The 61,065-nt window shown below is 43.5% G+C and overlaps 4 protein-coding genes and 2 long non-coding RNA genes across 6 annotated transcripts in view; 5 read left to right on the top strand and 1 right to left on the bottom strand.

Annotated features, from left to right (window-relative positions):
• Positions 1-8,650: 8,650 nt before the first annotated feature.
• On the top strand, positions 8,651-11,116 carry LOC108644870 (protein spinster homolog 1-like). Its single transcript, XM_031905415.1, has 5 exons — positions 8,651-9,018; positions 9,951-10,016; positions 10,218-10,360; positions 10,450-10,601; positions 10,699-11,116. Exons 1-5 carry the CDS (start codon positions 8,970-8,972, stop codon positions 10,781-10,783), a joined length of 495 nt encoding a protein of 164 aa, XP_031761275.1. The 5' UTR covers positions 8,651-8,969; the 3' UTR covers positions 10,784-11,116.
• On the top strand, positions 11,109-15,430 carry LOC100487792 (protein spinster homolog 1-like). The gene is made up of 7 exons (XM_031905744.1): positions 11,109-11,295; positions 11,711-11,863; positions 12,110-12,299; positions 12,494-12,559; positions 12,797-12,895; positions 12,996-13,253; positions 15,341-15,430. The coding sequence occupies exons 1-7, from the start codon at positions 11,114-11,116 to the stop codon at positions 15,428-15,430; spliced, it is 1,038 nt and encodes a 345-aa protein (XP_031761604.1). The 5' UTR covers positions 11,109-11,113.
• Positions 15,431-17,679: 2,249 nt separating this feature from the next.
• LOC101733266 lies at positions 17,680-24,712 on the bottom strand. The gene is made up of 4 exons (XR_004223503.1): positions 24,239-24,712; positions 23,994-24,057; positions 19,579-19,655; positions 17,680-18,254 (listed from the first exon to the last, which is right to left on the bottom strand). It is a non-coding gene; the product is annotated as an uncharacterized LOC101733266 (long non-coding RNA).
• An 8,944-nt stretch (positions 24,713-33,656) lies between these two features.
• Positions 33,657-34,980, top strand: LOC101731171 (alpha-2-macroglobulin-like). Its single transcript, XM_012954340.3, has 3 exons — positions 33,657-33,825; positions 34,476-34,699; positions 34,792-34,980. Exons 1-3 carry the CDS (start codon positions 33,741-33,743, stop codon positions 34,978-34,980), a joined length of 498 nt encoding a protein of 165 aa, XP_012809794.2. The 5' UTR covers positions 33,657-33,740.
• An 87-nt stretch (positions 34,981-35,067) lies between these two features.
• On the top strand, positions 35,068-36,847 carry LOC105945685. The gene is made up of 3 exons (XR_001169265.2): positions 35,068-35,177; positions 35,272-35,316; positions 36,528-36,847. It is a non-coding gene; the product is annotated as an uncharacterized LOC105945685 (long non-coding RNA).
• A 22,059-nt stretch (positions 36,848-58,906) lies between these two features.
• Positions 58,907-61,065, top strand: part of LOC108644867 (protein spinster homolog 1-like) — a 2,702-nt gene continuing 543 nt past the window's right edge. The window contains exons 1-5 of the mRNA XM_031905413.1: positions 58,907-59,048; positions 59,986-60,051; positions 60,250-60,392; positions 60,482-60,633; positions 60,731-60,794. Of these exons, the coding sequence (XP_031761273.1) occupies positions 59,000-59,048; positions 59,986-60,051; positions 60,250-60,392; positions 60,482-60,633; positions 60,731-60,794 (474 nt within the window). The 5' untranslated portion in view covers positions 58,907-58,999. The remainder of the gene's footprint in view (positions 59,049-59,985; positions 60,052-60,249; positions 60,393-60,481; positions 60,634-60,730; positions 60,795-61,065) is intronic.

The raw sequence follows: 61,065 nt of genomic DNA, 5'->3' as shown, positions 1-61,065 counted from the left end.
TACAGACAATGCAAAAACTGTATTTCTCCCATTCAGCGGGGGAGGGATTATAAAGGGCACACTCTCACATGTGCTGCCCCACAGCTCGCTCTCCCAGGGGGGTATTTAGGTGCCACCCTAGGCCTAAACGCGCCATCAGGTTGTGGGAGTGACGCCACTTCCTGTTTGCTACAGAAACCCTACTATAGTTTATATAAATACCCCGCTGTGTAGCCCCGGGGGCAGCCATTCCTGCACTGGTACAGCTGGGGTGTTTGCTACAGAAACCCTACTATAGTTTATATAAATACCCCGCTGTGTAGCCCCGGGGGCAGCCATTCCTGCACTGGTACAGCTGGGGTGTTTGCTACAGAAACCCTACTATAGTTTATATAAATACCCCGCTGTGTAGCCCCGGGGGCAGCCATTCCTGCACTGGTACAGCTGGGGTGTTTGCTACAGAAACCCTACTATAGTTTATATAAATACCCCGCTGTGTAGCCCCGGGGGCAGCCATTCCTGCACTGGTACAGCTGGGGTGTTTGCTACAGAAACCCTACTATAGTTTATATAAATGCCCCACTGTGTAGCCCCGGGGGCAGCCGTTCCTGCACTGGTACAGCTGGGGTGTTTGCTACAGAAACCCTACTATAGTTTATATAAATACCCCGCTGTGTAGCCCCGGGGGCAGCCATTCCTGCACCGGTACAGCTGGGGTGTTTGCTACAGAAACCCTACTATAGTTTATATAAATACCCCGCTGTGTAGCCCCGGGGGCAGCCATTCCTGCACCGGTACAGCTGGGGTGTTTGCTACAGAAACCCTACTATAGTTTATATAAATACCCCGCTGTGTAGCCCCGGGGGCAGCCGTTCCTGCACCGGTACAGCTGGGGTGTTTGCTACAGAAACCCTACTATAGTTTATATAAATACCCCACTGTGTAGCCCCGGGGGCAGCCATTCCTGCACCGGTACAGCTGGGGTGTTTGCTACAGAAACCCTACTATAGTTTATATAAATACCCCACTGTGTATGTCCCATTGCCCTAAAGGCACTTTGTTCCTGCTCTGGGAGAAATATGGGTGGGTATAATAGGGCATTGTGATCTACTGAGGGGCTTTTATTCTCTATTTAGTTGGCAGGGCCCACCCCCTAAATAGCCTAGGCAGGCGGTTAATTACCTAGGACCCCTGAGGCAAGGGCCCTGCTAACGAAGTAGTATAGGACCCTGTTATTTCTAATGGTGGCCCTTTTACATTACGGTCAATGCTATATGTGGCAGTGCTGTCAAAATGGTGGCCAGTGCCTGCCCTACCCTGCCTTCCCAATGTGGCCAGCAGGGGTCAGACTGTGTTACTGTTGCCCAGCACCACATTTCCCCCTCGGATCCAGTCCTGGGCCCAGCGCCACATTCCCCCCTCGGATCCCCCCTGCCATTTCATAACTGACACTGTACTTGTCCCCTAACATTTCATGACAGACACAGTACATGTCCCAGTGTCATAACAGACGCAGTACTTGCCCCCAAACATTTCATGATGGACAGAATATTTGCCCCCAAACATTTCATGACAAAGTACTTGCCCCAAAACATTTAATGACAGACACAGTACTTGCCCCCAAACATTTCATGTCAGACATAATACTTTATGACAGGCACAGTATTTGCCCCCAAACATTTTATGACGGACACAATACTTGTCCCCAAACACTTCACGACAGACACAGTACTTGTCCCAGTGCCATTTCATAACAGACGCAGTACTTGCCCCCAAGCATTTCATGACGGAATGAATATTTGCCCCCAAACATTTCATGACAAAGTACTTGCCCCAAAACATTTCATGACAACCACGGTACATGCCCCTAAACATTTCATGACAGACACAGTACTTGCCCCCAAACATTTCATGAATATAGAATAAACAAACATAAAAGAGAGCAAGGCCCATACACAGATGCCTTTTGCCTGCCGGTGCCCAGCCAGATTCAGCCATTACTAACAGCTGTCTGTGCGGCTGTAATGAATCCCTGAGCTCTCACACAAACCAAGGGCACCCATACATGCTAGCCGCCATGCCATGGCGAGAGCTGTGCCTGCTATGGTTTATTACTATTTGAATGGCTGGATTGGTACTTGGTATGTGGCTGGCATTAGCCAAGCTGCAGATTCACTAAAACAACTGCCAGTGCTGAAACGCTGAATTTCACAACCAATCTATTGCCCGCTGAAATATTCCCTCACCGCTAGTTTTCTCAGAACAGCTGCTGAGATTTGTTTATATTTGTGCTGTATGTAACGGCGCTGTAGGTTCTGTATATGTGACATGATACATAAGATAAAGACAACCCATATAGGTCGTTTGGGGTTTTATTATGAATCTCTTGATCTGCAGCTGTTGGGGGTTGAAATTTAAATTGCTATTTGTTTACTCAGATTTCTGGTGGGATTATCCGCACCCACCCTAAACCAGTCCTTTGTAAGCCAACCTTTTGCAACTTAGGCCCAAGCCTAACCATCCCCCTCAGAAAGGAATTAGATATAATATCACAGGGGTCAGGCTGCAGGGGACACTATCCCACCACCTTGGGGTAAGGGATGAGGAGCCATAGAGACAGATGGCAGAGTCTGTGCCCCGTGCTGGGCAGGGTTCAAACGTGCCCCCGACTTGAATATGACGAGAATGCCCATTTTTTGGCCTAAATCCACCAATGTTTGTTTGATTAGGATCAGCCTATGTATTGCTTTCAATAACCTAGGGGCTCGGACCCCCAAACAGCCCTTTTGTATAATGAAAGCAGTCAAAGCAGGTCCCCTGTTCTTGGATAAATCAGCTCCTTAGTGTTTATATCTCTTCACATTCAGTTTGCCAGTGCCAATCACATTTGATTTTTACGTAGGGACTGTCCTGCAGCAGCCAATCAAAGCAGGGCTGTAAGTGATGCCCTAATGCCCAGCAGCGCTCAGTACTCCCAACTGTCTGACCCTTGCTCCCTCATACAAACTGCACGTGGGGGGGGAAACAGCAGAATTATCTCCTGAGGTGGAACTGATTGTATCAGCCCAGATAAAAGATGGTTATATCATAAAGTGCCTGTAAGGCTTTACTCAGGAATAACTCCTGCTATTATCTGCCAAAAGATGAATATGTCTCTAAGTGTTTATTTCATTTTGATTAGAATGGGAAGTGTATGGTCAGTAACTAGCAAGCAATGCACCCCAAGATCTTACAGCAATAAATACAGGGTGCTTATTGTAAGGGGGTACCTGTAAGTCCCCATAATGTAATAACTAATAAACAAGAGGAGTAGAGCACTCCAGTACAGGCATGGGACCTGTTATCCAGAATGCTCGGGACCTGGGGTTTTCCGGATAAGGGATCTTTCCGTAATTTATATCTCCATAAGACTACTAAGAAATCATTTAAATATTTAATAAACCCAATAGGCTTGTTCTGCCCCCAATAAGGGGTAATTATATCTTAGTTGGGATCAAGTACAGGTACTGTTTTATTATTACAGAGAAAAGGGAATCATTTAACCATTAAATAAACCCAATAGGGCTGTTCTGCCCCAATAAGGGGTAATTATATCTTAGTTGGGATCAAGTACAGGTACTGTTTTATTATTACAGAGAAAAGGGAATCATTTAACCATGAAATAAACCCAATAGGACTGTTCTGCCCCCAATAAGGGGTAATTATATCTTAGTTGGGATCAAGTACAGGTACTGTTTTATTATTACAGAGAAAAGGGAATCATTTAACCATGAAATAAACCCAATAGGACTGTTCTGCCCCAATAAGGGGTAATTATATCTTAGTTGGGATCAAGTACAGGTACTGTTTTATTATTACAGAGAAAAGGGAATCATTTAACCATTAAATAAACCCAATAGGGCTGTTCTGCCCCCAATAAGGGGTAATTATATCTTAGTTGGGATCAAGTACAGGTACTGTTTTATTATTACAGAGAAAAGGGAATCATTTAACCATTAAATAAACCCAATAGGGCTGTTCTGCCCCCAATAAGGGGTAATTATATCTTAGTTGGGATCAAGTACAGGTACTGTTTTATTATTACAACAGAGAAAAAAGAAATCATTTAAAAAAAATTTAAATTATTTGCTTATAATGGAGTCTTATGGGAGATGGCCTATTTGTAATTCGGAACTTTCTGGATAACAGGTTTCTGGATAAGGGATCCCATACCTGTATATGAAAAAAAAATATTGCTTGCTTTATTTTACACCCAATGCGTATTACCCCACCCAGGGCATCTTAGTCAGGGGCACATTTTTGTATTTCTTATGCACGCGCCCCTGATGAAGACCCCCTCGGTATCTGAGCAAGCTGAAAATTACGGTAGTCACTATTACACTTGCTTGAGAATGCACAGAAAACAACCATTTGTGATATTTTTCCATTCATTTTCATGCAACACGCACAATGCTGATGAACTCGAGCTCACTATAAATATATGGAAAATCACAGAAAAAGACATGGATCGTAAACTGCGGTCTCCAATTTATTTTGGCATTATTTATTTGCATTATATTTATATAATAAACGTTCCCCTTGGTGTTTATTCCCACTTCCACTTATTGTTTTTTAGCGTAAATTACTACTGATTTACACTTTCAAATATGTTTCTTTTTTTAAATACTACAGGTGATGTTATCACAATATGTTGATGGCAGGTTGTCCCAGTTTGTGACTGATGCAATCATTTAGAGTTGGGAGGCAATGGCGTGTAAGCGGGAAAGCTAAAATGGCGCTGTCAGCTGCTAGAAACCATGTATTCCTCATTGGCATTACTTGAAACAATGGCATGTATCCATGGCAACCCACAGAGGAAGTGTTGTGTGTGATGTCGCAATTGAAGAGAAGATCAGAGTGATTGTGATGTCATAATGCTGATAAGAGAACCAAGGCTACTTATTGAGTGAGTGACAGATTCAGTTAAAGTTTAGACATGATGGCGTGTTGGTAAGAAAGATTAGCTGCTAGAATCCATATATTGATCCCTTTGTGTTACCCGGTACAATGGGCAGGGATTTTGATATAAAATGTACATTTGTATGGAGTGGGAGATTTTCTATATTTTTGGTGTAAAACTAAATTCACCGTTTGCCGTTTTACGAATTTTCACATAATTTGCGAATTTTCTGACAAAACAGGACAGATTTGCTCGTCACTAAACATCAGATTTTACTAAATTACTGTAGTTTTTTTATGTTCCACCAGAAGAAAAACGTGTAAAAAACGATGCCGTTTTTCTGCAGCAAAAGGGCACAAGTTTTGTTGTTTTTTTATGCCACATAATATATAGGGATAAGCGACTCTGTCCCTTTTCAATTCACAAAACAACGAAAATTTTGTGCGTCAAAAAGGAATGTCACGCGCGTCATTTTTCGATGTGGCAAATTTTGACTCCCGTTTCGCAGAAGTTCACTGCAAATCCATGGGGAATGATTCACCCATCACTAATAATATCTCTAACCCTTATGCCCATTGGCGCTGTGTAATTATATTGGGCTGAAACCCACAGACTCTTCTTCCACTTCTTCTTAGCGCCCCCCATTTTCTAAACGCTACTCCTCCTACAGGTTTAGGGGTACAACACCCAAACTCCCCACACATCTTCGCCCTATAGCGGAGCAGGTTGCTTGTGCTTTTCTAAGCGATTGTGCCCCCTGTCTTTTTGTGGCGCCGCTCCGAACCCCCCAATTTTCCCATTGACTTTGACAGGGAAGATTTTCAAACTGCTGCCACACTTACAGCTTTGAAGCTACACCCCCCAAACTTGAATAACATAATCATGGGGTCACCCCGAATGAAGCAGCAACATTTGTTGGATGACCGCAAAGTGGGAGGGACCAACAACAGCCAATCAAATTTTAATCATTGACTTTAACGTGGAAATTGAAACTGCTGCCAATCTTACAGCTTTGAGGCCACACTCCCCAAACTTGAATCACATAGTCATGGGCTCAGCCTGAATGAAAATAGGATGATTATTGGATGCCCAAAAGTGGGCGGAGCTGTGAACCGCCAATCAGCTTTTACCTATTGATTTGGCGGAAATTCAACCTGCTGCCATTCTCACAGTAATAACGCCAGGGTCCCCAAACTTTTTACACTTGGTCACTAGGGGACTGCAGTTATAGATTTGAAAAGTGGGCGGAGTCACTAACAGCCAATCAAATTTCACCTATTGATTTTTATTGGTTTGATGCCAGAGTTCCCAAACTTTGCACAGTCAGTCACTGGGTGACTACGCATTCAAGTTTGTTTTTGTTTTTAAACCGCAAAGTGGGAGGGGCCAACAACAGCCAATCAAATTTTACCCATTGACTTTTATGGGAAAAGGTAAACTCCTGCCAATCTTACAGCTTTGAGGCTACACTCCCCAAACTTGAATCACATAGTCATGGGCTCAGCCTGAATGAAAATATGATGATTGTTGGATGCCCAAAAGTGGGCGGAGCTGTGAACCGCCAATGAGATTTTACCTATTGACTTGGCAGAAATCCAACCTGCTGCCATTCTCACAGTAATAACACCGGGGTCCCCAAACTTTGCATGGTTAGGCCAGGGGCGATTCTGGACATATCGCCGCCTGAGGCGGCTCCTGGATGCCGCCCCCCACCCCGCTCCCCAGCGCTTACCTTCTGAGCGCAGGAGCGGGTCCGGGGGCGGTGAGATCGCTAGTGCAGAGAGCGCAATTGCGCTCTCTGCACTAGAAGAGCCAAATTTCCGGTTTAAAAACCGGAAATTCGGCTCTTAAAGTTACCAGGAGCGGCTTTTTGCCAACCCTGGTAACTGGGGCACTTCTGCCGCCTGAGGCGAGTTTCTCAACTCGCCTAATGGCAGAAGCGCCCCTGGGTTAGGCACCAGGTAACTGTGGTTCAAGGTAAGAAAAAGTGGGCGGAGCCACCAACAGCCAATCAGAGTTTACCTATTGACTTTCAATGGGGAAATCCAATCTGCTGCCATTCTCACAGTAATAACACCAGGGTCCCCAAACTTTTCACAGTTGGTCACTAGAGGATTGCAGTTTTAGTTTTGAAAAAGTGGGCGGGGCCACCAACAGCCAATCAGATTTCACCTATTGAATTTTATTGGTTTGATGCCAGGGTTCGCAAACTTTGCACAGTCAGTCACTGGGTGACTTTGTACTCAAGGTTAGAAAAAGTGGGCGGGGCCGCCAAAAGCCAATCATATTTCTTTCATTGTTTTCAGTGGGAAAATTTTAACTGCTGCCATTCTCACAAGTTTAATGTCAGGGTCCCCAAACTTTGCAGTTTGTCACTAGGTGACTATGTTCCAAGTTTAGAAAAGTGGGTGGGGCCAACAACAACCAATTAGATTTCACCTATAGACTTCATATGTTTAAATGTAAACTGCGGCCATTCTTTAAATATTAATACTAAGGTCTCCAAACTTTGCAAAGCTAGTCACCTGGTAACTGCAGTTCAGAGTTAGGAAAAGTGGGTGGAGCCACCAACAGCCAATCAGATTTTAACTATTGATTTTCAATGGGGAAATCCAACCTGCTGCCATTCTCACAGTATTAACACCAGGGTCACTAGGGGACAGCATTTTTAGGTTTTAATAAGTGGGTGGAGCCACCAAAAGCCAATCAGACTTCACCTATTGAATTTTTTTTGTTTAAATTTAAAATTCTGCTTTTCTCACACTATTTATGTCAGGGTTCCCAAACTTTGCACAGTCAGTCACTCGCTGACTACACATTCAGGGTTAGACAAGTGGGAGGAGCCACCAACAGCAAATCCATTTCCACCCATTAGATTTCATTGGTTTATATTTAAACTGATGCCATTATTTAAATATTAATTCCAGGGTTGTTAAAGTTCCCAGAGTTCGTCACTGGGTATTTGCCGTTTCACGTTAGAAACAAAATGGGCGGAGCCAATAAACAGCCAATAACATTTCACCTATTTACTATGGTAATGGTACAATGGGGAAGTGTAAAATGCTGTCAGTCTCACAGTTGTTATGCCTGAGTCCCCAAAATTTGCAAAGTTGGTCACTGGGGGACTGCAGTTCAAAAATAGGAAAAGTGGGTTGGGCCACTAACAGCCAATCAGATTTCATCCATTGAATTTTATTGGTTTAAATTTAAAATGCTGCCATTCTCACACTATTTATGCCAGGTTAGAAGAAGTGGGCACACCCACCAATCACAATTCACCTATTGACTTTTATTGGTTTAAATTTAAACTGCTGCCGTTCTTTTAATATTAATCCTAGGGTCCCTAAACAGAGTTAGTCACTGGGTAACTGCAGTTCCAGGTTAGAAAAAGGGGGTGGAGCCACCAACCACTGTTGTCACTCGTTGACTTTTGGTGGGGAAATTTAAGTTGCTGCCATTCAGACACTATTAAAACCAGGGTCCCCAAACTTTGCACAGTGGTTTTAACTATATAACTGTGGTCCATGGTCAGAGAAAGTGGGCGGAGCCCATTCAGTGACTTCATGTTTTTCAACCCAACATGAAGTTTGTTCTCAAACTTCCCTTTCTAGTTTATAATATTATTTATAATGACTAATAACTATTAGTAATATTATTATTATTATTATTCATATTATTATCATTAATAGTAATATAATTTATATTATTGTATTTATATTTCTGACATTCCCGGTTGCTTTAGGTTCCCTATGGCAGCCAGGAATGTTGTGTTGTTGGTCAGAGCTCAGAGCCTACATTTTTATTAGTCAGATATTTGGTTTGTAACCGGCGTCTTTGTTTCCTGTCCGTTCTCCCTCGCGGAACATGAGACAGAGATGAGGGATTTTTTGCCAGAAGCCTAATTTTATTCTCTATTTGTTGCAGTTCTAAAACATTCCATCATTTTTTGGACTTTTTTATTTTTAAAAAATTTAAATCAAAACCTATTAAAACACTTGAAGAAGAGAATGGAACGAAGACGAAAATACCCCGTATCCTGAATTGGGGTGTGATGCTAATTATAACTGCAGTCATGGTGTTTGATAGATATTTTACAGAAGGTAAGGGGCAAGGCCAGCTAAACGACTTTAGTATTCTGTGTCCTGAGCATACAATTAGCAAGCAAATTCCCTTAGAAAAAGCAGATTTCTTCTCTCTCATCTGTTTATTGCCCCGACATAGTCTTGGCCACTATTTCCTATTCCTTTGCTGCTTTTCCCAAAACTCTAATTTCAGATGGGTCATTTGGACCTATCAATATCACCCATTTTTATATAACTGCCATTTGCCATGTTAGATCCAAACTTTGGGGGGTAATTCTAGCATGCAGCAAGGGCCACCGCCAATCTCTTATACAGGTATCGGACCCCTTATCCGGAAACCCGTTATCCAGAAAGCTCCGAATTACGGAAAGCCCATCTCCCATAGACTCCATTTTAATCAAATAATTCAGATTTTTAAAACTGATTTCCTTTTTCTATGTAGAAATAAAACAGTACCTTGTAATTGATCCCAACTAAGATACAAATAATCCTTATTGGACACAAAACAATCCTATGGGGTTTAATTAATGTTTTATTGATTTTTTAGTAGACTTAAGGTATTGAGATCCAAATTACGGAAAGACCCCTTATCCGGAATACCCTTGGTCCCAAGCATTCTGGATAATGGGTCCTATACCTGTATTACTTTCTTGAATCTCTCTGCTGGCATTTACCCCCACTCATTCAACTTTTCCCTCTGTTGTTGAACTGGATCATATGTGCTATAATATAGTAAAGCTATTATTAATGTGGACCCCAAACAAAGTCCTTTGCATAAAAGTACCATTTGTATGAGATGGACTTGCTGGGGGTGAGGGTACAATCAGTATATAAGCTGGGGGGGCCATTCATCTTCACAGAGTCCTTTATAGTTTTACTATTATCTCTATGTGTAAAACCGCCATGTTACTAACTTCACTTCATTGTTTGTCCTTTTATTGTATTTATAGCTGTGATGCCATTAATTGAAGAAGAATACGGCATTGATATAAAGAAGACTGCACTTGTAGATGGACGTAAGGGCACATTTCCTTGTGTTACTCAAATATCTGTGTCTTTTATTGTCTATAATGCTATGTCTTTCTCTCTGCATTAATGGAAATATAATAATATTCCATATGTTTCCTTCTGCGGCACTCTCCTCTCTTTCTACTGTTTGTTCCATCTCTGGCTCTTACTAGCTATGTCTCACAATCTCATTCTTTCTCCCCCTACAGTATTTGCTCTTGGCTTCACCATTCTGGCTATAAGTCCTGCCTTTAGATATTTTGGAGATTGGTTAAGCCAGAAGACTATAATGTGTATAGGGATGACACTTTGGACCCTGCTCACTTTTACCTTCTGTTTTGTACCCAAGCAGGTAATATTCAGCTTCCTTTCTGCTCATATTCTGTGATATTCAGATACAATATGAAACAATTAATAAGGATTATGTCCCTTTTCTTGTAGTGGTTCTGGCTCATCCTACTTCTGCGAGGATTACTGGACATAATAGCAGATTTTTTCTTAAGCTGTGCTTTACCACTGATTGGACACATGTTCTCAGCGTCCAATCGAAGACTCGCCATATTTGGATCTCAGCTGTGTAGCTTTCTTTTCAGGTAAGTACTAAGTCTTACAAGTAAGTGTATATTGTTTTCTTCTGCTTGTGCTCATTCTTTTATATTAACCCTGAACTCTTTCCATTCTCCCCTTCAGGCTAATAGCGATCTGCATAGCAGCATTAGTGGCCAACCAATTCTCCTGGCACGTGGCACGACTGGTAAGTGATATATTCAGCTGAGCGCCATAACGCTTAGAGTAAGATATCTGTTAGCATTTAGACATATAACTCGTCTGGCATCTATAAAATACTGTATTGTATATCACAGCACATAAATATAACTTTCAGAAAAAAAAGCAACTAACTGAAAACAATCTTCAACGTGGGCATTATAGTGACCAACTGGCTAGATGATTATTTTTTCTGGCATTAGGCCTTTGAAATGCACCAGGAACAATAGTCCCCTTTAGGCTGTTTCTGGTAATATAAGTGGTCCAGATTTAGAGGGAGCAGAGTATCTGCTCAGCCATTGGCCAGTTCTTGTGCTTTTACATTCAGCCAGTGTTAATCATGCAGTCGGCTAACTGTCAGTTGTCTTGGATACAGATAGCGCCGTGCCTTGGAGTCATTTGTTTGAGCCTACTACTGCTATTTATGAAGGACCCATCTGGAGGCAACACGGAAGAAGAGGATGAAGATGATGAACCTCAAGTGGAATGTTCCCTCTTTTCCTGTTTGAAGCCTCTGCTGACGTGAGTATCTCTTTATCTTTAGGCAAAAGGAGCTGACGATCTAGTCCCTCTGACATGTTTAGTTTAGCAAATACAAAAGCATTCATGTTCTGTGGGATTGCAATGATTAATGTCACAAGAAGCCAAAGTAAATAAATTGAAGCTACAGAATTTCCATGACACATTTGCGCATTGTCTATATCTGAATAAGCTGTATTATGTCTGCACTGAATGGGTGGGAATTCAGATTTATGTGACAATAAAAATGTCTTCCATTGGGGAACATTAAAGCAAATACATTGCAATAATAATCAGAAGCTCAGTTTTATGGAAACTATTTTTATATTGATATTGCAAAGTAATGTCTTTTCATTTTTTTGATGAATGAGAAATAAAAGTTATTCATGTGCCACTAATGTCACCTTTCCTCTTTCAGGTGGAGCTTTGCCCTTATTATGATAGGTTCCCTTAGTGTGGACTTTATTCACGAGGGCATGTTTGCAGTTATTCCTGATTTCTTGGACAGAACCAGGAATGAGACGGGGAAACAATGGCCCCTTTTCTTGTCTCAGAGTTACTACAGTGACTTGTAAGTTTCATTTCATACTCTCTTTGGATTTATCAAAACTTCTGTATATTATTAATTATAATACTACTAATATGTGTTAATAAATCTCCAACATATTTGTAACTTGTATTTATATTATATTATGCTATTGGTAACCTAGCAATGGTTTTCCTGGCAGTAGAACATACACAAGGAATGTAGATATAATATGGTGCAACACAGAAGTCGGCAGTTTGTACTCAACACCCTTGTCTTTCTTTCCCCTAGTATGGTCTACTCAGCAATCAAATGTGCAGCGGATGTACTCGGCATGCTGTTAGGGATGGAAATCAGCAAGCTATTGAGCAAAGAGCCTCACAGTGCAGGTCCATGGGTCTGCGCCGTAGGACTCTTTGCCTTTACACCCATCTTTTCTTTATTTTTGTTTTTCATCAAAGATGGCATTGTCCTTCCATGTGTGAGTATTATCGGTTTAATCTAACATGGGTTTATGTTTATTTCCTTGCACTGTGTATGTAGCTGTGGCTTTAGGACAAGGGTACAGGGCTAGCAGTAGGTGGGTAACAATACCTAATGGCAGATTTAGGGCATTTTTGGAGGGAATGACTTGTTTGCTTTCTATATCTGATTTTCCCTTCTCTCGCCCTTCAGGTATTCCTCTTTATCAGTGGAGTTTTCCTGAGCTTAAACCAGGCCCTATCAGAGGATATGATGCTGGTAAGGAACTTTTCATGCACTTTTGTCTGTTTCTCTATAGCATGATCCATAGCTGGCTAGGGCAATATCATCCTCGATTTGTTCTGCTAATGATAATGTAATGCCATCACTGGCAGTCATCTATCAGGCTCCTTTGGTCCCTCAGTGACTAAGTAATGCAATTCCTGTAATATCTGCCTTTGTGCTGTTCCTTGTGAAGCAATCCCAACCCTCACTGACTCTTTTCTCTCCCCCCAGTCTGTAATACGGCCAAAATTCTACACAATCGCTGGACAGCTACAGGCCTTCCTGACGCGGTTGATTGCAGGCGTAGGTGCTCCATTTATTATTGAATATGTAAGTACAATCTGTTCTGATTTATTTTAGAAATTTTAAATGTGTCAGAACTCTATAAATAAAGAATAGTTATAATTACTCTATCTTTTCTATCTGACAGATATCTGTTAAGATCCAGGAGTCGAATTCTGAGAAGACTTCCTTTGAATGCATGCAATTTGCCCTAATGTTTTTAACAGTAGTGGCAGTGATTGGAGGAACCTGCTTCCTTTATTTAAATTTGAGCTTCAGAAAGGATCGGGAAGCAGCGGACAAGAACGCTACCCCAAGACAATCTGATGTGGAGAAAAGCTTGTTCAAGGTACAAAGGGGTATAGAGAGATACAGGGGACAGAGGATAGAGGGGGAGGAGCTGGAAGTGGGAGAGGGAGGGAGGAAGGGGTTGGGGAGCTGGGAGAAAAGCTCCCCCCAGCTCCCCCTCCCCCAACTCTCACCTCCCTCACCCCCCCAGCAACACTCTGAGACAAAAGCTGGTGCACCTTAAAGACCCTACACCAAAGCACATGTATGTATGTATGTATGTATGTATAACTTTATTTATAAAGCGCCACAAGGGTACGCAGCGCTGTACAGTCTTACAGAATACAAAATTACACACAGGGAGGATAAGTGATATAATAAATAAATACAATAAATACACATATGTATATATATATATATAAGTGCCATGTAGTATGAGACACAGTAGGAAGGAGGTCCCTGCCCCGTAGAGCTTACAATCTAAGTGGTTGGGTAACATACAGGCACAAACTGGAAGGTAAGAGTGCATCAGGTATGGGCATTTGAACTTAAGCGCAGGACTGGGCAAAATAATGTCTTATTGCTCCAGAAGGTAACAGCTGAGTTTTTTCTTAAAGAGAGTTAGTGAGTGTTCCCTACGGAGGGATTCAGCGATAGAGTTCCAGAGGTAAGGAGCAGCGAGATAGAAAGGGTTAAGACGAGAGAGCGCAGTGGGTGTGGGTGGTGTAAAGAGACGGAGGCTCTGAGAGGAGCGGAGGAGACGACCAGGAACATGTAGGGAGACCAGTGAGGGAATGTAGTGAGGAGCAGAGGAGTGAAGGGCTTTGAATGTCAGCAGAAGGATTTTGTAAGCTATCCTTTGCTTGACAGGCAGCCATGCTAGTGAGCTTAATTGAGGCTGAGCAGGATCCCTCTTAGGAGAGTGCAGGAGGATCCTGGCAGCAGAGTTTAAGATGGATTGCAGGGGAGAGAGGTGGGAGTCTGGGAGGCCGGTTAGTAGGAGATTGCAGTAGTCTAAGCAGGAAAGGATAAGGGCATAAATTAGTGTTTTAGCTGTTGCTTGTGAAAGAAAGGGGCGTATCTTGGCAATATTGCGGAGGAAAAAGCGGCAGGTTTTGGCAGTGTTATTAATATGGTTAGAGAAGGAGAGGGACTGGTCAAAGATAACCCCAAGGCAGAGTGCAGAATTTACAGGGTTGATGGTCATGCCATCAATAGTAATGGTGAAAGGAGGAGGAGGGCCAGGTTTGGGCGGGAAGACCATGAGCTCTGTTTTAGCTCATGAAAAGTAATGTGGTCTATGCTGACCAGTGTAGTGAAGAGTGCTCTGACTTGGCACAACGTAAGGGGGGTAACTCCTCAGGACAAGACTCAGCAGTCTATCTACACCTCAAAGAAGAAAGAAGAGAGAAGAAAGAAGAAGGACACTTTTTTGAGGACAGTAACGTGCATATTTTGGACCAAAAGGACAGATAGTTTGAAAGAGGCCATTTATGCCAGCCTGGAAAAACCATCCGTGAACAGAGGAGGGGGCCTGCGACACCGCTTGTCATCAACACACAATGCCGCTTTGACATCCTTACCCCGGCGGTTTTACAACAGTTCACACTTCGTCATGTACTTTGAAGGATTAACCAATGCATCATTGAGAATCATGGTACCGTTGTGACTGGATCATGCCTTCTTACACCTGTCAGTTCCAGCCAACACCTAACTGAATAAGTTCAATGGAACTGTTGTGATTGGATGTTCGTGTCTGTACTACCCTCAAGGGTTTAAATACCAGGGAATTCCCTACCAGTCATTTGAACTGAAGAAGCCACTCGGATGAGTGGTGAAACGTTTTCAAGAAAAACTCAGAAAAGTCCAGTTGTTTTAGACTTAATTCTACTAGAAACTGTATATCATGGCCTGGATGAGAATCTTAATAGACATAATCATTATTCTGTTATAATTACATGTCAACTTCCATATGTAATAAGCAACTTTGATGATTGTTATGAAAAAGTTTTTTAAAAATAAAAAAAATAAATAAATATATATACTGTACCTGGTGTGACATTAGCCTTAGGCCAATATGGACCAACGGCTAGTAACATTTATTGTACCTAATCCCTTATATCAGAATATAAATATATATATTTATATTATTCATCAGTCCCAATTTGTCCCGCTGCCCTCTTTGCCAACTTAATTATATTGCAGTATGAGAAGGAAAATATTGTTAGCAAGGCTTCTGATAATATATCTTATACCTTCAGTGCACAGACTGCTATTTGGAAGGGTTTGTATTGAGTTTCCCGACCTTTTAAAATTTTAAAATGCAGATGGGGGTGAGCGAAGCTTATTTGGGAAACCCATGGATCATAATATCAACATGCTGCCGGTGCCCAGCCACTATCAGAGGTATCGCCTACTCCCAATGTTTCAGCCCATGTATTAACAGTGACCAGATAAAACACCAGTACAATGGAGGAAAACATTTATGAGATTTTACAATAGGGGACAGGCCAATCAGCTTACAGCATAATGAAAACTGACGTGCTGTAGCTGCCTGAACGGTATCTGTAGGCCCATGCTCATAGGGACAGATTGTCCATCTCCCCCACACAGGCAAACTGTGTAACATCCAACACAAACTTACATGCACCGCCACATACGTGGTGTATACTGTGCCATGCCCATGTGGCCTGTAATATGTGGGCAAGACTATTACTCCTTGAATGAAAGGATTGGGAGCCACAGATCTGCCCTTAAAGTGCTGATAAAATCTGCCAACGGACTGCATCAGCAGATTATTGGTCTGTGTATGGGGCTCCACATACATGAGCAGATGTGGATTAGGAAGGTTTAAAGATCCTATCGGGGCAAAGAGTGCATTGCCTTGTTCATCCAGTCCATGGCGCAATGGCCGCATCCCATCAACGTGATCCAATCAGATGAATCTCATATCTAAGGTGAATGATTCTCTTGTTTGGAAAGTGGGCCAAAATAGGGCAAGAAACGTTAGAATACCGGCTATGGTTTACTCGCATTTCACCGTATGGCGAAAGAATTCCAATTTTCCCAAAATTAAGCAATCGTGGCCTTGTCCCTCAACATCAAAACAGGAGAAAAACCCACAAAGGTCACTGTAATAATAATTTAGAAACTATTTACTTTATTTAAGCAACATCTCTATTGCCTTACGCGTTTTGTGCTCCAAGACCATAAGGCAATAGAGAAGTTGCTTAAATCAAGTAAATGAACCCGGACCGCGTTCTACTTTTGGCGAGTTGATGTTTGAGCTGGACATGGTGATATTTATTATATATAATAGTGACCTTGCCTTACATGAACCGGAAGCCTGCAGGTTATACCATCTGGGCAGTGTCCCCACGTGGACTTAACGAAAATCTTGGACTTAGGTCTGATATTGAACCGCCTTTTAGCTTTATCCGCTGTTTAATATTCCTCTGTTATCTATCTATGAATATATGTTTTATTACTATTGTCCAATACCTGTGTGCGTGTGTCTTATTGACCATGTCCGAATTATCTAAATATACAGCATTTGTAAACAATGACATTAGCCGGATGTAGATTGGATACCAGTGCGTCTTGCTTAATGACAAAGAAAAATGTACTATTTTGTGTGTGAGCTGCTGTCACGATCGGTAACCCAAAACCCAGAACAATAGCCAAGGGCCCGGTCACGGCTCACGCTTCTGCCTATAACAGCCACCTTTGGCTTCGGGTGGAGCCCTCCGCTACTCGGGTGCCGCCAGGTCTTACAGTGAGAGGACCAAGGCAAAGGTTCTGGGCAAGCAAGGGTACCAGATCGTTAGAGAAGGACTGGGGGAGCTTACTGGGTCGGTGTCAGGCAGGCCGGGTCAGAACCGGAACAGGAGCGCAGTACAGAATCAGGATCCAGAAGTCACACAGGCAAGGGGTCAGTCCAGGCGGAGTTCACTCGGAGTCAGGATACAGGCAGGGCTCAGACCCAAATACACAACTAACCCTGCCTACATGTATATACACGGGTTACACAGCAGGGAACCAGGATCTGTCAGCTCATATAGAGCAGTGGTAATGATACTGCCCAGCAGCCTGCAGGTCTCCGGTTCAATTCCAGGCAGGATGTTACACAGCCGATATATAGCATATAAGTAAAACACTACAGTTATTGTTTATCTGCAAAAATTACAAATTCCCCCCTAACCCAAATGTGGAAAAAAATGGAGGGGCTTCTCCAAAAAGGTCATCAATTCAGTTGCTGTATTACACTGCCTGTTACAGATGTGCCCTACGGAATTTCCCATGGGATAAATAGTATATGGTGCGCAATGGTATAATAATGGCAAAATTGGCTGCACTATAGATCTGCCATTTGTTATTGGCACAAACCCATAACGGGCAGCTTATCTGCTCATGTGGTTGAGGGGTGGAGGAGAAGTTGAGGGGCAGAGGGGAAGTTTTATGACTTTTCCAAAAATCACCTCAAAACTTCCCTTATGCAGCATCTTATCTCCTACAGGCCGTTAGGCAGCCATATAAACCCCCTAAATATGAACCCCAGAGGCTACTGAACAGTTCCATGCCCACTGTACATAGGTTTATCAAGGAAGTGCTAAAGTGAAAGCGGCTTCATATAGGCAAAAGGAATGTTCAGTACAAGCCCCATTCATTGGCTCATGTTGAACAGGGCTGCAGTCTGTCTATCTCTCCCACCCACACAGGGGAGAACCAGGGGGAAAAGAAGCCTATGGGCAGGGCCGGAACTAGGGGAAGGCAGAAGGGGCACGTGCCTAGGGGGCAACACTTGGGGGGCACAACACAAACCCTTTCTGCCTAGTTACCCCTAGTTCTGGCCCTTCTCCAGAGTCTCCAGAGAAAACTTCTGCTCCCTACCAGGGAAAGGCGGGGGCAGGGCAAGACAGATTTCTGGAACTCCCCCGAACTCTCGTGCTTTCCCCATTATCACTGACCGAGTCGCCTCTCCCCGAGTCCCGGGGGGAATTCTTCCTCAGGCGGCGCTTTGCTTTGGAGTGAAGTCTGGCTTCAGTAATAGAAGATTCTGCCACATTTCCATTTTCTTCATATTTGTTTTGCTCTGCTCCACTTAGTTCAGAATCAGACTCTATTAAAAAAATAAAAGGGTTTTATACGGTTATACAATAACTATTATTTTAGTGCCCTAAGCCAGCAAACAGTGGAGTTCATAGTGTTTCCCTTGTGTAGCCAGTATGAATGGGCCAGACTCATTGTCATGAATGTGCACTGCAAGCAAAGCCTATTGTATATATGCCTCCCAAAACTAACAGCATACACCAACTAGCGCTATTCAGCTTAAGGTACACACATCCATCAGTATGCCTGCCCACTGACCTTATATCCAACAATATACATAGCCGGCATACCTACCCGTGCAACCAGAGCCATCAGTATGTGTAGTATATATGCCCAGTGCACCCACAGCCAACAATATGTGTAGTATATATGCCCAGTGCACCCACAGCCAACAATATGTGTAGTATATATGCCCAGTGCACCCAGAGCCATCAGTATGTGTAGTATATATGCCCAGTGCACCCACAGCCAACAATATGTGTAGTATATATGCCCAGTGCACCCACAGCCAACAATATGTGTAGTATATATGCCCAGTGCACCCACAGCCAACAATATGTGTAGTATATATGCCCAGTGCACCCACAGCCAACAATATGTGTAGTATATATGCCCAGTGCACCCAGAGCCATCAGTATGTGTAGTATGTATGCCCAGTGCACCCACAGCCAACAATATGTGTAGTATATATGCCCAGTGCACCCACAGCCAACAATATGTGTAGTATATATGCCCAGTGCACCCAGAGCCAACAGTATGTGTAGTATATATGCCCAGTGCACCCAGAGCCAACAGTATGTGTAGTATATATGCCCAGTGCACCCAGAGCCAACAGTATGTGTAGTATATATGCCCAGGGTACCCAGTGCCATCAATATGCCCATTTACCTTATCCAGATGCAGTAGTATGCATGGTAAATGCACCCCCATCCAACAATATGAATGGCTGAGCTGCCAGTGTACCCAGGACCAGTGGAACCCATGCTAGTGCAGCCTGCCTCACCAGTATTCAGACCAGTGTAACCAATTCTATCAGGACACATTCTTGGTGTACCCAGATCTATTTCCAAGTTTAGCCACAGCAAACGTTATTCAAAGCCTGTCTGTAAACAAAGCAGCTTAAACAGAAAATAAAATATAGGGGCCCTTTAGGGGGGTGCTCACCTAACAGCTATAATGTCACAATGGTGTAGGAAGCCAATGCAACCATGAATAAATGAGTTCTGATCAGCCAGCCACAAAGAATCTGGTTGCAATGGTTAGGCCTCCAGAATAAACATAACACTGAACTTGCCCTTTAACGGGCTAATTGTATAAATACTTACCTACATTACCTACATTAGCATTTCTGTCACTTGGTGTCTCTATTCCCATTGTGTTTGATACACCCGTGGGATATAAATGTGTTCTCCTTGAGATTCAGCCGAGAGAGAAGGGAAGAAGAGAAGAAATGTTACAATGAGGTGAAAGGTTCCATAATTTATACAAAGAAGGATTCTTACACGTACAGGAATACTGTAAAGCATTTAGCCAGTGAGAACCTCCCCAGCCCTGTAGGCAACAATGAATAATATGATGCTGGTTGCATTTTAGGCTAAAAATGAACATTATCTTTAAAAATGGCCCCTTAATTGGAGCTCCCGATAGATCCTCTCAGGCCCCTGTCTGTGTTTCAAATGAGGGGTGGGCGTGTCCTAACGGCTCCTGCCAGAATCACAGCACTGAAGTCACACAGACAGACTTCAGTTCCCTATCAGGTCAGTCTAGCAGCGGATTGGTTCCTGCCCTACAGTGCCGCCGGCCCTCAGCAAAACTGAATTGTAAGAGTTCAGCGCTAACAGTTCCCTGCCCTGGTACAACTGGATTTTGACCAGTGTAACTTGGCCCTTGGGAGTTTCATTAAAGCTGCAAGACCCCAAAAAAAAAACCAGACTCCCAAAGCAACAAATATTAAAGGGGAGGTTCACCTTTAAGTAAACTTTTATTATATTATAATGGCCAATTCCAAGTAACTTTTCAATTGGTCTTCATTATTTATTTGTTATAGTTTTTTAATTATTTGTCAACTTCTTCTTCCAAGTCTTTGCAATTTTCAAATGGGGGTCACTGACCCCGGCAGCCAAAAACTATTGCTCTGTGAGGCCCCAGTTTTATTGTTATTGTTACTTGTTGTAACTTTCTTTGCTATCAGCCCCTCCCCTATTCATATATCAGCCTCTCTTCCAAACCACTTCCTGGCTGCTAAGGTAACTTGGGCCCTAGCAACCAAATAGCTGCTGAACTGAAAATGACAAAAAAACCCTACAAATAATAAAAAATAAAGACCAATTGCAAATTGTCTCAGAATGTCACTCTCTACATCACACTAAAAGTTAACTCAAAGGTGGGCATCCCCTTTAAGCTGTTGCTGGACACGGGGGCACCCCATGGGTTCCCAGTTTATCTTTTTAAGAAGATCCATCATTTTGAACGTAACGTTCATGTATCATAACTTACACTTCTGTAAACAGGCAAAGTGCAAAGGAACAATCAGGTATTTGTTGTTTTATTTTTGCTGCTGTGACAAACACAAAGGCAACATAACATGGCGGCAATCACACAATGCAGTGCTCTCTTAAGGTCCCCATACACCATGAGATCCCACCTACGGGTGGGCGATATCGGGAGAATCCAAGGTCATTCGATTGTTTGGCCCAATTATAATGACGGGCATAGGTAAAGTCAGTCCGGGGGCCGCACCAACGAGCCGATGGGGTCGGAAGTGCCCATACACAAGCCGATTAGCTGCCGAATCACTCCAAGGGACCCATATCGGAGGCTACTATCGGCCCGTGTATGGGGACCTTTAGATATCCCTTTCCCTGCCGCTCACTACATCAAACCATCAACACTACATTACTTTAGCCCATGCTAGAGCGGCTACACACCGGCGCCAACGTATCCCAAGCATCTGTACAATGAGTGATGCACAACAGGGACACGGCTGAACTATTTCACACACAATATAAAAGGGAGGGAGGAACATGCAGTGTATCACATACGGAAATACTACATAAAGCTTATATTTCTAAGCCAGGCAGCTCTATAAACTGATGGGTTTGTAACATACATGGCTTCCCATGACAATATTCCCTTTAAACACGAGCCAGTGATCTGGAAGGTGCTACTGACACAGCACGTTTGCAGCAGGAAATTAATGTTAAGTTCATAAAACACATCTCTCAATCTATGAGCAAAATTGAATAAAACATGGGAAAAAGAAAGATGAAACCACCGGTGCAATTTGTATGAATGTTTATAACAATATAACAATGTTGTGCCTATTAAAGGCTTGAAACTGCCCATTCCCCCTGCCCCCCACATACATACCCACTGCCCCCCCTTCCCATGTCTCTTCCCCCCTCACCCAACAAAAGCCCCCTACTGTCACCCTCATACAGAGGATGGGGGAATGGGCCCCTAGGGCGAGGGTTGCCGCCTGGAGAGTAATTACTGGCTTGACCAGTAAAAGCAATGCTTTACCCCAATGGGATTAATAGAAAAATTAGATTAACTTATAGGAAGGCCGGTATTTATTTTTTCAAGAAAAGATGGCGGCCCTACCTAGGCCCACTCTCACAGCAATTCTATACAGAGTGCTAATGGTATAGGAGGAGGCAATGGCACTCCGGTAGCCCAGTTGCACCCTAAGGAGACACAGCACCCTAGCCCCATGACTTGTAGAAGAAAACACGCCCCCCCCAACAACACCAAGTCAGGATTGGTCCTTAATGTCCCCCAACATGCAGGAGACATGGTCAGGACCCCCAAATCCACTGCCACATAGAAATATGGCACATCCCCTCCCCCACCCATGCACAGGGTAGGACACTCCCCCTCCTTATCCAATGGAGAAAGGACACTCTGCCCCCCCATACACCCCCAACAGCAGGACACTCGCCCTAACCCCCACATGTAGGACACACCCCTAACTACATGCCACACCCCTTACCCCGCCCAACATAAGACAGGACCCTCCCTCCAATTAGAATGGGCACTCCCCCATACCCCTATAGGTGGGACAGGCCACACCCCCTCCAGAAGAAAAACCTCTCCCCCGCCCTCATACAGCATACAAACCACAACTCCGCCACCGAGAGGACAGGGGCAATTCACCGAGTAACCAGCCCTCCCGCCCCCCCAACACTATACTGAACCCTTCCTCCCCGCATACAGGGGGCAGGACACACACCCCCAGTACCCAAACTTTTAAAAGTGAAGATTCGTTTCTCTTGCGCTTTATAATTACACGTTAATAACAATGTCCTGCTCCTACACACACAGGCCCCCACCACACAAACACCCCTTTTCCCACAAGCAGCAAATATGGCACTAAACTCTACATGGCGCACACACGGGAGCCACCGACCCTCCCCAGAGACATCACCTGACATTACCCCCCCAGCCCAATAAATAGTGACTGTCTGTGGCACCTTACAGCCCCCCTGGCATTCCCAGTACCCAGAGGCACAAACAGCCCCCCCCCAGCCCAATAAATAGTGACTGTCTGTGGTACCTTACAGCCCCCCTGGCATTCCCAGTACCCAGAGGCACAAACAGCCCCCCCCAGCCCAATAAATAGTGACTGTCTGTGGCACCTTACAGCCCCCCTGGCATTCCCAGTACCCAGAGGCACAAACAGCCCCCCACCAGCCCAATAAATAGTGACTGTCTGTGGCACCTTACAGCCCCCCTGGCATTCCCAGTACCCAGAGGCACAAACAGCCCCCCCCCAGCCCAATAAATAGTGACTGTCTGTGGCACCTTACAGCCCCCCTGGCATTCCCAGTACCCAGAGGCACAAACAGCCCCCCCCAGCCCAATAAATAGTGACTGTCTGTGGCACCTTACAGCCCCCCTGGCATTCCCAGTACCCAGAGGCACAAACAGCCCCCCCCCAGCCCAATAAATAGTGACTATCTGTGGCACATTACAGCCCCCCCGGCATTCCCAGTACCCAGAGGCACAAACAGCCCCCCAGCCCAATAAATAGTGACTGTCTGTGGCACCTTACAGCCCCCCTGGCATTCCCAGTACCCAGAGGCACAAACAGCCCCCCCCAGCCCAATAAATAGTGACTGTCTGTGGCACCTTACAGCCCCCCTGGCATTCCCAGTACCCAGAGGCACAAACAGCCCCCCCAGCCCAATAAATAGTGACTGTCTGTGGCACCTTACAGCCCCCCTGGCATTCCCAGTACCCAGAGGCACAAACAGCCCCCCCCAGCCCAATAAATAGTGACTGTCTGTGGCACTTTAAAGCACCCCAGATTTTATTAAAGGGACACTGCCATGATATTTATGGGGCACTTTTTATTTCTAAATGACACTGTTACACAGCAAATAATTCCCTCTGCCATTTAACCTTTTATTCTTGAACCAACAAATGTATTTGTAGCTGTAATATTGGTGTTCTGCTGATCGGCTGCTGGGGGTAAGGGGGGGATATCACTCCAACTTGCAGCGCAGCAGTAAAGTGTGACTGAAGTTTATCAGAGCACAGGTCACATGGCTGTGGCACCCTGGGAAATGAAGAATATGGCTAGCCCCATGGGAAAAACAGATTACAATGCAGAATTCTGCTGGGGAAGCTCTATTAACTGATGTTAATAAACATGTTTTCCCATGACAGTATTCCTTTAAACTCTGTATATTTCTGAACAGCCCATTGCAAATCCAAATGAGACCATCAATGTTGCCCAGTTACTTACCTTGATTTGGGATAAGTGCCAATGTGTGTTTGCCATTTTCTACTATACCTCCCTTTGCCATTACCTGTGAATAGAGAACACCTTCATTTTACATTATCCCCAACCTTCAGACTAGACCCTAAATAGGTGTCCTTTTAAAAAATATTTAGTGGGTCTAATATTGTATATTAATGTATATTTGTTTCTAAAAGAACAAACATCAGTCCACAGTAAACCAAGGGACTACAGAGGGAATGAGAACCCACCAGGTAGTGAAACACTGCGTTTCTTGCCTCGCCAACACCCTCAGGAGTCGGAATGTAATGCACATTGACTTTCTCTACTATTTGACACTCCAAAGTCCTGTGGATAGGCTGGATTTTCAGAAAGCTTTTGCTCCGGGAGTAGAAATGGTTAACGGTGCGTGTAACCTCTTCATACGATGCAGTCAGCCACCTGTGCCCAGAGCAGTAGTCTCCAGTCTTGTAGCTGGGTTAGGACACAAACAGAGCAGAGGATAATTTCTTCTTGTGCTTTATAGAGAAGAACCACAGAAGAACCATAATCCCTCATTGGAGCATCACCTTGATCCTGACAGATGACAGTTGGAAAGAGCTGGTATCAATGGAGAACTCTGCTGTTCCATCCTGCCCAGTTGTATAGGTGAAATTGGTTCCATCATTCCCCACATAAACCCCCACGGTCTCATTGCTCATTGGGTTCCCAGCTACATCCTCCAAGAACACCTGTAGGAAGTTTGTCTTTACGTAAAGTCAGATTTAAAGCCATGTAAGAAAGACATTACCAATGAAAACGTTGAATCTCTTTGGGTAGAAATTTCAGTAGGGCTGAAGGTCACAAAGAAAATGATCATTGGTGTATGCTATAAACCCCCCGTATAGATGAGGGGGATGAGGCCCAGCTACTTTTGCAAATGGAGGAGGCTTCAAAATTGGGTCAAGTTGTTATTATGGGGGACTTTAATTATCCGGACATTGACTGGAGTAATGGGGGGGCTGAGTCAGAAAAAGGTAGTAGGTTTGTAAATATGCTAAATAACAACTTTTTATTTCAGGCGGTTCAAGAACCTACTCGGAATGACTCTATTTTGGACCTGGTGATTTCTAATAATAATGAACTCATCTCTAACATTTGTGTGGGTGAGCATTTGGGGAACAGTGATCCCAACATGGTCTCCTTTGAGATAATGCTGCAGAGACAGCGCTATAAGGGAGTAACTAAAACGCTCAATTTTAGCCGTGCAGACTTTGCCAGTATAAGGGCATCTCTGCAATGTGTCAACTGGGAAAGGCTTTTCATGGGGTTAGGCACAGAAGGAAAATGGAACATCTTTAAAACATTGCTTTGCAGGTATGCACAACAGTATATCCCCCTTGTAAGCAAGGAGAGGCATCGCAAAGCAAAACCTTTATGGCTGAATAAAAGAGTTAGGGTCGAGGTTGGTAATAAAAAACGTGCTTTTAGGGCATTCAAGTTAGCTGGGACAGCGGGGGCTTTCATCAGGTACAAGGAAGCAAATAAAGCAGCAAAAAAGCTATCAGGCAAGCTAAAATAGAGATGGAAAGGGATATTGCAGCTAGGAGTAAAAAGAATCCGAAATTATTTTTTAATTATGTGAATAGTAAAAAAATGAAGCAAGAAGGGGTGGGAACTTTATTATCACGGGGAGGTACGTTGGTTGATGAAAACAGGGAAAAAGCTGAAATTTTGAACTCTTATTTTTCATCTGTCTATACATCTGAGGAGCCAGATAATGAAGGCTTCCCTTGTAATATGCCCAGTTCTAGTAATTTAGCTACTGGCGCATGGGTCACTCGGGAGGAAATTCAAAAGAGACTTGAACATGTAAAGGTAAACAAAGGTCCAGGGCCGGATGGGATTCATCCCAGGGAATTAAATGAGCTGAGCGCTGTGATTGCCAAACCTCTTCACTTAATTTTTCAGGATTCGTTGAGGTTTGGCATGGTGCCAAGAGACTGGCGGATTGCTAATGTGGTGCCGTTATTTAAAAAGGGATCTCGTTCTCAGCCTGAAAACTATAGGCCTGTTAGTCTGACATCAGTAGTAGGAAAACTTTTGGAAGGGGTAATAAGGGATAGGATAGTTGAATACATTGCAGTTCACAATACTATTAGTTTGTGCCAGCATGGTTTTATGCGTAACAGATCTTGCCAGACTAATTTAGTCGCCTTTTATGAGGAGGTGAGCAGGAACCTCGATGCTGGAATGGCAGTTGATGTCATCTACTTGGACTTTGCTAAAGCGTTTGATACAGTACCTCACAGAAGGTTAATGATCAAATTGAGGAATATTGGCCTAGAAAATAATATTTGTAATTGGATAGAGAACTGGCTGAAGGATAGAGTACAAAGAGTGGGGTAAATGGAACATTTTCTAATTGGACCAGTGTGGTTATTGGGTACCGCAGGGGTCAGTCCTTGGGCCTTTGCTGTTTAACTTGTTTATTAATGACCTGGAGGTGGGCATAGAGAGTACTGTTTCTATTTTTGCTGATGACACAAAATTCTGCAAAACTATAAGTTCCATGCAGGATGCTGCTGCTTTGCAGATTGATTTGACAAAATTAGATAACTGGGCAGCAAACTGGGAAATGAGGTTCAATGTTGATAAGTGCAAAGTTATGCACTTTGGTAGGAATAATATAAACGCAAACTATCTACTGAATGGGAGTGAGTTGGGGGTTTCCTTAATGGAGAAGGATCTAGGGGTTTTTGTTGATAACAAGTTGTCTAATTCCAGGCAGTGTCATTCTGTGGCTACTAAAGCAAATAAAGTGCTGTCTTGTATAAAAAAGGGCATTGACTCAAGGGATGAGAACATAATTTTGCCCCTTTATAGGCCCCTGGTAAGGCCTCACCGTGAGTATGGGGGGCAGTTTTGGGCTCCAGTCCTTAAGAAGGATATTAATGAGCTGGAGAGAGTGCAGAGACTGCAACTAAACTGGTAAAGGGGATGGAAGATTTAAACTATGAGGTGAGACTGTCAGGGTTGAGGTTGTTTTCTCTGGAAAAGAGGCGCTTGCGAGGGGACATGATTACTCTGTACAAGTACATTAGAGGGGATTATAGGCAGTTGGGGGATGTTCTTTTTTCCCATAAAAACAATCAGCGCAATCAGCCTCTGGGGTCACCCCTTTAGATTAGAGGAACGGAGCTTCCATTTGAAGCAGTGTAGGGGGTTCCTCACGGTGAGGGCAGTGGGGTTGGGGAATGCCCTTCTAAGTGATGGGGTAATGGCAGACTCTGTTAATGCCTATAAGAGGGGCCTGGATGAGTTCTTAAACAATCAGAATATCCAAGGCTATTGTGATACTAATATCTACAGTTAGTACTAGTGGTTGTATTTATAGTTTATGTATGTGAGTGTATAGATTGGTAGGTGTGGGTGCTGGGTTTACTTGGATGGGTTGAACTTGATGGACACTGGTCTTTTTTCAACCCTATGTAACTATGTAACTAACTATGTAAAATTGGACAGTTGAAGACTGGAAAAATGTTGCCTGGTCTGATGAGTCTCGATTTCTGTTGAGACATTCAAATGGAATTTGGCGTAAACAGAATGAGAACATGGATCAATCATGCCTTGTTACCACTGTGCAGGCTGGTGGTGGTGTAATGGTGTGGGGGATGTTTTCTTGGCACACTTTAGGCCCCTTAGTGCCAATTGGGCATCGTTTAAATGCCACGGCCTACCTGAGCATTGTTTCTGACCATGTCCATCCCTTTATGACCACCATGTGCCCATCCTCTGATGGCTACTTCCAGCAGGATAATGCACCATGTCACAAAGCTCCAATCATTTTAAATTGATTTCTTGAACATGACAATGAGTTCACTGTACTAAAATGGCCCACAGTCACCAGATCTCAACCCAATAGAGCATCTTTGGGATGTGGTGGAACGGGAGCTACGTGCCCTGGATGTGCATCCCACAAATCTCCATCAACTGCAAGATGCTATCCTGCAAGATGCTATCAATATGGGCCAACATTTCTAAAGAATGCTTTCAGCACCTTGTTGAATCAATGCCACATAGAATTAAGGTAGTTCTGAAGGCGAAAGGGGGTCAAACACCGTATTAGTATGGTGTTCCTAATAATCCTTTTGGTGTGTGTATATTAAAAAGCAGCCATCATAAAGACATATGGCTTAACGCCTACATCTATAGGAGATTTCGGGAGAAAGGTTATGATAAGGACCACCTAACGAAAGAGTTTGTGAGAGTAGCAGGGGAAAGGTTTTCTGTTTATCTGCAGAGCCTGGGGGATAGCTATCGAGCAGATCAAATAGATTCGCTATCACAACTCCATGACTTGAAAATAACAGCGAAAAATGCCCTTGACCTCTTTCTTGACAGAGGATATGAAGAGACAGCACCTGCAAATACTCATATGCCTGCCCCCAGACAATGTAGAGAAGTAGGGGAAAATCCCCTAGCCCGAGAACGACCAGAAAAAAGAGTAAAGATGAATAAAGTTACTAAAGGAAATAGAGAGAATTCCTGTGATAATCATAAATACAAAAAGTTTTACATTAATAAAATAGAACAAACCGAAATCATACAATCCACCGCCAATGAGCCGTCCAGGAGGTATGGCGAGTTGGCATGGGTGGTGAAGTATAACTATAGGTTGAAAGAAATTTTGAACAAACTTGAGAAGTATTGGCCAATATTATTAAACCCAACTTAAAGATATTCTACCAAACAGAATACCAGTGATTTATAAGAAAAATAAAACACTGAGGGAGATCCTAGCACCTACGGTCTTAAGACAACATAGGAGAAATCAGGAGATATCGAGAAACTGCAGCATGGAACCCTTTATTAGGAGGGAGAACAGTATAGTAAAGGCAACGGGGGGGTCTCTGGAGGCTGGCATATCTGTGGCAAGTGCTCTCAATGCAAGTATTGTCCTAAAAAAATGTTAGAGATGGGGGCAATGGGGAATTGCACGAAACATACTATTAAAAAACATATCACGTGTTGGTCTCAATACGTTGTTCATGTAACTGAATGCAGTTGCAGTAAGAGATATGTTGGGCGGACTATTAGGTCATTCCGCACGAGACTCTACGAACTTATCAGAAAGATTAGGATAGGATCCATTGAGATACCACTGTATAAACATTTCTATGAAACCCATGGATCCGACGTGAGGCATCTAAACGCATGGGCAATTGAACAAGTAGAAAGGGACTATAGAGGAGGGGACAGAATAGCAGCACTTGATAGGAGGGAAACATATTGGATGGTGGCATTAAAGGAGAAGGAAAGTCAAATCCTTTAAGCACACTATTCAATAGTACTACTATTGCTGAGTAAAAAGGCTATACTTCTGGCTTGCCTAATAAAAGAATTACAGAGATACACATACTACTTACTACATACTGAGTTTCCCTCACTACTGCACATGCTCAAACACCACCCGACTCCCCCCCCTCCGCCTGCAAGTGAACACATGCAGCAAATAAGTGCACAAGCACCCGACCACAATCCCCATGTTGTGCCCATCCCCCTTAGAGATTTGATCCCAATGGAATACAGGGATCCGTGTTACCTGGGTGCCGGGTCCCATGTGATGAGTCACAGCAGGTTTGGCTTATTCGGAACAAGGTGACTAAGTTCCACATGGAAGCAGCTCCCGACAGCTCTCTAACACCACCCGACTCCTCCCCCCATCTTCCCTTTATGCAATCTTTGCTTCTATATTTATAACTCATAATAACATGTAAGCTTATGGCATGGTAAATTCATTAATTGCTCTATTCTGTATTCCCTATGTATGGCTTATGCTTTATAATTAATAACAGATATTCCTTTCACCGCTATATTAACGACTCCCACGAACCTCTTCAGGGCTTATGGGAAAGATAGATATCAAGAGATATACAAGATATCAGGGCTAGACACCATGGGATAAAAATCATTAAGGCATCGGTAACCCTTTTCCCGCCCGTGTGGTCCCCCCCATTTTTTTTTAATATAATTTATTACAATTAATATTAACATTAAATGCTACGTTATGTAATTAATTAAGTTAGGAGGTAGGAAGCATTAGAGGGAGCACACCCAATTATCAACATATGGAAGTGGTAGTGGTTAATGTCCACTATCTCCAGGGACGCTATAAAAAGGGAGTAGAACCCTCTGGGGAATTGTCTTTGAAGAAGCGCATGTGCGCGAAACGCGTTGACGCTAGGAGTGGCACCCGTATTTGGGCAGTGCGAATTACAGGAGCAAGCGCCTAAGAATCTGCGCGCCTGGCCACTTTGTACTAGAAGTTCCCGGCCAGGACATATGTTTACCTAGTTCCCCTAGAGGGTTTTATACCTTGAACTGAATGTGTCGAGCGAGCAACATAGGCGAACGTCTAGCTTGGAAGCGTGTTCCCTTATATGTGAATTCCACTTCATTTAAACCTCCTCAAATGAGAGACGGGATCTGCTATTGAGGCTGATTAGGAATTCAGAGGTTTTATGGAATGGATTTATAGAATTTTCCCTATAATCTGAACCTTTGTGGGGATGTAATGAATTACTAGTAGCCTCCCTTTTTGAGAACCCTGAACTAAAGTGGGAAGTTATTTGTAAAGTTAACAATATAGAGAATTTTTAAAGGTTACTCCAATATTAACGAATCGATAGGAATTGACTTGGTCCTTATAGAACGGCTGGTACCCTTTAGTAAGATAGCTGTTTTTAACCCCTTCATGATCTTATGTTTTATCTGAAATTGTATATATATATATATCGAACCAAGGGTGGCACACCGCTTCAATCCTTGTCCCAGGTGCACGGTAAAAGAATTTAAATATTGAAGAAAAGACCAGCAACACCGGATCTATTGCAAACAATCAATTATATATTGAAAAATACATGAACAGCCAACGTTACGTTTCGGTCCCCGTCGGGACCTTTCTCAAGGCAACCATGCTTTCCAACCACATGACCCATTTATACCCATAGTGACCAAACAAACAGGAAATGACATCAACCATAAAGTGACTATTGCAGTAAAGTGAGCAGTCAATGCTGCAAAGTGATCTGTGCAATAAATAGTAATTGTTGAAATATTAAAAATGAATACAGAACATGATGTTTAAAATATCATAAAACATTAATAAAGTGATGTAGTGAAACAACCTGTCTCCTATTTAGTGTGATATATTACTTTACATCGCATAATGTGCAAGTTACCTATGTGCATCATAAATTTTTCAAGGTAACCCCCCAATAATACATTATTGGTGTACCCTACTACACATCTCACAGTGTTATCAATACATAATTAAAACCATCATATCCATAAAATCAAATGTACATGAATGCGCTACGCTAGCTGATCCAGGAAAATTGTTTTCCCGATAAATGGGGGCCCCCATTTATATTTAGAGGTGGGGACATTGACCGCATCTTGTTACAAAGGGAAGCGTTTTGGACGTATGAATTGGACTGTGTGGCTCCTAGGGGTCTGAATAGCTCTCTGTCCTTGAATTGTTTTTTGTGAATACTTCTGTGCAAATGGATTTGGTTTATTATGATTAAGTTGATGCATTCTCATATATGTATATATGGTCATTAACTTTGTGATTTTTTTGGTTGTTCCATCTTGCTATAAGATAATATAACTTGTGACTAGGTAATACTATTGTTTTAGACAGATTCTAAATATAAATGGGGGCCCCCATTTATCGGGAAAACAATTTTCCTGGATCAGCTAGCGTAGCGCATTCATGTACATTTGATTTTATGGATATGATGGTTTTAATTATGTATTGATAACACTGTGAGATGTGTAGTGGGGTACACCAATAATGTATTATTGGGGGGTTACCTTGAAAAATTTATGATGCACATAGGTAACTTGCACATTATGCGATGTAAAGTAATATATCACACTAAATAGGAGACAGGTTGTTTCACTACATCACTTTATTAATGTTTTATGATATTTTAAACATCATGTTCTGTATTCATTTTTAATATTTCAACAATTACTATTTATTGCACAGATCACTTTGCAGCATTGACTGCTCACTTTACTGCAATAGTCACTTTATGGTTGATGTCATTTCCTGTTTGTTTGGTCACTATGGGTATAAATGGGTCATGTGGTTGGAAAGCATGGTTGCCTTGAGAAAGGTCCCGACGGGGACCGAAACGTAACGTTGGCTGTTCATGTATTTTTCAATATATAATTGATTGTTTGCAATAGATCCGGTGTTGCTGGTCTTTTCTTCAATATATATATATATATATATAGTTTTGTTTTATTGTATGAACTGCGGTTTTTATTTTATATATCGTGTGAAACATAAATGAATCTAATTTTTGGAATACTCACGAGTTTGGAATATAAAAATTATTTATTGAGAGCGCCAACTCTTTTTAGTGAAGAAATAACAGAAACAACAGGGGCAGAAAGGAAGAGGACGGGCCAACCACTGTATGTATGTGAGGCTTCATCTGGGTGTTCCAGGTTATTCCTACATTACAGAAAGCGGCACTGGGGATTGGCAGATTCAGCCTATGGTTGTGGGGCAGTACCAATCATTTGTTATTTGTGTAATAAATTGTTGAAAAAGAAACGTAATCTTTTAAAATCGTTCTCAAGATTGGGATCCATATCCTTGGGGAAGATGTTCCTAAGCCACAAATGAATGCTAGCGGGTGATTCTGTTGCCTAACTTTACACTCAATGGTATCATTATGTTTATTTCTCATGTTCCCCGTAGGGAGGAGTAGATGATGAAGTGACATTGGCTGCCTACATAACGATTGCTCTTCTGGAATATCCGCTCCCTGTCACACTACGTATCGTGTATTACTATATAGAGATGATTATAGCACTGCCCTCTTCCTGTCTCATTACCTATTGTGCATCATAACACTATTAGCGTCTGTCACAGTATGTATAATGCCAGTTGGGGGGGGGGGTTGAGAATGCCTATTTGATTTCTTACATATACGTGGATATCCAGGTCAAATTGAATAAATATTATTTACTGCCCTAAAAATTCTTGAAATGACGACTGACCGGCCGATATAACACGGTTGTTATGTATCTGTATCTGTAGCCCTGTTAGGAGCCAAATGGGGGCCTTATTTGTTTGACCTGAAAGGGGAACTCCAGCCTCCAAAGCAAAATTAGTTAGAGCCCCACACAACCCAGAAACCCCTAATATCCCTATCCCTGTAATCTGTTCCTTCAAACAGTAGGAATAAATACCATTTATACGCTGAAATCCAGCTGCAAAACTGTTCTTCTCTTTCTGCATCATTTGAAATCCTGGCAGGGGAGGAGGGACTAAAACATTGATGTTACAAATTGTAACAACTTCCCCACAGCTTACAGGCAGCATGCAGGAACTACATAACCCACAATGCATTGCACTTTCCTTATTGAAAGGGGACAGGGCTTAGGGAACTGTTCCAAACCATTTTATTACATTTAAAATTATGGAAAAGCTACATTTTTTTAATGTATATTGCAAAGTTTCTTGAAATTATGTTTATTTTTCAAGTTGTGTTTGGGTGGAGTTCCCCTTTCAATGGGATCTTCAACTGAAATAGTCCAAAAGCCACTGGTTTAGCATTTAACATTCATAAGAGACAATGGACTATATATGATGTCCCACTCTCCCCATAGCATCCTACTGTCCGAAATGCTCTCTTCTGCCTGGAGAGTGCTTTGGGAGGCAAGAACAGCATCTACACCAAGGCCTTAATGGCTTACGCTTTCACTCTTGCTGGAAGGATGGACATCCGCCGTCAGCTCCTACAGTCATTGGATGAACAGGCCATAAAGAAGGGTGAGAGCTATAGAATCAGCAAAGTAAATAATGAAGTATGGGTGCAGTGTGACGATACAGCTCAGTGTGTATACATACCCTGTATCACGCCAAGCAGAAATACTAAGTTTGGTTGTAGCACTCAGTGTCAGGAAGTGGCTGCAAAGGCTAATAAGTATTACTCTACAAGGGAATGATTACAGGGAAGCAGGTACAATTCTGCCTGTGTATTAATGATTGGTTAAACCACACCTTGAATATGGTTTATAGTGTTGGGCACCGCAATATAAATTAGTCAAGGAAGAACCAGAAAGGGCTAAAGGCAAAGCCACTGGGATTGGAGGTTTAGGAAAGGGTAACAGGTTATAAATATATTGTTAAAGTATCACCGTCCAGGGAAAATGACCAAGGTGCATAAATAAACCCTGTTACAGGGAAAAGCCTGCCTGCAAAGCACCGGCCTGTTCTTCATTTCGGCTTCTCCAGCTTGGACTCATTTCTAGCTGGAAGCCTTTCTATGGCTCTGTGGCACATAACAATGTAGGAATCACTGTATGGAATCTATTTAGCTTTTGGCTGGTCTACCAGTTCGGAAAAGGTCATTCGATTATTCTCCTTTAAAGGTCAATAATGAATTATAAGAACGACTTATGTAATCTCTCATTATTTAGATGGCACAGTTCATTTGCATCGTCCAGAGTTTTCTGATGATTCGGGGGTGGATAGGTTTCCTTACAGACGCGCCCCCTCAGCAGAAGTAGAGATGAATTCTTATATGTTACTGGCTCTCTTGTCCAAACCTAATGTCTCAGATGACGATCTGACCTTGGCCACCCAGGTTGTCTCCTGGATGATAAAGCAGCAGAACCCTAATGGTGGCTTCTCCTCAACTCAGGTAGACTTTTCTCCTTATGTCCTTGTCCCTTCAAGCTTAAAGATTTTAGCACTGTTGAAATATGTATCACTTGCTCTCCCTGGCTTCTGTAGGACACAGTTGTGGCACTTCAGGCTCTTTCTCTCTATGGGTCTCTCACTCTCAGCCATGATAATGGTTTCACTTTCTTTGGACAAAACTCCAGTTGCAGAGTTCCATGTAGAGGAATCAAACCGGTTGCTTCTCCAACGTATTGCCCTGAAGGAAGTCCCAGGGTATTAAACCTGGAACTCCCAGCGTAGCCAGGATTTGGACTCGGCCGGGTGTAAAAAACTATTTTTTTAAAAATGTAGCACCACATTTTCTGTTGACTTTCATCTACATGACTTTCTGCAGCTCTTCAAAGATATTCAGAGTTTTAGGTTCTCGGTGGAGCAGGAAATTCCCATCGGTAACCTGCAGCCAGCCACTGTTGTTGTCTACGATTACTACGAGACAGGTAACATCAGTAGCGCTTTGTAAGAGCTGAAATGTACTGAAAATATATCTACTGGTGAATCTGAGGGCATGTTCTGTTTTTGTATTTCTTGTAGATGATTTGGCCATCACCAAGTATGATGCTCCCTTCAGCGCAAAAGGTACAACATTGTATTTATTGCTGTTAATGGGTTTTTTCTTTACATCGACCCATAGGTCTCGTTATAATGCCTACACTGAGAAGTGCCTACGCCACAAGTGGAAAAAAAAGTTACTTTTCCCTTTAGCCCTCCAAGAAATCTGTCCATTTGATTGTGGGTTTTGGGTCGTAACTTAGAAAAAAAAGTTAGCACAAATATTGATCTAGGCAAAAGTAGTAGAGCAGTGATCCAAACTCGGGTAACTCAGTGGCCTGTCTTGACTCGTATACTGTTCTAGATATTCCTGGAACTATCATTGAATGACTGATCTAACTATGTTATGGGCTAAGGGGGCCCAGCCTGAAGGCCAGTTAGGGGGGGATTTGGGGTGAGTGCTTATTTGTGCCCTGGGTACCCCTGGAACTATAGCGGGGTGACTGTTACCCCAATGTTTCTATATATCTGTAACCTTGTTATGGGCTAAGGGGGCCCAGCCTGAAGGCCAGTTAGGGGGGGATTTGGGGTGAGTGCTTATTTGTGCCCTGGGTACCCCTGGAACTATAGCGGGGTGACTGTTACCCCAATGTTTCTATATATCTGTAACCTTGTTATGGGCTAAGGGGGCCCAGCCTGAAGGCCAGTTAGGGGGGGATTTGGGGTGAGTGCTTATTTGTGCCCTGGGTACCCCAGGAACTATAGCGGGGTGACTGTTACCCCAATGTTTCTATATTTCTGTAACCTTGTTATGGGCTAAGGGGGCCCAGCCTGAAGGCCAGTTAGGGGGGGATTTGGGGTGAGTGCGTATTTGTGCCCTGGGTACCCCTGGAACTATAGCAGGGTGACTGTTACCCCAATGTTTCTATATATCTGTAACTTTGTTATGACCAAAAGTTGGACCTCCAAGGGAGGCTTAAGAAAGTACATCACTGCTCTAGATGGTTAGAAGTAAGTAACAATTAGGGTGAAGACACATGGGATATTAGTCCCAGTGACATTAAAAAACGCGGTTGCAACAACTCGTCATGACGATTTAGCTGCCATAGATTAACATACGAGTCTATGTGCCAATTAGTAGTTTCAACTTTTTCAAAAAGTTACGGCAACTAATTGCCCCAAGTGTCTTCGTCCTTGATAGAATTGTTCTGTTGGGGGAACTCTTTTCCTTTCACTCTATAAGTACATAAAAAAGATCTATAGAGGGCTCTCTCCTTATTCAGTTATTCTCACCTTAGATGGAGCAAACAAAGAACAGCATTAAAACAGGCCCAGAAGGAAAAAAGGTGCAGAACCCACCAACTAAATGACTTGTCAGTGGATTTGGAGAAATTGGACAAGTGGATTGTCGTTGTCTCTCTGTCAATTTGCCAACGTGATTCATTTCTAGAATATTTATAATGGACAAAATATGCACATTCCTATTCTACAGAGGATGAAGATACACAGGAGGAGATATTAATCTGACCCCCATTCATTTTATAGCTATAGATCTATTAAATGTATATTTTATCCATGTACATACAGTATATTAAACATTGTATTTGAAGGAACAGTCCCACTTTTGCTCATAGCCGAAATGGGGAAAGGGGGCCATTTATTTTTACCGATTTGGATTTTTAACGGTAAAAGTCTCACATTTTTCAAGAAATGGCTAAAACGGCTAAAAATCTGAAATCCCAAAATTCATCAGCTAAACCCAAGTATGTGTAGAAGCCAATGGCAGAAGTGCCTTCCCCTTCCTAAAACATCATTCTTTCACCTCAAAACTATAGAGGTTTTGGATTTTTGATTCTGGTTTTTGTGCAAAAACTTGAAAAATTTGTGTTTTCGGGTCAACAATTCGAAAAAAGCAGTTTCCCACGTGTCCTTTTCCAGTTTGGATTTTTGAGTAAATGTAAGACATTCATGGAAACGAGTTTAGTAAAACAGGAATTACATATCCTTATAGTTTGTGCAGGGTGGTACCAATTAGTGATGAGCGAATTTGCCCCCCCCCAAAAAAAATTTGTGGATGCGACTACTGCATGATTTTTGTGACGCACGTGATTCTTTTTTGACGCGGCCATGACTTTTTCCTCTCTGCAAATTTTGTCGCGACATATGTCTCCAGCATTTTCTTGAAAAAATTGACAATTGAAAAATTCCGAATTTCGCAGCGAATACGTGGCTACTGAAAAATGTTTGCTCATCACTAGTCCCGATAAACAACCCCATTGTAGGCAAACAAAGCAAGTGAACATACAGGGTTACCTTTATTTTCTTTCATGTTGATTGGTTGAGGGAAAAGGAATGTATTGTGCCTCACTGATGCTGAATAGAGCAAGTAAACACACTGATGGCACGATGCCGTTTACAAGAGGATGATCCAGGAAGCCCTTGAAAATAAAAACATCACAACCACATTGTCTGAAGGAGGTTCTACCACCTGAATCATCTAAAATAGTTAATCAAATTCATAGCAATAAAACATGACCATGAAGATCTAATACTTTTGGATTATGGTAACTTCCCATAATTAGTAACCTCCTCACAGTATTCATTAATTAAAAGAACTTGGAACACAATGGTTTTTTCTCTTCTTCTTTAGAACAATGCCCGGTACCTCACAGTTAGCAGGTTATTAACCATTGGGATAACTGGTCCCCCGTGGGTGTTGGGTATAATTTATTTCATAACAATTGTAAGGACCCATAGGTGTTAGAGTCCCTATGGCTTTAATTCCCTACTGCCTCTTTCTGGTTATTGTTGCTGGGCAAAGCCCCATGTATCTAGTTTACTATATCTTATGCCTTATTGGTCTAGTTAGGATGACCACTCCCCTTGCAGACTGATAAAGTGTCTAGCAAGGAGGGGTAGCTTCCTCTTTGGCTGCCATCTGACTCTCAGGGAACAACTCCATTGAGCCTTGGATCAGACTAGGCCCCAGTAAAGCCACCTGCCCTAGAGTAGCCCCTTGGTGCTCTAGTGAAGTCGGGGACAGGGCCCCGTGAATAATAGATTCTGTTATAGCACGCTTTAGAGAGTGTGATATAGTTAGGGCTATCTAGTAAGAGCAGTCTTGGCTCCAACATAGGAGAAAGTAAGGGTTCAGCATACCCAGGCTCTGTTTGCCTTGCTGTAGGGACCGCAGTTCAGACACAGGTATCAGGCAGTATCTACCCCTAATCCACTGTTGGCTGTTGGGATCCGGTCCAGTAAAGGGTGATCATGCTTAGGATTTCTGCTTGTTCCACATCTTCCTCCATTGTGGTTCTACTCTGCCTTTGCCTTTTACAACTGCCACTTAATGCGGTGTTAACTACCTACTAGCTAACTACTACTAACTATTGTGAGTATAACCCTGCTTCAAACTTGTCTGTGACAATAAACGTTCTACAGTTATTCACAAAGAACCTTCTGGTGTCCTAATTATTACATCTACACCATACAGTCTCAGGGAGTTGTAGTTCAACAACATCCTCATCTCCAAAATAGCTCCTATAGGCCATCTCCCACTTAGCGGAGGCCCATCCTGGGAAAGGGGGATCGCATGTAACACATGCTCTACTATATACTAGCCCCTAAACGGCCAAAAAGGTTACACAATATTGTTTTGTCTTTCTTATACAATTTTGTTTTTCTAAACTTTGAAGATTTCTTTATGGAAAGAGGGGCAAGTTGTGAAACAACAGGAGTGGGGTTTAAATGTATTGCTTACATTTATTGTAGGCAGTTAGAGCAGAATAACATTTTTTCAATATAGCGTGAGGAAGATTGCCAACAAAACTTTCTTTTAAAATACCCTTTTATTCTATTCCAACAAACAAATGAACACAAAAGCATTATCAGTAAGTTACCCCTGTATGTATTAAGTACATACAGGAGTAACTTCTTGTAAACAGGCAGGTACATTAAGTAATCTCGTTATTCATTTCTTGTGATTGTGACAAACGGCATTGTGACATCAGTGTGTTTACTTGCTCTATTCAGCATCAGTGAGGCACAATACATTCCTTTTCCCTCAACCAATCAACATGAAAGAAAATAAAGGTAACCCTGTATGTTCACTTGCTTTGTTTGCCTACAATGGGGTTGTTTATCGGGACTAGTGATGAGCAAGCATTTTTCAGTAGCCACGTATTCGCTGTGAAATTCTGAATTTTTCAATTGTCAAATTTGTTAAAGAAAATGCCTTTGACCTTGGGTGAAGGTAGGAAGGATGAAGAAGCAGAAGCCTGGCTATCATCTTCCAAAGCTAAAAAGGCTCTAACCGCTTTGATAAGAGGCTGAACAAGAGCAAAGTCGAAGGAAGAATGAAGTTCCCCTTCCTTATCTGATGACCCTGAAGATACGTCTTCCGATGCCCTAGCAGCAAAAGCATCCTCTGGATCTAACTCTAGCTCCAAGCGGGGCCCTCTAGAAGTAGAGGCTGCAGAACTCACTTGCTTTGCCACCGCCTCTTTAATCCAAGACAGGACATCCACCTTGGACTTGTAAACCAAATATTCCTATGTGGGCTGATGGAGCCAACCTGAATGCCTCATATACAAATCTGCAGAAGAAGCTTTTCATCACAGTGAGTTCTTCTGAGGGCCTGACAGGTACCTGTCTCTTGTCCTTTCATGAGAACAACAGAGAAAGCAATTACTAAAGCCAACATTTCCCAGGAAGTGATCTTCACTATGTTTGAGTGTACAAATGGAGTAATCCATTTCTCCACCACTGATTTCTATGAATAAAGATGCAGAGCCTAAAGGACAAAGGCAAAAGGGAGCAGCAAAGAGACCAAGTATAGTGCCGGGATCAGCCAATACAGTGTCATCTACTGCAGTGGCCCCACCTGCTGGAAAAAAGAATAGTGTGTTTTCTAATGCAGTAAGAAAAGTAATGGCAAAGCAAGCCAAAGTTGCAAAGGATGAGAGACGAGCTCAGATGGATGCAAGGCATAAATACTTGATATCAAAGCTTGCCCATGGCATAGGAATCGGGGGAAAACGAAGTGGAGGAATTTCTGATGACAAGTTCAAGTTGATTTCTTTGCCCCAAATGGATCAAAGAAGTTGATCTTTTTTTACCAAGAAGTTGTTCAGACTTGTAAACCAAATATGCCTATGTGGGCTGATGGAGCCAACCTGAAGGCCTCATATACAAATCTGCAGAAGAAGCTTTTTTTTTTAACTTCTTTTTATTTTTCAGTACAGCATATTTATCACATTCTTTTGTTTGGCATTTCTTTTTAACATTTTCTATTTATTTTTACCGAATAGGAAGGATGAGAAAGGACGAGTCGTCATGGTGATTTCCTCGCGTTACCCAAGTGAGGGTGAGAAAGGAAAGGAGTAATAAAGGTTAGAACATACATGAAAATTCTGTAGACACTGTTATTAAACAGTATAATTTTGGTATAGACACCAGGTTTGCCTCTTAATAGTTTTGTGTTTAATTTTCTTGTATTGATTATTAGCCAGTAAGGCTGTATATTTCAGGAAGGGGGAAAACGAAGTGGAGCAATTTCTGATTTCTGATGACAAGTTCAAGTTGATAGAAGATTTCTTTGCCCCAAATGGATCAAAGAAGTTGATCTTTTTCTACCAAGAAGTTGTTCAGACTTGTAAACCAAATATTCCTATGTGGGCTGATGGAGCCAACCTGAATGCCTCATATACAAATCTGCAGAAGAAGCTTTTCATCACAGTGGGTTCTTCTGAGGGCCTGACAGGTACCTGTCTCTTGTCCTTTCTTGAGAACAACAGAGAAAGCAATTCCTACAGCCAACATTTCCCAGGAAGTGAACTTCAGTATGTTTGAGTGTACAAATGGGAGCATTTTGCATGGACTGGAAACATTACTTTCTCAAGTTATGGTGCCTTCACTTAAATGCCAAGAGAATTGGGGAGTTGTGACAGATGGAATGCAAAACTTACAAATACAAGAGTATCTTGACTGCCTTGATAAATTCATTGGGACTTTGTCATCTGCAAGACACAATCTGGAAGGAAAAATTGAGCTAAAGAGAGTGGATGGTTGCAATTTCTTAGAAAACATGCATAATCCTTCTGACTTTATAAATGCAGGTGGCAACAGTGAAATAATTGAGAAATTGGAAGCAATGTTATCCATATGGATTAAACAGATAGAGCAGGTTCTGGCAGAAAGTGAGCAAATGAGGAAAGAAGCTGATGACATTGGTCCTTATCCGATATCTGAAGTCATAAATCCCAAGACGGTGCGATTAGAATTTCCTCCCGAACTGAAAATTTCTAATTCCTTTCATGTTTCTTTGTTAAAACCTGCTACAAGGGTTCGGCAGAGATCTCCTCCTCCTCCTGTTTCTATAGAAGGACAATCCGAATATGTGATTCAAAGGTTAGTAGGCTCTCGCCTCTCTGGGGTAAGCTACAATACCTGGTGCATTGGAAGGGTTATGGCCCCGAAGAGAGGTCTTGGGTTCCAGCTTCTGATATTCAGGCAGACCGTCTGGTACGGCAGTTCCATGCTAGGTTTCCTGATAAACCTAGGGGTCCGGTGGCCCCCTCTGGAGGGGGGTAATGTAAGGGTAACTGGTGGTCTAGTTGGGAGGTGGGGACGCCCTCCACCACCGCCTCCTCCGTTGCGGGGACGCCCGCCGGTATTAGTGGCTCCGATTACTGCTCTCACTAAGAAGGGTGCTGCATCTGGCCAGTAGAGGCCTTAACAGCCTTTAAACTGTTAAAAGAAGCTTTTATGCGTGCCTTTTGTCAAGGAAAAACTGTTGGATAGGCCAGTTTGATTGTAGCTACATTTTATTCGTACGTACGAAGGCAGTATCCAGACGTTCTTAAATAAGAATTGTCTCTGAGCTGATACTACATTGAATGTCACAAAGCACGTTTGTCTTATAGCCCTGAAACACTCTTATCAGTAGTTAGCTTTGTTATCTCTAAGAACAGAACAGGCAAAGAGGCCCAGTTGACATCACACCCAATATGCCTCTTTTCACAAGTTTGCGGACTCATCAAAATGTTTTTTCAACAGCAAGAAGAAACATTCGTATACAATGTATTTCACAACCCCTCTGATATTAAATGATATGAACAAGATGGAGTAAAGAAACAAGATGGTTTCTTTTTTTGTCTAACACTTTCTTCAGGCGGCACTTCGCGTACGCCGCATATTCAACGCAGCCGGGAACTAAATGAATGCGCCGGGGGTTTAGAGGCGCCAATCAACAAGACGCGCATATAGAGGTGCAGAGCCCTACACATATAAAGGCACAGATGGACGTGCGTAAGAACGCGCCGCGCATATAAAGTAACAATTCAATCTAATCTAACAACTCCATTGAGCCTTGGATCAGACTAGGCCCCAGTAAAGCCACCTGCCCTAGAGTAGCCCCTTGGTGACACCCCAAGCATACTATATACAGTGTGAGACAGGGATTATTGGCCCCCAAGCACTGGGCACTGACACCCCAAGCATACTATATACAGTGTGAGACAGGGATTATTGGCCCCCCCAAGCGCTGGGCACTGACACCCCAAGCATACTATATACAGTGTGAGACAGGGATTATTGGCCCCCAAGCGCTGGGCACTGACACCCCAAGCATACTATATACAGTGTGAGACAGGGATTATTGGCCCCCAAGCGCTGGGCACTGACACCCCAAGCATACTATATACAGTGTGAGACAGGGATTATTGGCCCCCAAGCGCTGGGCACTGACACCCCAAGCATACTATATACAGTGTGAGACGGGGATTATTGGCCCCCAAGCACTGGTACTGACACCCCAAGCATACTATATACAGTGTGAGACAGGGATTATTGGCCCCCAAGCGCTGGGCACTGACACCCCAAGCATACTATATACAGTGTGAGACAGGGATTATTGGCCCCCAAGCACTGGGCACTGACACCCCAAGCATACTATATACAGTGTGAGACGGGGATTATTGGCCCCCAAGCGCTGGGCACTGACACCCCAAGCATACTATATACAGTGTGAGACGGGGATTATTGGCCCCCAAGCGCTGGGCACTGACACCCCAAGCATACTATATACAGTGTGAGACAGGGATTATTGGCCCCCCAAGCACTGACACCCCAAGCATACTATATACAGTGTGAAACAGGGATTATTGGCCCCCCAAGCACTGGGCACTGACACCCCAAGCATACTATATACAGTGAGAGACAGGGATTATTGGCCCCCCAAGCACTGGCACTGACACCCCAAGCATACTATATACAGTGTGAGACAGGGATTATTGGCCCCCCAAGCACTGGGCACTGACACCCCAAGCATACTATATACAGTGAGAGACAGGGATTATTGGCCCCCCAAGCACTGGTACTGACACCCCAAGCATACTATATACAGTGAGAGACAGGGATTATTGGCCCCCCAAGCACTGGGCACTGACACCCCAAGCATACTATATACAGTGTGAAACAGGGATTATTGGCCCCCCAAGCACTGGGCACTGACACCCCAAGCATACTATATACAGTGAGAGACAGGGATTATTGGCCCCCAAGCGCTGGGCACTGACACCCCAAGCATACTATATACAGTGTGAGACAGGGATTATTGGCCCCCCAAGCGCTGGGCACTGACACCCCAAGCATACTATATACAGTGTGAGACAGGGATTATTGGCCCCCCAAGCACTGGTACTGACACCCCAAGCATACTATATACAGTGAGAGACAGGGATTATTGGCCCCCAAGCACTGGGCACTGACACCCCAAGCATACTATATACAGTGTGAGACAGGGATTATTGGCCCCCCAAGCACTGGTACTGACACCCCAAGCATACTATATACAGTGTGAGACAGGGATTATTGGCCCCCCAAGCACTGGGCACTGACACCCCAAGCATACTATATACAGTGTGAGACAGGGATTATTGGCCCCCAAGCACTGGGCACTGACACCCCAAGCATACTATATACAGTGTGAGACAGGGATTATTGGCCCCCCAAGCACTGGTACTGACACCCCAAGCATACTATATACAGTGTGAGACAGGGATTATTGGTCCCCAAGCACTGACACCCCAAGCATACTATATACAGTGTGAGACAGGGATTATTGGCCCCCAAGCACTGGGCACTGACACCCCAAGCATACTATATACAGTGTGAGACAGGGATTATTGGCCCCCCAAGCACTGGGCACTGACACCCCAAGCATACTATATACAGTGTGAGACAGGGATTATTGGCCCCCAAGCGCTGGGCACTGACACCCCAAGCATACTATATACAGTGTGAGACAGGGATTATTGGCCCCCCAAGCACTGGGCACTGACACCCCAAGCATACTATATACAGTGTGAGACAGGGATTATTGGCCCCCAAGCACTGGGCACTGACACCCCAAGCATACTATATACAGTGTGAGACAGGGATTATTGGCCCCCCAAGCACTGGTACTGACACCCCAAGCATACTATATACAGTGTGAAACAGGGATTATTGGCCCCCCAAGCACTGGGCACTGACACCCCAAGCATACTATATACAGTGAGAGACAGGGATTATTGGCCCCCAAGCGCTGGGCACTGACACCCCAAGCATACTATATACAGTGTGAGACAGGGATTATTGGCCCCCCAAGCGCTGGGCACTGACACCCCAAGCATACTATATACAGTGTGAGACAGGGATTATTGGCCCCCCAAGCACTGGTACTGACACCCCAAGCATACTATATACAGTGAGAGACAGGGATTATTGGCCCCCAAGCACTGGGCACTGACACCCCAAGCATACTATATACAGTGTGAGACAGGGATTATTGGCCCCCCAAGCACTGGTACTGACACCCCAAGCATACTATATACAGTGTGAGACTGGGATTATTGGCCCCCCAAGCACTGGGCACTGACACCCCAAGCATACTATATACAGTGTGAGACAGGGATTATTGGCCCCCAAGCACTGGGCACTGACACCCCAAGCATACTATATACAGTGTGAGACAGGGATTATTGGCCCCCCAAGCACTGGTACTGACACCCCAAGCATACTATATACAGTGTGAGACAGGGATTATTGGTCCCCAAGCACTGACACCCCAAGCATACTATATACAGTGTGAGACAGGGATTATTGGCCCCCAAGCACTGGGCACTGACACCCCAAGCATACTATATACAGTGTGAGACAGGGATTATTGGCCCCCCAAGCACTGGGCACTGACACCCCAAGCATACTATATACAGTGTGAGACAGGGATTATTGGCCCCCAAGCGCTGGGCACTGACACCCCAAGCATACTATATACAGTGTGAGACAGGGATTATTGGCCCCCCAAGCACTGGGCACTGACACCCCAAGCATACTATATACAGTGTGAGACAGGGATTATTGGCCCCCAAGCGCTGGGCACTGACACCCCAAGCATACTATATACAGTGTGAGACAGGGATTATTGGCCCCCCAAGCACTGGGCACTGACACCCCAAGCATACTATATACAGTGTGAAACAGGGATTATTGGCCCCCAAGCACTGGGCACTGACACCCCAAGCATACTATATACAGTGTGAAACAGGGATTATTGGCCCCCAAGCACTGGGCACTGACACCCCAAGCATACTATATACAGTGTGAGACAGGGATTATTGCCCCCCAAGCACTGACACCCCAAGCATACTATATACAGTGTGAGACAGGTATTATTGGCCCCCAAGCACTGGGCACTGACACCCCAAGCATACTATATACAGTGTGAGACAGGGATTATTGGCCCCCAATCACTGGGCACTGACACCCCAAGCATACTATATACAGTGTGAGACAGGGATTATTGGCCCCCAAGCACTGGGCACTGACACCCCAAGCATACTATATACAGTGTGAGACAGGGATTATTGCCCCCCCAAGCACTGACACCCCAAGCATACTATATACAGTGTGAGACAGGGATTATTGGCCCCCAATCACTGGGCACTGACACCCCAAGCATACTATATACAGTGTGAGACAGGGATTATTGGCCCCCAAGCACTGGGCACTGACACCCCAAGCATACTATATACAGTGTGAGACAGGGATTATTGCCCCCCCAAGCACTGACACCCCAAGCATACTATATACAGTGTGAGACAGGGATTATTGGCCCCCAATCACTGGGCACTGACACCCCAAGCATACTATATACAGTGTGAGACAGGGATTATTGGCCCCCAAGCACTGGGCACTGACACCCCAAGCATACTATATACAGTGTGAGACGGGGATTATTGGCCCCCCAAGCACTGACACCCCAATCATACTATATACAGTGTGAGACAGGGATTATTGGCCCCCAAGCACTGGGCACTGACACCCCAAGCATACTATATACAGTGTGAGACAGGGAATATTGGCCCCCCCAAGCGCTGGGCACTGACACCCCAAGCATACTATATACAGTGTGAGACAGGGATTATTGGCCCCCAAGCGCTGGGCACTGACACCCCAAGCATACTATATACAGTGTGAGACAGGGATTATTGGCCCCCAAGCACTGGGTACTGACACCCCAAGCATACTATATACAGTGTGAGACAGGGATTATTGGCCCCCCAAGCACTGACACCCCAAGCATACTATATACAGTGTGAGACAGGGATTATTGGCCCCCCAAGCACTGGTACTGACACCCCAAGCATACTATATACAGTGTGAGACAGGGATTATTGGCCCCCAAGCACTGACACCCCAAGCATACTATATACAGTGTGAGACAGGGATTATTGGCCCCCAAGCACTGACACCCCAAGCATACTATATACAGTGTGAGACAGGGATTATTGGCCCCCAAGCACTGACACCCCAAGCATACTATATACAGTGTGAGACAGGGATTATTGGCCCCCAAGCACTGACACCCCAAGCATACTATATACAGTGTGGGACAGGGATTATTGGCCCCCAAGCACTGGGCACTGACACCCCAAGCATACTATATACAGTGTGGGACAGGGATTATTGGCCCCCAAGCACTGGGCACTGACACCCCAAGCATACTATATACAGTGTGAGACAGGGATTATTGGCCCCCAAGCACTGGGCACTGACACCCCAAGCATACTATATACAGTGTGAGACAGGGATTATTGGCCCCCAAGCGCTGGGCACTGACACCCCAAGCATACTATATACAGTGTGAGACAGGGATTATTGGCCCCCAAGCACTGGGCACTGACACCCCAAGCATACTATATACAGTGTGAGACAGGGATTATTGGCCCCCAAGCACTGGGCACTGACACCCCAAGCATACTATATACAGTGTGAGACAGGGATTATTGGCCCCCCAAGCACTGACACCCCAAGCATACTATATACAGTGTGAGACAGGGATTATTGGCCCCCCAAGCGCTGGGCACTGACACCCCAAGCATACTATATACAGTGTGAGACAGGGATTATTGGCCCCCCAAGCGCTGGGCACTGACACCCCAAGCATACTATATACAGTGTGAGACAGGGATTATTGCCCCCCCAAGCACTGACACCCCAAGCATACTATATACAGTGTGAGACAGGGATTATTGGCCCCTCCGGGACACTATACACAGTGACAGACAGTTGGTACCCTGGGGCATTGTTGGAGGTGGGCTGGAAAGCTTTATTTATTTCTGTTCTTTTATAGGGATTAGACTGGGAGGCATTCGAGAAGAAACCCGAGCTCTGGAACTGCAGCAGAATGGACTGAGCCAGGAGATCCAGAAACGCTCTGTTATGAATTTCTGTGAAATATAAAAAGCAGAACCCACAACTGTGGGGGGGCCCAGGGGAGAGACTGACCAATGAGGAGCCAGAAAGTATATTTATATCCCCTGGGGCCCTGCCCGTGCCATATACAAGCATGGGGGGGTGGTGGAGGGATTTTCTGATAGCGACTCAGGTCACATGTGGGGTATTTTGATCCCCATCTCTTATCTGTGGAAATGTCTCTGTGACCCGTATTTCAACTGATATTTGTTGAATTTATTGCTGTATTTTAAAATGTAACTTTGATTCTGACTGTTAAGAACCTTGAGAGATGCTTATTGTTAAACCAAATAAAAATGGACGCCTTATGTTCAATATGAATTATTATTACTTGCCCTTTGCACCACGTGCTCCCTATCCTTGTGCCACAAACACCCGCTTGGTTTCTTACAGACAATGCAAAAACTGTATTTCTCCCATTCAGCGGGGGAGGGATTATAAAGGGCACACTCTCACATGTGCTGCCCCACAGCTCGCTCTCCCAGGGGGGTATTTAGGTGCCACCCTAGGCCTAAACGCGCCCTCAGGTTGTGGGAGTGACGCCACTTCTTGTTTGCTACAGAAACCCTACTATAGTTTATATAAATACCCCGCTGTGTAGCCCCGGGGGCAGCCATTCCTGCACCGGTACAGCTGGGGTGTTTGCTACAGAAACCCTACTATAGTTTATATAAATACCCCGCTGTGTAGCCCCGGGGGCAGCCGTTCCTGCACTGGTACAGCTGGGGTGTTTGCTACAGAAACCCTACTATAGTTTATATAAATACCCCGCTGTGTAGCCCCGGGGGCAGCCGTTCCTGCACTGGTACAGCTGGGGTGTTTGCTACAGAAACCCTACTATAGTTTATATAAATACCCCGCTGTGTAGCCCCGGGGGCAGCCATTCCTGCACTGGTACAGCTGGGGTGTTTGCTACAGAAACCCTACTATAGTTTATATAAATACCCTGCTGTGTAGCCCCGGGGGCAGCCATTCCTGCACTGGTACAGCTGGGGTGTTTGCTACAGAAACCCTACTATAGTTTATATAAATACCCCGCTGTGTAGCCCCGGGGGCAGCCATTCCTGCACTGGTACAGCTGGGGTGTTTGCTACAGAAACCCTACTATAGTTTATATAAATACCCCGCTGTGTAGCCCCGGGGGCAGCCGTTCCTGCACTGGTACAGCTGGGGTGTTTGCTACAGAAACCCTACTATAGTTTATATAAATACCCCGCTGTGTAACCCCGGGGGCAGCCATTCCTGCACTGGTACAGCTGGGGTGTTTGCTACAGAAACCCTACTATAGTTTATATAAATACCCCGCTGTGTAGCCCCAGGGGCAGCCATTCCTGCACTGGTACAGCTGGGGTGTTTGCTACAGAAACCCTACTATAGTTTATATAAATACCCCGCTGTGTAGCCCCGGGGCAGCCATTCCTGCACTGGTACAGCTGGGGTGTTTGCTACAGAAACCCTACTATAGTTTATATAAATACCCCACTGTGTAGCCCCGGGGCAGCCATTCCTGCACTGGTGCAGCTGGGGTGTTTGCTACAGAAACCCTACTATAGTTTATATAAATACCCCGCTGTGTAGCCCCGGGGGCAGCCATTCCTGCACCGGTACAGCTGGGGTGTTTGCTACAGAAACCCTACTATAGTTTATATAAATACCCCGCTGTGTAGCCCCGGGGGCAGCCATTCCTGCACTGGTACAGCTGAGGTGTTTGCTACAGAAACCCTACTATAGTTTATATAAATACCCCGCTGTGTAGCCCCGGGGGCAGCCATTCCTGCACTGGTACAGCTGAGGTGTTTGCTACAGAAACCCTACTATAGTTTATATAAATACCCCGCTGTGTAGCCCCGGGGGCAGCCATTCCTGCACCGGTACAGCTGGGGTGTTTGCTACAGAAACCCTACTATAGTTTATATAAATACCCCGCTGTGTAGCCCCGGGGGCAGCCATTCCTGCACTGGTACAGCTGAGGTGTTTGCTACAGAAACCCTACTATAGTTTATATAAATACCCCGCTGTGTAGCCCCAGGGGCAGCCATTCCTGCACTGGTACAGCTGGGGTGTTTGCTACAGAAACCCTACTATAGTTTATATAAATACCCCGCTGTGTAGCCCCGGGGCAGCCATTCCTGCACTGGTACAGCTGGGGTGTTTGCTACAGAAACCCTACTATAGTTTATATAAATACCCCACTGTGTAGCCCCGGGGCAGCCATTCCTGCACTGGTGCAGCTGGGGTGTTTGCTACAGAAACCCTACTATAGTTTATATAAATACCCCGCTGTGTAGCCCCGGGGGCAGCCATTCCTGCACCGGTACAGCTGGGGTGTTTGCTACAGAAACCCTACTATAGTTTATATAAATACCCTGCTGTGTAGCCCCGGGGGCAGCCATTCCTGCACCGGTACAGCTGGGGTGTTTGCTACAGAAACCCTACTATAGTTTATATAAATACCCCGCTGTGTAGCCCCGGGGGCAGCCATTCCTGCACTGGTACAGCTGGTGTGTTTGCTACAGAAACCCTACTATAGTTTATATAAATACCCCGCTGTGTAGCCCCGGGGGCAGCCATTCCTGCACCGGTACAGCTGGGGTGTTTGCTACAGAAACCCTACTATAGTTTATATAAATACCCCGCTGTGTAGCCCCGGGGGCAGCCATTCCTGCACTGGTACAGCTGAGGTGTTTGCTACAGAAACCCTACTATAGTTTATATAAATACCCCGCTGTGTAGCCCCGGGGGCAGCCATTCCTGCACTGGTACAGCTGAGGTGTTTGCTACAGAAACCCTACTATAGTTTATATAAATACCCCGCTGTGTAGCCCCGGGGGCAGCCATTCCTGCACCGGTACAGCTGGGGTGTTTGCTACAGAAACCCTACGATAGTTTATATAAATACCCCGCTGTGTAGCCCCGGGGGCAGCCATTCCTGCACTGGTACAGCTGGGGTGTTTGCTACAGAAACCCTACTATAGTTTATATAAATACCCCGCTGTGTAGCCCCGGGGGCAGCCATTCCTGCACTGGTACAGCTGAGGTGTTTGCTACAGAAACCCTACTATAGTTTATATAAATACCCCGCTGTGTAGCCCCGGGGGCAGCCATTCCTGCTCTGGTACAGCTGGGGTGTTTGCTACAGAAACCCTACTATAGTTTATATAAATACCCTGCTGTGTAGCCCCGGGGGCAGCCATTCCTGCACTGGTACAGCTGAGGTGTTTGCTACAGAAACCCTACTATAGTTTATATAAATACCCCACTGTGTATGTCCCATTGCCCTAAAGGCACTTTGTTCCTGCCCTGGGAGAAATATGGGTGGGTATAAAAGGGCATTGTGATCTACTGAGGGGCTTTTATTCTCTATATAGTTGGCAGGGCCCACCCCCTAAATAACCTAGGCAGGCGGTTAATTACCTAGGACCCCTGAGGCAAGGGCCCTGCTAACGAAGTAGTATAGGACCCTGTTATTTCTAATGGTGGCCCTTTTACATTACGGTCAATGCTATATGTGGCAGTGCTGTCAAAATGGTGGCCAGTGCCCGCCCTACCCTGCCTTCCCAATGTGGCCAGCAGGGGTCAGACTGTGTTACTGTTGCCCAGCACCACATTCCCCCCTCGGATCAAGTCCTGGGCCCAGCGCCACATTCCCCCCTCGGATCCCCCCTGCCATTTCATAACTGACACTGTACTTGTCCCCTAACATTTCATGACAGACACAGTACATGTCCCAGTGTCATAACAGACACAGTACTTGCCCCCAAACATTTCATAACAGACATAATACTTTATGACAGGCACAGTATTTGCCCCCAAAAATTTCACGACAGACACGGTACTTACCCCCAAACATTTTATGACGGACACAATACTTGTCCCCAAACACTTCACGACAGACACAGTACTTGTCCCAGTGCCATTTCATAACAGACACAGTACTTGCCCCCAAAAATTTCATGACAAAGTACTTGCCCCTAAACATTTCATGACAGACACAGTACTTGCCCCCAAACATTTCATGACAGACACGGTACATGCCCCTAAACATTTCATGACAGACACAGTACTTGCCCCCAAACATTTCATGACAGACACGGTACATGCCCCTAAACATTTCATGACAGACACAGTACTTGCCCCCAAACATTTCATGAATATAGAATAAAGAAACATAAAAGAGAGCAAGGCCCATACACAGATGCCTTTTGCCTGCCGGTGCCCAGCCAGATTCAGCCATTACTAACAGCTGTCTGTGTGGCTGTAATGAATCCCTGAGCTCTCACACAAACCAAGGGCACAGATACATGCTAGCCGCCATGCCATGGCGAGAGCTGTGCCTGCTATGGTTTATTACTATTTGAATGACTGGATTGGTACTTGGTATGTGGCTGGCATTAGCCAAGCTGCAGATTCACTAAAACAATTGCCAGTGCTGAAACGCTGAATTTCACAACCAATCTATTGCCCGCTGAAATATTCCCTCACCGCTAGTTTTCTCATAACAGCTGCTGAGATTTGTTTATATTTGTGCTGTATGTAACGGCGCTGTAGGTTCTGTATATGTGACATGATACATAAGATAAAGACAACCCATATAGGTCGTTTGGGGTTTTATTATGAATCTCTTGATCTGCAGCTGTTGGGATTATCCGCACCCACCCTAAACCAGTCCTTTGTAAGCCAACCTTTTGCAACTTAGGCCGAAGCCTAACCATCCCCCTCAGAAAGGAATTAGATATAATATCACAGGGGTCAGGCTGCAGGGGACACTATCCCACCACCTTGGGGTAAGGGATGAGGAGCCATAGAGACAGGGTTCAAACGTGCCCCCGACTTGAATATGACAAGAATGCCCATTTTTTGGCCTAAATCCACCAATGTTTGTTTGATTAGGATCAGCCTATGTATTGCTTTCAATAACCTAGGGGCTCGGACCCCCAAACGGCCCTTTTATATAATGAAAGCAGTCAAAGCAGGTCCCCTGTTCTTGGATAAATCAGCTCCTTAGTGTTTATATCTCTTCACATTCAGTTTGCCAGTGTCAATCACATTTGATTTTTACTTTCACGTAGGGACTGTCCTGCAGCAGCCAATCAAAGCAGGGCTGCAAGTGATGCCCTAATGCCCAGCAGCGCTCAGTACTCCCAACTGTCTGACCCTTGCTCCCTCATACAAACTGCACGTGGGGGGGGGAAACAGCAGAATTATCTCCTGTGGTGGAACTGATTGTATCAGCCCAGATAAAAGATGGTTATATCATAAAGTGCCTGTAAGGCTTGCCTCCAGTAAGGGGTAATTATATCTTAGGTGGGATCAAGTACAGGTACTGTTTTATTATTACAGAGAAAAGGGAATCATTTAACCATGAAATAAACCCAATAGGGCTGTTCTGCCCCAATAAGGGGTAATTATATCTTAGTTGGGATCAAGTACAGGTACTGTTTTATTATTACAGAGAAAAAGGGAATCATTTAACCATGAAATAAACCCAATAGGGCTGTTCTGCCCCAATAAGGGGTAATTATATCTTAGTTGGGATCAAGTACAGGTACTGTTTTATTATTACAGAGAAAAAGGGAATCATTTAACCATGAAATAAACCCAATAGGACTGTTCTGCCCCAATAAGGGGTAATTATATCTTAGTTGGGATCAAGTACAGGTACAGTTTTATTATTACAGAGAAAAAGGGAATCATTTAACCATTAAATAAACCCAATAGGGCTGTTCTGCCCCAATAAGGGGTAATTATATCTTAGTTGGGATCAAGTACAGGTACTGTTTTATTATTACAGAGAAAAGGGAATCATTTAACCATTAAATAAACCCAATAGGGCTGTTCTGCCCCCAATAAGGGGTAATTATATCTTAGTTGGGATCAAGTACAGGTACTGTTTTATTATTACAGAGAAAAGGGAATCATTTAACCATGAAATAAACCCAATAGGGCTGTTCTGCCCCAATAAGGGGTAATTATATCTTAGTTGGGATCAAGTACAAGGTACTGTTTTATTATTACAACAGAGAAAAAGGAAATCATTTTAAAAAAATTAAATTATTTGCTTATAATGGAGTCTTATGGGAGATGGCCTATTTGTAATTTGGAACTTTCTGGATAACAGGTTTCTGGATAAGGGATCCCATACCTGTATATGAAAAAAAAATATTGCTTGCTTTATTTTACACCCAATGCGTATTACCCCCCCCCCCAGGGCATCTTAGTCAGGGGCACATTTTTGTATTTCTTATGCACGCGCCCCTGATGAAGACCCCCTCGGTATCTGAGCAAGCTGAAAATTACAGTAGTCACTATTACACTTGCTTGAGAATGCACAGAAAACAACCATTTGTGATATTTTTCCATTCATTTTCATGCAACACGCACAATGCTGATGAACTCGAGCTCACTATAAATATATGGAAAATCACAGAAAAAGACATGGATCGTAAACTGCGGTCTCCAATTTATTTTGGCATTATTTATTTGCATTATATTTATATAATAAACGTTCCCCTTGGTGTTTATTCCCACTTCCACTTATTGTTTTTAGCGTAAAATACTACTGATTTACACTTTCAAATATGTTTCTTTTTTTAAATACTACATGTAAAGTTATCACAATATGTTGATGGCAGGTTGTCCCAGTTTGTGACTGATGCAATCATTTAGAGTTGGGAGGCAATGGCGTGTAAGCGGGAAAGCTAAAATGGCGCTGTCAGCTGCTAGACACCATGTATTCCTCATTGGCATTACTTGAAACAATGGCATGTATCCATGGCAACCCACAGAAGAAGTGTTGTGTGTGATGTCGCAATTGAAGAGAAGATCAGAGTGATTGTGATGTCATAATGCTGATAAGAGAACCAAGGCTACTTATTGAGTGAGTGACAGATTCAGTTAAAGTTTAGACATGATGGCGTGTTGGTAAGAAAGATTAGCTGCTAGAATCCATATATTGATCCCTTTGTGTTACCCGGTACAATGGGCAGGGATTTTGATATAAAATGTACATTTGTATGGAGTGGGAGATTTTCTATATTTTTGGTGTAAAACTAAATTCACCATTTGCCGTTTTACGAATTTTCTGACAAAACAGGACAGATTTGCTCGTCACTAAACACCAGATTTTACTAAATTACTGTAGTTTTTTTATGTTCCACCAGAAGAAAAACGTGTAAAAAACGATGCCGTTTTTTCTGCAGCAAAAGGGCACAAGTTTTGTTGTTTTTTTATGCCACATAATATATAGGGAAAAGGAATGTCACGCGCGTCATTTTTTGATGTGGCAAATTTTGACGCCCGTTTCGCAAAAAAATTTGCCAATGGCGAAACGCAGAAGTTCACTGCAAATCCATGGGGAATGATTCCCCCATCACTAATAATATCTCTAACCCTTATGCCCATTGGCGCTGTGTAATTATATTGGGCTGAAACCCACAGACTCTTCTTCCACTTCTTCTTCTTCTTAGCGCCCCCCATTTTCTAAACGCTACTCCTCCTACAGGTTTAGGGGTGCAATACCCAAACTCCCCACACATCTTCGCCCTATAGCGGAGCAGGTTGCTTGTGCTTTTCTAAGCGATTGTGCCCCCCGTCTTTTTGTGGCGCCGCTCCGAACCCCCCAATTTTCCCATTGACTTTGACAGGGAAGATTTTCAAACTGCTGCCGATCTTACAGCTTTGAGGCTACACCCCCCAAACTTGAATAACATAATCATGGGCTCAGCCTGAATGAAAATAGGATGATTATTGGATGCCCAAAAGTGGGCGGAGCTGTGAACCGCCAATCAGCTTTTACCTATTGATTTGGTGGAAATTCAACCTGCTGCCATTCTCACAGTAATAACGTCGGGGTCCCCAAACTTTTTACAGTTGGTCACTAGGGGACTGCAGTTCAAGTTTTGGAAAGTGGGCGGAGCCACCAACAGCCAATCAAATTTCACCTATTGATCTTTATTGGTTTGATGCCAGATTTTCCAAACTTTGCTCAGTCACTGGGTGACTACGCATTCAGGTTTAAAAAAAAACAAAACAAAAAAAACCCCTGCAAAGTGGGAGGGGCCAACAACAGCCAATCATATTGTACCCATTGACTTTAATGGGGAAATTGAAACTGCTGCCAATCTTACAGCTTTGAGGCCACACTCCCCAAACTTGAATCACATAGTCATGGGCTCAGCCTGAATGAAAATAGGATGATTATTGGATGCCCAAAAGTGGGCGGAGATGTGAACAGCCAATCAAATTCTACCTATTGACTTGGCAGAAATCCAACCTGCTGCCATTCTCACAGTAATAACGCCGGGGTCCCCAAACTTTGCAGGGTTAGGCTCCAGGTAACTGTGGTTCAAGGTAAGAAAAAGTGGGCGGAGCCACCAACAGCCAATCAGAGTTTACCTATTGACTTTCAATGGGGAAATCCAACCTGCTGCCATTCTCACAGTAATAACACCAGGGTCCCCAAACTTTTCACAGTTGGTCACTAGAGGATTGCAGTTTTAGTTTTGAAAAAGTGGGCGGGGCCACCAACAGCCAATCAGATTTCACCTGATTGGCTGTTGAATTTTATTGGTTTGATGCCAGGGTTCGCAAACTTTGCACAGTCAGTCACTGGGTGACTTTGTACTCAAGGTTAGAAAAAGTGGGCGGGGCCGCCAAAAGCCAATCACATTTCTTTCATTGTTTTCAGTGGGGAAATTTTAACTGCTGCCATTCTCACATGTTTAATGTCAGGGTCCCCAAACTTTGCACAGTTTGTCACTAGGTGACTATGTTCCAAGTTTAGAAAAGTGGGTGGGGCCAACAACAACCAATCAGATATGTTTAAATTTAAACTGCTGCCATTCTTTAACAATTAATACTAAGGTCTCCAAACTTTGCAGAGCTAGTCACCTGGTAACTGCGGTTCAGAGTTGTGGGTGGAGCCACCAATAGCCAATCAGATTTTAACTATTGATTTTCAATGGGGAAATTCAACCTGCTGCCATTCTCACAGTATTAACACCAGGGTCACTAGGGGACTGCATTTTTAGGTTTTAAAAAGTGGGAGGAGCCACCAACAGCCAATCAGAGTTCACCTATTGATTTTTTTTTGTTTAAATTTAAAATTCTGCTTTTCTCACAGTATTTATGTCAGGGTTCCCAAACTTTGCACAGTCAGTGACTGGATGACTACATATTCAGGGTTAGAAGAAGTGGGCGGAGCCACCAACAGCAAATCCATTTCCACCCATTAGATTTCATTGGTTTACATTTAAACTGTTGCCATTATTTAAATATTAATTCCAGGGTTGTTAAAGCGGACCTGTCACCTTAGGAAATAATTCCAAATTGTTTTCTATTGTGTTTGTCAAGCAAATAAACTTTACTTACACTATATAAATTATTTTAATCTTATTTTCTTCAGCCTTGGAATTCACAATTGCAACAAGCAGGCAGGCGCCATTTTGTGGACACTGTTATCAAAGCAGGCATTGCATTCTGTCAATATCTTGTTTCGGTGCCAGTATGGGGGGACCTTATACCCATGCCTATGCACTGGTTACACAATTACATGGTGAGGAGGGAGGGGGAATGTGAGGAGAGCAGCAACATCTAAAAAGTTCTGAATTGAAAGTGAAAGTAACTATCTGCCACACCTCTATGCCTAAGGAATGGAGGCGGGGCAGGCAATATATGATTGACAGCTCGGATTTCTAAATGCTTTTATAATGGGTATAGATGTGGTAATAAAAAAATTATTTGGGGTTTCACATTTAATTTGAAAAGGACTTTTATTATACAGCTTTTTATGTCTGGGTGATAAGTCCACTTTAAAGTTTCCAGAGTTAGTCACTGGGTATTTGCCATTTCAAGTTAGAAAAAAGTGGGCGGAGCCAATAAACAGCCAATAACATTTCACCTATTTACTATGGTAATGGTACAATGGGGAAGTGTAAAATGCTTTCAGTCTCACACTTTTTATGCCTGAGTCCCCAAAATTTGCAAAGTTGGTCACTGGGGGACTGCAGTTCAAAAATAGGAAAAGTGGGTTGGGCCACTAACAGCCAATCAGATTTCATCCATTGAATTTTATTGGTTTAAATTTAAAATGCTGCCATTCTCACACTATTTATGCCAGGGTGCCCACTGTTTGTCACTGGGTGACTTCAACTCAAGGTTAGAAGAAGTGGGCACACCCACCAATCCCAATTCACCTATTGACTTTTATTGGTTTAAATTTAAACTGCTGCCGTTCTTTAAATATTAATCCTAGGGTCCCTAAACAGAGTTAGTCACTGGGTAACTGCAGTTCCAGGTTAGAAAAAGGGGGTGGAGCCACCAACCACCAATCACTGTTGTCACTCGTTGACTTTCGGTGGGGAAATTTAAGTTGCTGCCATTCAGACACTATTAAAACCAGGGTCCCCAAACTTTGCACAGTGGTTTTAACTATATAACTGTGGTCCATGGTCAGAGAAAGTGGGCGGAGCCCATTCAGTGACTTCATGTTTTTCAACCCAACATGAAGTTTGTTCTCAAACTTCCCTTTCTAGTTTATAATATTATTTATAATGACTAATAACTATTAGTAATATTATTATGATTCATATTATTATCATTAATAGTAATATAATTTATGATATTATTGTATTTATATTTCTGACATTCCCGGTTGCTTTAGGTTCCCTATGGCAGCCAGGAATGTTGTGTTGTTGGTCAGAGCTCAGAGCCTACATTTTTATTAGTCAGATATTTGGTTTGTAACCGGCGTCTTTGTTTCCTGTCCGTTCTCCCTCGCGGAACATGAGACAGAGATGAGGGATTTTTTGCCAGAAGCCTAATTTTATTCTCTATTTGTTGCAGTTCTAAAACATTCCATCATTTTTTGGACTTTTTTATTTCTAAAAAATTGAAATCAAAACCTATTAAAACACTTGAAGAAGAAGAGAATGGAACGAAGACGAAAATACCCCGTATCCTGAATTGGGCGGTGATGCTAATTATAACTGCAGTCATGGTGTTTGATAGATATTTTACAGAAGGTAAGGGGCAAGGCCATCTAAACGACTTTAGTATTCTGTGTCCTGAGCATACAATTAGCAAGCAAATTCCCTTAGAAAAAGCAGATTTCTTCTCTCTCATCTGTTTATTGCCCCGGCATAGTCTTTGGCTCTTCCACTATTTCCTCTTCCTTTGCTGCTTTTCCCAAAGCTCTAATTTCAGATGGGTCATTTGGACCTATCAATATCACCCATTTTTATATAACTGCCATTTGCCATGTTAGATCCAAACTTTGGGGGGTAATTCTAGCATGCAGCAAGGGCCACCGCCAATCTCTTATACATGTATCGGACCCCTTATCCGGAAACCCGTTATCCAGAAAGCTCCGAATTACGGAAAGCCCATCTCCCATAGACTCCATTTTAATCAAATAATTCAGATTTTTAAAACTGATTTCCTTTTTCTATGTAGAAATAAAACAGTACCTTGTAATTGATCCCAACTAAGATACAAATAATCCTTATTGGACACAAAACAATCCTATGGGGTTTAATTAATGTTTTATTGATTTTTTAGTAGACTTAAGGTATTGAGATCCAAATTACGGAAAGACCCCTTATCCGGAATACCCTTGGTCCCAAGCATTCTGGATAATGGGTCCTATACCTGTATTACTTTCTTGAATCTCTCTGCTGGCATTTACCCCCACTCATTCAACTTTTCCCTCTGTTGTTGAACTGGATTATATGTGCTATAATATAGTAAAGCTATTATTAATGTGCACCCCAAACAAAGTCCTTTGCATAAAAGCACCATTTGTATGAGATGGACTTGCTGGGGGTGAGGGTACAATCAGTATATAAGCTGGGGGGCCATTCTTCTTCACAGAGTCCTTTATAGTTTTACTATTATCTCTATGTGTAATACCGCCATGTTACTAACTTCACTTCATTGTTTGTCCTTTTATTGTATTTATAGCTGTGATGCCATTAATTGAAGAAGAATACGGCATTGATATAAAGAAGACTGCACTTGTAGATGGACGTAAGGGCACATTTCCTTGTGTTACTCAAATATCTGTGTCTTTTATTGTCTATAATGCTATGTCTTTCTCTCTGCATTAATGGGAATATAATAATATTCCATATGTTTCCTTCTGCGGCACTCTCTCTTTCTACTGTTTGTTCCATCTCTGGCTCTTACTAGCTATGTCTCACAATCTCATTCTTTCTCCCCCTACAGTATTTGCTCTTGGCTTCACCATTCTGGCTATAAGTCCTGTCTTTAGATATTTTGGAGATTGGTTAAGCCAGAAGACTATAATGTGTATAGGGATGACACTTTGGACCCTGCTCACTTTTACCTTCTGTTTTGTACCCAAGCAGGTAATATTCAGCTTTCTTTCTGCTCATATTCTGTGATATTCAGATACAATATGAAACAATTAATAAGGATTATGTCCCTTTTCTTGTAGTGGTTCTGGCTCATCCTACTTCTGCGAGGATTACTGGACATAATAGCAGATTTTTTCTTAAGCTGTGCTTTACCACTGATTGGACACATGTTCTCAGCGTCCAATCGAAGACTCGCCATATTTGGATCTCAGCTGTGTAGCTTTCTTTTCAGGTAAGTACTAAGTCTTACATGTGAGTGTATATTGTTTTCTTCTGCTTGTGCTCATTCTTTTATATTAACCCTGAATTCTTTCCATTCTCCCCTTCAGGCTAATAGCGATCTGCATAGCAGCATTAGTGGCCAACCAATTCTCCTGGCACGTGGCACGACTGGTAAGTGATATATTCAGCTGAGCGCCATAACGCTTAGAGTAAGATATCTGTTAGCATTTAGACATATAACTCATCTGGCATCTATAAAATACTGTATTGTATATCACAGCACATAAATATAACTTTCAGAAAAAAAAGCAACTAACTGAAAACAATCTTCAACGTGGGCATTATAGTGACCAACTGGCTAGATGATTATTTTTTCTGGCATTAGGCCTTTGAAATGCACCTGGAACAATAGTCCCCTTTAGGCTGTTTCTGGTAATATAAG

This window comes from Xenopus tropicalis, chromosome 7 (assembly GCF_000004195.4).
Source record: "Xenopus tropicalis strain Nigerian chromosome 7, UCB_Xtro_10.0, whole genome shotgun sequence".
Taxonomy (NCBI): Eukaryota; Metazoa; Chordata; class Amphibia; order Anura; family Pipidae; genus Xenopus; species Xenopus tropicalis.
The sequence above is the reverse complement of the archived record's forward strand: the minus strand, read 5'-3'. Positions and strand labels throughout refer to the sequence as shown.

Excerpts from the sequence above, each read along its gene's own strand:
- LOC100487792 (XM_031905744.1), top strand. The coding sequence starts at position 11,114 with ATGCAGTCGGCTAACTGTCAGTTGTCTTGGATACAGATAGCGCCGTGC. Across the intron at positions 11,864-12,109 it reads CAGAGTTACTACAGTGACTT|TATGGTCTACTCAGCAATCA; the intron begins GTAAGTTTCATT and ends TCTTTCCCCTAG. Across the intron at positions 12,896-12,995 it reads CTCCATTTATTATTGAATAT|ATATCTGTTAAGATCCAGGA; the intron begins GTAAGTACAATC and ends TCTATCTGACAG.
- LOC108644870 (XM_031905415.1), top strand. The coding sequence starts at position 8,970 with ATGCTAATTATAACTGCAGTCATGGTGTTTGATAGATATTTTACAGAA. Across the intron at positions 9,019-9,950 it reads TGATAGATATTTTACAGAAG|CTGTGATGCCATTAATTGAA; the intron begins GTAAGGGGCAAG and ends TTGTATTTATAG. Across the intron at positions 10,017-10,217 it reads GACTGCACTTGTAGATGGAC|TATTTGCTCTTGGCTTCACC; the intron begins GTAAGGGCACAT and ends CTCCCCCTACAG.
- LOC101731171 (XM_012954340.3), top strand. The coding sequence starts at position 33,741 with ATGGCTTACGCTTTCACTCTTGCTGGAAGGATGGACATCCGCCGTCAG. Across the intron at positions 33,826-34,475 it reads TGAACAGGCCATAAAGAAGG|ATGGCACAGTTCATTTGCAT; the intron begins GTGAGAGCTATA and ends CTCATTATTTAG. Across the intron at positions 34,700-34,791 it reads GTGGCTTCTCCTCAACTCAG|GACACAGTTGTGGCACTTCA; the intron begins GTAGACTTTTCT and ends TGGCTTCTGTAG.